The 51,583-nt window shown below is 43.9% G+C and overlaps 3 protein-coding genes across 4 annotated transcripts; 2 read left to right on the top strand and 1 right to left on the bottom strand.

The window, feature by feature from the left end:
• The first annotated feature begins 14,153 nt into the window (after positions 1-14,153).
• MEFV (MEFV innate immuity regulator, pyrin) lies at positions 14,154-27,075 on the top strand. Of its 2 annotated transcripts, XM_021698338.1 has the most exons (11): positions 14,154-14,474; positions 16,831-17,461; positions 18,884-18,894; positions 19,259-19,614; positions 20,259-20,354; positions 23,162-23,392; positions 23,774-23,796; positions 25,616-25,731; positions 25,902-25,934; positions 26,281-26,313; positions 26,480-27,075. In XM_021698338.1, the coding sequence occupies exons 1-11, from the start codon at positions 14,198-14,200 to the stop codon at positions 27,031-27,033; spliced, it is 2,361 nt and encodes a 786-aa protein (XP_021554013.1). In that variant the 5' UTR covers positions 14,154-14,197; the 3' UTR covers positions 27,034-27,075. The 2 variants fall into 2 exon arrangements, with proteins under 2 accessions (XP_021554013.1, XP_044771521.1); XM_044915586.1 differs by lacking the exons at positions 16,831-17,461; positions 18,884-18,894.
• Positions 27,076-31,089: 4,014 nt separating this feature from the next.
• Positions 31,090-40,465, top strand: ZNF200 (zinc finger protein 200). The gene is made up of 5 exons (XM_021698005.1): positions 31,090-31,264; positions 31,953-32,283; positions 32,881-32,972; positions 33,302-33,422; positions 39,714-40,465. The coding sequence occupies exons 2-5, from the start codon at positions 32,037-32,039 to the stop codon at positions 40,463-40,465; spliced, it is 1,212 nt and encodes a 403-aa protein (XP_021553680.1). The 5' UTR covers positions 31,090-31,264; positions 31,953-32,036.
• A 6,935-nt stretch (positions 40,466-47,400) lies between these two features.
• On the bottom strand, positions 47,401-48,320 carry LOC110587811 (olfactory receptor 1F1-like). Its single transcript, XM_021698004.1, is given in 2 exon segments — positions 47,401-47,594; positions 47,597-48,320. Coding segments are annotated over 2 exon segments (918 nt in total).
• Between the last annotated feature and the right edge of the window lie 3,263 nt (positions 48,321-51,583).

Raw genomic sequence — 51,583 nt, 5'->3', positions numbered from 1 at the left:
CACACACACACACACACACACACACACACACACACACACACACACACCCTCCAGTGGTTCCCCACTGTCCTGATAATGAAGCACGGACTCCTAAACAAGGCCCTGAACTGTAGCAATAAGCACTGCAGTTGACTCTTGCTACCACAAGTCAAAATCACTTTCTTCTGGGCTCCCATGGTACTTAACTGTTAAGACCTTATTTTTTAGCACTAAAAGTTTGCCTTAACTCGGAGGGTTAGTTACAATCATACTATGACCTGTGTCCTCTTCTGCCCTTCCAACATACATACATCAACGTCACATACACTGACAGGAGTATAGGGTAGAGAACATCAATTATTCATCTCTTCATCCCTTAAAGTTCTGTATAGACAATAAACATTAATAAATGTAGCAGTGAATCAAGAAAGGTATGAAATATTCTTGAAAACTAAGAACCTAGGCCATTGCATGGATAGTGCTAGTTATACTTCAGAGCATTTTGAAAAGATAAGAGCAAAAAACAGTGTCTGCCTCATAAGCACTACAAAGATTAAGTAAAATATATTTAAGTGCAATTTCCATACGAATTAAACTTTCAATAAATACCAGTGTATTTAATTTTGTTAAAAGATCTATTTATTTATTTGAGAGAGCAAGCGCATGAGTGGGAGGGGCAGAGGGAGAGAGAGAATTTCAAGCAGACTCCATGCTGCACCCGACATGGGGCTCCATCTCATGACCATGAGATCACAACCTGAGCGGAAATAAGAGTCAGATGCTTAACAGACTGTGCCACCCAGGTGCCCCAGTGCATTTAATTTCTAGTCTCTGTTTAATGATAAAAGCATTTAAGGCTATGAGTTTTCCTCTAAGTGCAGCTTTGATTATTTCCCATAATTTTAATATACAGTATTCTCATTGGTCATTTCAAAATAGCTTGTCATTATAGTTTTTATTTTATTTCCTCTTTTAGCCGAATTGGTCAACTGGTCAAAAAAATTTTCCTCTTAAATTTTTTTTTTTCCTGCATTGATTAGAAAATGAGGATCATTCTACTGTGCTTGAAAAGTTCATTTACGTTTTCCTGTAGACTCATATTTGATAAGGCTTGTTAAGTATCCCCAAGGCCCCAGAAAACAAGGGTTCTATTTATAGGACACAAATGTAGTCTCTGACCTCTCAAGTATTTTTCTATCTTTGGAAGCACCCTGGGTGCTTGTGTAAAGGAGAAGTGAGGGAGAGGAGTTTGGGTTGCTTCCCATTCTGCCTCCTTGAGGTTTTTTTACTTCCTCTTCCCTTGTTAAGAGGCTTTAAAAACAAACAAACAAAACTATTTTATGGACTTGGGGTGCCTGGGTGGCTCAGTTGGTTAAGCATCTGCCTTCGGCTCAGGTCATGATCCCAGGGTCCTGGGATCAAGCCCCAGATCGGGCTCCTGGCTCAGCGAGGAGCCTGCTTCTCCCTCTCCCTCTGCCTCTTTCCCTACTCATGCTCTCTCTCTGTCTCTGTATCTCTGTGTCTCAAATGAATAAATAAAATCTTAAAAAAAAAAAACAACTATTTTATGGACTTTACACAGCAATTCTTAATAGCTCCCTAGCTATTAAAGCTAGCAGTGAGAATAGAAGGCCAAAGGGCCTTGGAGAGGCTTCATCCCTTTCTCCAGCTGAGACAGTCTTCCCAAAGATGCCATAGCTGTTTGTCTTCTTGAAAGCAGAAAAAAACCACAGGGACCACATTAAGATTTTTTCAATTGTGACCTTCCAGAATTTGCAGGGATTCTTTCACAATGTGTTGTCTAGACTAAAATCAAGGAAATCAGGGAACAGACTGGTGACTGAGCCTCCAAGGGACTCATGACATGGTGGGGGTGGGGGAGGGGTGAGGGTGAGAGAGTACACATAGCCCTCCTGCACATGCAGTCATCTTCACATTCCTGAAGAAACAAAGGGCAATCCAGGAAACTGATCTTTAATTCTGAAATGCGTACTAGTCTTAAAATCTTCTCTCCATTTCTAGCCTAGTGATCTGGGCAGAATAATCTCAGAAACACCCAAAGCTCAGACTTAAGCTTACAGGCCCAGCTCCCTGCTTCCTCCCCTTAAGTCCCCTGTAAGGATGTGGAACAAGGTGGAAAGGAGAGCTCATCTCTTGGCCTCTCCTCAGCACTTATATTCAGTTCAGTCAGCCCCCAAGTCTGTGTGAGTCTGGGGGTTTGAACAACTGGCATTGGGGATTTTTTCTATCCCCATAATGAGACAAGTCACCCTCCATCCTGTCTTCTCCAGTTGATCAGACAGGATTTCTCAGAAGTCTAGCAAAGCCTATCCCCACATTTTTTAAGCCTCCTAGAAAATTAAGATACTATAAAAACTGTGGTATAGTTTAATGTTTGCATCTAGCATTCCTAACACCAAACACAAGAACACAACTAGGTGTTTTCCTGGAGAGAACTTCAAAAATAAAAAACTTGAGACCTTTCATAAAGGTGAGACCATACCAAATGGCCCTAAGAGAAGCCTATCCATGCCTACTTTGCATTCTATAGTAACTCTTTAGTCACCTCTCTAAAACTTGGGCCCCTTCCTAAGGGTAAGGGAGAGTGTAGGGGAGCAAAAAAGAACAAGTGGCCCCTCACCTTGATCTGGGGTGGGGGCACACTTCCAGTGCCTTTTCTCTTGAGACAGTATAGTTCACCCTGGGCAGGATGGAGTCCCTCCTCCTAAAATGTTTTTCTCAGGGTTGTCCAAATGCTAGAGAGCCCCCAACATAAAAGGTCTTGCACTTTCCACTTTGTTGACTAGAAGAATTTGCTCTGGAATCTCACCTAAGTAGTCTAACTACCCTAAGAGTACCACACGTAGGCTGTCCATTCATGGGCAGTCCAGAGGTGCCTAGTTTCTTACAAAATAGAAATAACAAAAATCAAGTAAATAGACATCATAACATGTTAATTGTGAGGGATGGTTACATAGGTAATTATGTTCTGTGTATTAAAAAATATATCCATCTCCAAGGAAAGAAGCATAATGGCATAATTACCAAGGTTATTCCAGGCAATCTCTGACTACTGGTTTGAAGCAAGGCTTGCACTCTGGCCACAAGAAGAAATCTCCTCCAAAAACGAAAAGGAAAAAAATTGTAGGTTCTCCTGTGGGTAGGGTGGTGGGGAACACAAGAGATGGGGATCTGGGTCCTTGGCCCTGTCAGGTCTTCCTGTCCACCCTACCTGCTCTGAGATGCTGGGAGTACCCCTCAGACCTTTGCATTTTTTCCCTTAAGACCTTGCTGACAGACAGATGAGCCATTCACGTGAGACCTCTATTTCCCAAAGGCTCCCTTCTGTCTCCTTCTCCCAGAAACTCAGGGTTTGCCAAGTTCCCTGTGGTTCTATCAGGCAGCTCCAAGAGGATAGAGCTTCCCCTGGGAAGTAAACAGGCAGCTTTAGGATTTATGTTACTTCAGAAAGTGCCATGTTCTCTGTCCTTATAACCATTTGCTCAACCACAAGGTCCTTGAGCAAAGGACTTACAGAATAGGAGTCAGACCCAGCACAGGCAGAAGCTGCCCACAGAGATGCTTCATCCTTGGAGCTGGCTGCGGTAAGCAGGTGAAAGATGCAATCTCCTTAACTGGAGAGCTTGAGGGGGCCTCCGTGGAGCATGGCAGTCAACCCTGGGTGGAGGGGTTGGCTTTAGCCATTAGTCAAAACTTCTTGCAATTCCATGACCAGATTCACACATCCAACCCACTGCTTTGCCAACAATGACTGTTGGCTGACAAGTACTAAGCAGCCACTTCTGGAAGCCACTGGTGCTGGAGAAGTTACTAAAAATCTAAACCAGAGGTTCTGATCCTTATTAAACACTGGAATCATCTGTGGAGCTTTAAAAAAGTCTGACACCTAAAATAGTCTTGGTCTATTAGGGCAACTATAACAAAATATTACAGCCCAGGTAGGTTATAAACAACAGAAATTTCTCTCTTTTTTATAGGTTTTATTTTAAGTAATCTCTATGCTCAATGTGGGGCTCAAATTCACAACCCCAAGATCAAGAGTCACAATGCTCCATTGACTGAGCCAGCCAGGCACCCCAGAAATTTATTTCTCACAGCTCTGGAGACTATGAGAAATCAGGGTGTCAGTATGATCAGGTGGGTGCCCTCTTCTGGGTTTCAGACTGCCAACGTTTGTGTCCTCATGTGGTGGAAGGGACTTGGGAGCTCTGTGCGGGTCTCATATACAAGAGGATTAATCCCACTAATGAGGGCTCCACCCTCATGACCCAAGAAACTCCCAAATGTCCCACCCATCTAATACTATCACATTGGGCATTAGGATTTCAACCTATGAATTCTGAGGAGACACAAACATGCAGACCATAGCACCTGGGTGGTACCCCTGGAGACTCTGATGTATTTTGTTTGGGCAGCAAGAGTTTTTAAAGCTCCCCAGATAATCCTTTTTTTAAAAGATTTTTTAATTTATTCATTTGAGAGAAAGAGAGAAAGCACGCAGAAGCAGAGGGAGAGGGAGAAGCAGACCCCCTGCTGAGCAGGGAGCCTGATGCAGGGCTCGATCTAAGGACCCTGAGATCATGATCTGAGCTGAAGGCAGTCGCTTAACCAACTGAGCCACCCAGGTGCCGCCTCCCCAGATGATTTTAAACATTTTTTTAAAGGTTTTATTTATTTGTCAGAGAGAGAGAGACAGCACAAGTAGGGGGAGTGGCAGACAGAGGGAGAGGGAGAAGCAGGCTCCCCACTGAGCAGGGAGCCCGATGTGGGACTCGATCCCAGGATGCTGGGATCATGACCTGAGCCAAAGGCAGAACTGAGTCACCCAGGTGTCCCTCCCCAGATGATTCTAATGTGCAACCAAAGATGAGAACCACTGAGCTAAACATTAATTTGCAGAATGGCATAAGAAACTTGGATGGAAGCAACAGTCCTAGTAGAGGATTTCAAAGAGACTGTACATTTGCAATGACTGGTGAGAGAACTGAAAGAGGTGGGTGTGCTCTGCTGGAATGAAGGTCACTATAAATCATAGGTCAGGGTGAATTTCCTGTGAAAAGTCTTTATTTTTAACAAATAAGTGTGGTAGGTTAAAAACAGCTACAAATTCCTTATTCCTTATTGAGAGGACTAACCTTAGTGACATGCTTAGGCAACAGAATGAAATGGAAGTGACTTTCTGAGACTACCTAAGAAGTCTTAAACCTACCACCAGAGGCTTCAGGGAAAGCTACCTCTGGGAACACCAGCTGCCATTTAAGAAGGCTGATTAGCTTGAGACTGCCATGCTGTGAGGAAGCCCAAGCTGTGCACCTGGACAGAAATGGATGTGCAGCAAACTCTAGCTGTTCCAGCCATCCCAGCCCAGGCACTCCACATACAAGTGAAGAAGTCATTTAGATATTCCAGTCCCAGCAGAACAAGGGGGAGAAGAAACAAGCAGTAACCCAGAGAGCCAGTACCGAGGCTCTAGACACATAGCCCCAGTCAATTATAGCCATTCCAGCAATCTGCAGACATAGGAGCCACCCCAGTTGGAGCTCCAGTCATGCAGCAGACATGAGTTGTCCCTCCTGTGTCCTGCTCAAAATCCTGATCACAAAATCATGAGAATAAAAAGGGTTTTTATACCACTAACTTTTGACGTGTTTGTTATGCAACAATAGTAATACATGAATAGTCACTGTACAAGATTCAAAGAATATAGATGTATACAAAGAAAGTGAGGAAACTTTTCATCACCCCCTTATTTACTTCTACTCATTTTATTTATTTATTTATTTATTTGTTTGTTTGTTTGTTTATTTGTTTGACAGAGAGAGACACAGTGAGAGAGGGAATACAAGCAGGGGGAATGAGAGAGGGAGAAGCAGGCTTCCTGCGGAGCAGGGAGCCCGATGCGGGGCTCAATCCCAGGACCCTGGGATCATGACCTGAGCTGGAGGCAGACGCTTAACGACTGAGCCACCCAGGCGCCCCTCACTTCTACTCATTTTTATAGGTAACAGTTGGCTGTACATTCTACCAATCTCCTTCTGATGTGTTCACATATATGTATTTATTATGTGTAGTACATGTTTTCCCAGTTTTCCCTTTAGTAACAGTGTGCCTGGATCAAGATGAACAGGGCTTTCTTACTCTTATCAGATGTACAGTATGCCACAGTATGGGTGTACCACAGTTGTACTTACTATCTCCTCTACTGAGGGACATTTAAGTTGTTTCCAATTCTTGGTTTAATAAACAATTCTGCAATGGACATCTTGCAATGCAACTTTGTGTACACTCAATAATTGTTTTAGGATACTCCCAGAAATAGAATAATTGAATTGAGGAGTATGTGCATTTTTGAGGTTTTTGGGGTGGTAAAATACACATAACCTAAAATTTACCATTTTAACAACTGTTAAGTATACAATTCAGTGGCATTAAATGCATTCACATTGTTGTACAACCATCACTACCACCCATCCCCAGAACTTCTTCATCATCCCAGACTGAAATTCTAACCATTAAATAACTCTCCATTACCCTCCATTCCCAGCCCCTGTTAAACACTATTCTCCTTTCTGTCTCTGAATTTGACTATTCCAGGTACCTCATAGAGGTACAATCATACAACAGTTACCCTTTTGTGTCTGTCATGTGTTGTGCCATGTATCAGAGTTTCCTTCCTTTTCAAGGCTGAATAAGTAGATAGGTCCATCACTCAGCCAGTGTCACACAAATGGTTAACTGTAGGCAGTATTCTCACTGAGGCAGTCTGACTCCAGAGCCTCTGCTATGAAGGCATATAAGGCACTCATATGATATATCACACACAAAGTGCCCAATATATGTTAGCTTCAATCATAAGTGTCACCCATGTGTTTCTCTATGGGCACAGTGTGCTTTTTAAAAACCATTTTCCTAATCCTCTGCACTACAATGAAAAAAATATTCCAGTTCATGAGGTTTTAAGTTTTTTTTATAAAAAATAATGAGCAGGGACACCTCGCTGTCTCAGTCGGTAGAGCATGTGACTCTCAATCTCAGGCTCTCAATTTGAGCCTCATGTTGGTCATGGAGCCTACATACATACATACACAAATAAATAAACACATAAATAAATAAATAATGAGCAAAACATGAAAGTCTTCCTCTAACACTAGCTTGCTATATTTTCTGTTTTGCCTTATTATTTTACACTTAGAATATATTCACGGATGATTTTTCATGTGTCATAAAATGTTTAAATGCTTATTGAAAAACACAAAAACATATAGAAGACACAGTGAAAAGCACAACCTCTATCCCTAATTCTACTCTCTGGAGGTTGCCATGGTATTTCTTGTTCCCCTTTAGATATTTAAGTTTTAAAATATTTTTCCTGTTATTTACAAACGTGGGATTATATTTTCATGTTGTACTGTAAACATGCTCTTTTTCACCTTACATATTGACCATCTCCACACATTAGCATACAAAAACCCACTGCAGGGGCGCCTTGGTGGCTCAGTCATTGAGCATCTGCCTTGGCTCAAGTCATGATCCCAGGGTCCTGGGATAGAGCCCCCCCATCAGGCTCCCTGCTCCTCGGGAAGCCTGCTTCTTCCTCTCCCACTCCCCCTGCTTGTGTTCCCTCTCTCGCTGTGTCTCTCTCCGTCAAATAAATAAATAAAACCTTAAAAAAAAAGAAAAAGAAAAACCCACTGCACATTTTCAACGGATGCGGTGCAGTCCATAGAATAGATTCACCAAAATGTACTCAGCCAGTTGCCTGGTGATACTCATTTAAGTCGTTTACAGTTTCTAACTAATTGGCAAGTGTGGCAGGCAAGGGAACGTTCCACAAGGGTTACAAGGATTTGAGTAAGAAGGTGCCCCTCACATTACCATGGAGGTGAATACAGTCTGGTTATGTTCACCTGAGACTAGAAAGTAGTTTTGATGGGAAGGACTTAAACAAATAGAATGTTGGGACTAGAAATACAGATAGACGGGTGTTCCTCCCCCGCTCCGCCCTCGGTGGATCAAAGGAAATCTTCCTTGAAGGTGAAATATATAAAACAAAAAGTACGGGCGGCTTTGACTGACGGGAGGGTCCATACCTAGAGCTCCGTGCCAGGTTCCTCCTGGCAGACTTCAGGAAGTCACGAATCCCCTGAAATGACACACGAAACTGCAGGTCCATGTGCTTTTTTTCTCAACAAAACCATTATCTCCACTGCCCATAGCATTCCCCTAGATTTTTCAAAATGAATCACGATAGAAGTTTAAGAATCGGTACCCTAGGGTTCCTGGTGTTTGAAAACCGACAAGATGACAGTGCTGGCGTCGGGCTGAATGAATTCCTTTCACTGCTCTCGCCGCGAGTGGAGACCAACCCCCTCTCTGTAAGTCAGGAGACAAGCGCCCTGGGGCAGGAGTGCCGCCTGACCTGCCAGTCTTCGCCCCGGCACAGCAACGGGTGCACAGCAGGCACTTGGTAAATACTTGCCGGTAACACGACTGAACGAGGTCTAGGGGCTCTTAAGGGTGGAGGAATGTAGGGAGCCACGCTGCACCGCAGCCCCCGGGCACCCTCGCCCTGCAATCCCGGGCCGCGGGCGGCCGCGTCGACTGCCCTTCTTGGGGTCGTGCCCAGGCTACCAGTGGCGACGGCCGCTCCTCCTCCGCGCCGGGCGCTGGCCGCTCTGTGGAGACACAACCATAGGCTGCTGGGGCTGCCGATCCCGACCACGGCGCCGCGCCCCAGCGCCCCCTGGGAGACACAGGCCCCCGCTGAGCCCGCCCACTCGCCCTCCGATTGGCTCCGCTTACTCCCGGGGCCCCCTGGAAGATGTAGTTTAGGGCGTGGCCCTCGGACTCACTAGCGCGGCTCACGGCGGCCGGCCGCAGGGCGTGTCGCGCCTCCTCGGGCTTTACCCCCTTGGGGCAGGGCCCGCGGGGCCCCGGACACAGTGTGCCGGGTTGTCTCTACTCCAGTGCCTGCCAGCCTGCCTATCGGGGCTCTTCGCTGACACTTCCGTTTTATCCTCGGGCTACTCTTACCGCGGACAAACCCCCTCCCGCCCAGGCCGCTTCCCCTCAGAGCGACTGCCCCAAGGAAGTTGCTGCCGGGCGTGAGACCCGCGGAGTGGGGTCTTCCTGCCCCCACGCGCGGAAGCGAGCGCGGCGGCGGGGAACCGCGCGCTGTGGGCGGGGGTCTCGGAGGTGACGGCTGTTGCGGGGGCGGGGATCCTGTGTCCAGCCCTCGGACGCCGCCCACGACTAGCCCGGCGCTGCGCTAGGCGCTGGAGCATCAAAGGACCTAGCTGACACTGACCCACGGTGCCAGGCTCTTTAGCATACATTATCTCATTGAAATTCCCAAACCACCCATTTGACAGAAAACTCAGAGACGTCGGGTAACTGGCCCAGGCCACAAGTCCTAGATCTTGGAGTCCCGTTTTTTCCCCCCACTACTCTGTGCATATTCGAAACTTACTGAGTAGGCATTGACCGAAGCACCAGGAGCAGCTGTGCCGCGGGTAAAAGGACAGGGAGATCCGAGTGGGACAGGATTATGTAAACCAAACCTCAAAGGGTGCAAGGGAAGGGAGAGCAGGCAACTGGGTTATTCCCCTTCACTAACATGTAAGCCTTTGGCGGTCAGGGACTGTATGCCCACAGCCAGCCTCCTAGAAGAGTCCCTAGAAATATTAGTAAAACAAAATTTTTTCAGTGTTTTAAATTATAAAATGTTTAAATATGTAAAAAAAAAAATTAAAGAGTAAAATGAACACCCACTTATCCTCCGTCTAGATTTAACAATGAGAATAAATAATGTGTATAGCACTTTAGAGCTCATAAAGCTTCTTGCTTGGCGTTACCATATTACAAATGAAACTCTCACTGGTTGGACCAATCCGGGAACTATTCCGACCCCACTACTGTACAACCTCCACAAGTCAAGTCCACCTAGGAAGCTGCCTTTCTCTCCCTGTTTCCATCCTGCTCAGGAGGTTGGAGGTTGCACCAGAACTTGGTGTGCTCTCAGAAAGCCCAGTTACAAGTATGTTTCCCAGTGGGAGTTTCATTGCCTGGAAATTCACTTTGAAATTGAGATATTAGCCTCTCAAAGTCTCAGATTTCTCCCTTAAAATTCAATATACTGGAAGGTGAGGAAGAGTTTGGGTCACAATGGGATCCATTACTTCCAACTCCGGATTAACACAGGAACTCTTCCATGATCTTGCCTATGGCTCTCTCAATAACGGGTATGTACTATATTTAACTACCACAAACTTCATCATGATGGTTGTGGGGACAGGACTGATATCTCCCTGGAGGCTAAGCTAATTATAAAATACTTTTTTAAAACTATCTTTTCTTTTATAAAAGTAATACATATTGATTTTAAAAAGCTCAAAGTGATGCAAAAATGAATGGTTAGAAAGTGAAACCCTGATGGAGTAAGTTAGAAAGATGAAACCCAGGCATGGATTTAAGGTTGGGATGTCTGGGCTGTGCATTACTTAAGATAAGAGCAGAGGTTGAAGTAGCTCTGCTTGCAGCAGCTGCGATGGATTTAGATTTGTCATGTTGTTCCCAAATAAGGGCACACATACAGTAACAGAGGCACAAGAAAGATTTCATCGACACTCCACTACCACTGTTCAAACATTCAAAAGTCACCCTGAGAGTTATATTCGTCTTTTCACATCTCTTCATTTTATTTATTTATTTTTAAAAGATTTTATTTATTTATTTGAGAGAGCATGAGAGGGGGAAGGGTCAGAGGGAGAAGCAGACTCCCTGCTGAGCAGTGAGCCTGATGTGGGACTCGATCCCGGGACTCGATCCCAGGACTCCAGGATCATGACCTGAGCTGAATGCAGTCGCTTAACCAACTGAGCCACCCAGGTGCCCCCACATTTCTTCATTTTAAAAAAATTACTGGAACCTCTTTCAGCTTCTTTGACATAGAAATGCCACTACCTCACAAGTAAGTCCATGCCTTGGAGCAACTAGGTGGCTCAGTCGGTTGAGAGACTGACTCTTGGTTTCACCTCAGGTCATGCCTCAGGGTCATGATCTCAGGGTTGTGAGACTGAGTCCAATGTGGGGCTCCAAGCTCAGTGGGGAGTCTGCTTGAGATTCTCTCTCCTCTTCCTCTGCCCCTCCTTCCCCACCACCCCTGCTTGCTTACTCTCTCTTAAAAAAAAAAAGGCAAGTCCATGCCTCAGAATTGCTCCCTGTTGCAAAAGGTATCACTGCAATTGCAAAATATCCTGCTATAGACTGGAAAGCCCCAGTTCCTGCCCGATTCTGCTGTGGGTGTGTTAGTTTGAGCTTAAAGGAGTTTGCTGGCCAGTCAAGACAGGGTTAGGGACCCCAGGAACAAGAAGGACTGTGTGTGTTATTGCACAATTTCAGTTGTCTCAGGAGTGGGAGGCTCCCTGTGAGGTGGCTGTGTTACTGCCTTCTGAAATCTTGCAGAGGTCGTGATCCCAGAGACGCTCGGTCAACACCCTTCCGGCCCAACCTGAGAATATCACACATCCAACATTTGCACCACAAATATGCATGCATTTGAGTCCATCCATTTTTTAGGGAGTATGTTGGGTTTGGGGTTATTTTCTCAGCAGGATCCAGAAAACTGGATGCTGTCAGCTATTAAACCAAAAGCACGGAGTAATCTGTAAAATAGGAAGTATGTGGACCAAGTGGATAGTAAGATAACATTCAACCAAGCAGAACTCATCAAAGCCTTGGTCCCAGCTGGTCACACACAGGCTGGTCACACACAGTGTTGTTTGTTCTGCCAGGCATCAGAATGTTGTAAATGACCTGTGCGAGTGGTCAGAATAGCCCATTTTGAGTCTCACTGGACAGCTGAAAAAAGTGACATCTGGGGTTAGTGAGGAACAGTAAAATAATAAATTATCATCATGCACGGAGACCATTCTGCAAAGTGGTTAAAAGAGGGAGTTTGAATCCTGGCTCAGTCACTGAGCAAGTCACTAAACCACTAATCCTGGCGGTGAGGATGATGAATCCCGTCCTGAAGGCATGCTGCAGAGATTTTAGGAGGTAACGGATATAAAGCAAGCTGTGCCTGGCACAGAGTAACCACAATTGTGTTAACAACAAAACATCTGGGGGAGCCTGGGTGGCTCAGTTGTTGAGTGTCTGCTTTCAGCTCAGGTCATGATCCCAGGGTCCTGGGATCAAGCCCCGCATCGCATCGGGCTCCCTGCTCAGCGGGGGACCTGCTTCTCCCTCTCCCACTCCCCCTGCTTGTGTTCCTGCTCTCGTTATCTCTCTGTGTGAAATAAATAAATAAAATCTCAAAAAAAACCAACATCTGTAAGCCAAAAACTTCATGAGAAATGCAGAAAGCTTAAACCAGGACATGCAAATGATGCCAGCTAAGTGATAGAAATATAACCATTTTGCAAGTACCATTGTAGCAACTGATTTAGGAAAAGATCATCAATGAATGCTAAAATCATGGGGTGAAAGATTGTAGGAGAACAAGACGTTTCCACATTCTCAGGTTACTTACTAATTACAAGAAAAAACATCCTTTTACAATGGAGACATCTTGAGCACCTGAATATACCTTCAGTCTAATAATGAGGAAATGATGCACAGATCTAAATTAAGACACATTCTGCTTGGAACAGACTTTTCAAAAACATTGACAGAATTTAAAAAGGCGGGGAAGTGTGAAAGTGTTCTAGTAGAAGCAGAGTATAGAGATGTAACAACTAAATGCAGTGCAGGATCTCTGATTGGACCCTGGGTTGGAAAAAAAAAGCTGTCAAGGACATTATCAGTCCTTTGGAGAAATTTGATTATGGACTCATTATAGTATTATAATGATGTTAATTTTCCTGAGTATGATAATTGTATTCTGATTATTTAAAATAATATCCTTATATCCTTGTTCATTGTACTTAGGGTATGTAGGGTATTTGGAGTGATATCTGATAATGTTTTCAATTCATTACCAAATGGTTCAGAGGGGAAAAAAGGAAAAATGAAGTGCATGCATGTGTGTACGTAAGAAAGAGAATCACTAAATACTGTAAAATGTAAACAGTTGGTGAATCTCGGTAACTTTCCTGTAGGTTTGAAATTTTTCAAAACATAAAGTTGGGGCTAAAAATCAGAGTATGCAGAAAGACAGAAGCAGTTAACTGGAAGAAGTCCGCTCACCCACATACAACTTCCATTAGCTCTGGAATGACTTCTGGAGCCCCACACTGGGACATGAGCTCCAAAGGACACCTATGTCTTTTTTCACCCTTGTTTCTCCACATCCTGGCAGGGTGTCCAAAATATGTGTTCAGGGGCACCTGGCTGGCTCAGTCAGTAGAGCATGTCACCCTTGTTCTCAGGGTTCTGAGTTCAAGCCTCACATTGGATGTAGAGCTTACTTAAAAAAAATACAAACACAAACACAAACAAAGACAAAAAAAAACTTGTTCAGTAAAGGTGCATGGACAAGCATCCTCCCTCATGGGTATGCTCTCGGGAAGCCAGGCAGAGTAGAGAACACACAAATCAGGATGACAGTTCCAGGCATAGCGTTTTGAGCCTTCGTGATGCTGAAAGTACCAGACAACTGGAACTACATCAACAGGGGTGACACCAGGGCTTGTGTCCTGGCAGTGTCCTTCTGGCTTCACCTCCTTCTTGGGCAGGGAAGGGCAAAACTTGCAGGGCTACATTTTTGCCCCCAGCCCGACCCTCCCTACCATTTGCTTTGGAGGGCCAATAAAATCCCGAGAGTCTGGAGGAGAACAACTGGCCAAAGAGACTGACCCTCATCATGGTCCTCTGCGGCGTGGGACCAGGGAGAAGAAGCATCTGAGTGCCTGCCCAGGATCAATACTCTGGAATCCAGCCCCAGCCCCTCCTTCACATACTTACCGCTGCTCTGCTGGGCAGTATGCGAAGGTGAGGGCTGGGGCACTGGAGGACCATGTGGCTGACCTTGAGCCCTCCCAGCTGTAAAAGCCTCCGAATCTGTGAGAAAGAGAACGCAAGTGTCATCACTGGGAACAAACAAATGATGACACTCATAGCTCAGTTCCCGCCAGAGCGCAGAGCATTTCCTGTGCCTTTTCCGTTATTTCACAAACAGCTTCTTTTTACCCACCATCTGGGTTCCAGGGCAGAGGCTGTTTCAGACAGCTAGCTGTGGCCTCTCCTGGTCAACACCATGATCAAGGCCCCCAGTGACCATCTGCTGGACTCCCTGGAGGAGCTGGTGCCCGGTGACTTTGAGAAGTTCAAGTTTAAGCTGCAGAACACCAGCCTGGAGAAGGATCACTCCCGGATCCCCCGGAGCCAGCTCCAGAATGCCAAGCCAGTGAAGCTGGCCACTCTGATGATCACCCACTATGGGGAAGAGTATGCTGTGAGGCTGACCCTGCAAGTCCTGAGGGCCATCAACCAGAACTTCCTGGCAGAGGAGCTTGACAGGGCCATCAGACCAGGTAAACAGGCCCCATGCTCCATTCCTCTCCCAGTGTGACTGCTGGCTATTCATGGAATGGGGTAGAAGGTGCAAGAGGGAACTTGTGTTTAGACCACTGTGTTGTGACTTGGGGGGTTAGGAGTCCCAGGTCTACCATGACCCCAGTGACTCTGGCCGAGCAAGTCCTTTCTGCTGCTTAGGTCTTTGGAGCTGGGATAGTACAGCTAAGGCTCCCAATGGCTTTAAAAAACGGCGAGGGAAGCTGAGATTCTCACTGTGGGGCAGAATCAGGAGAGCAAGAGCTAAGACGCCTGATCTTAGAGGGGCCCTAACTTCATTGTGATTAACCCCTATGTACAGACCAGTATCTTCAGGAGAGAAAAAAAGGGCTTGCTAACTGACCATATCAGCTGGGTGGACCAGTAATCTTCACATTGAAATCCACCTATTTTCAGTTTTGAGTTCTTCTTTGACACATTTCACAAAGGTATTCTAAAATTCTCAATTCTTTTCCTTCCTTTCTTTCATCTTTTCTCTTTCCTTGTTTTTCTTCCTTCTTCTCCTCCTTGTTCTTCTATTCCTGTTTTGCTGTAACTTCCTGATTTTATCCCACTGTGATCAACGAATGTGGCCTCCATGTATTTTTCTGAAGTAGAATGTTTAAATAACATAAAAGTTCTCCACTCTTTGAAAGACTGATAGGACTAAACCATGATCTGAGTCCAGTGTAATTTGATGAGTAGAATTTTTAAGTTACCTTTTCATGTTTTAAAACCTGGTTATTGGGATGCCTGGGTGGCTCAGTTGGTTAAGTGTCTGCCTTCGACTCAGGTCATGATCCCAGGGTCCTGGGATCGAGTCCCACATCGGGCTCCTTACTCAGCAGGGAGCCTGCTTCTCCCTCTGCCTGCTGCTTCCCCTGCTATGCTTTCTCTCTCTCTGACAAATAAATAAATTTTTTTTAAAAAAACAGAAACAATAAAACCTGGTTATTAGCATCTTTAGGGCTTTCCCATTAGTTCTTGAGCCAGTTTGGGGAACTTAACATTTTCCTAGGAAGCAAAGTGTTTGCAACAGCAAAGTGTTTTAAACAACTCTGAAGCAATTTTAATAAGAGCCTCTTCTACCACAAATTAAAGTGCTGATTACAGGATATCTTCATTTCTTTATTAGAGTAGCGGTTTTTAAGTTACATCCAGGAAAGATATTTCAGGGATTCTTTAGAATGTTAACAAACACTTAATCCAAATTTTATTAATTTTTCTAATTTACAAAGCCAACAAATTCATATTAAAATGTGTCATTAGGGGGCGCCTGGGTGGCTCAGTCGTTAAGCATCTGCCTTCGGCTCAGGTCACGATCCCAGGGTCCTGGGATCGAGCCCCGCATCGGGCTCCCTGCTCAGTGGGGAGTCTGCTTCTTCCTCTCCCACTCCCCCTGCTTGTGTTCCTGCTCTCGCTGTCTCTCTCTCTGTCAAATAAATAAATAAATCTTTAAAAAAAAATGTGTCATTAGGGGCGCCTGGGTGGCTCAGTCGTTGGGCATCTGCCTTTGGCTCAGGTCATGATCCCAGAGTCCTGGGATCGAGCCCCACATCGGGCTCCTTGCTCAGCCGGGAGCCTGCTTCTCCCCCTTCCACTCCCCCTGCTCGTGTTCCCTCTCTAGCTGTCTCTCTTTCTGTCAAATAAATAAATAAAATCTTTAAAAAAATGAAATAAAATAAAATGTGTCATTAACCAAATTTTGAAATGCTAGAGGCCACCAGGGTGATAGTTTGTGCTGTACTTGAACTCCTTTTTATGTAGACCCTGGAATTAAGCCTTTCCTGTCATTTCTGTTTAATGAAACTGTATCCTGAAACTTCCAACCAAGCAAGCTGTTTAAAAAAAAAAAATCACCATTTACACTTACCTGTGTGTTAGGATTTTCTTCACGTCGTGAAACCAAAGAATAAAACAGAAGTAAATTAGTTTCTGAAGTTTTAATTGTCCTTCAAAATGTTTTCAAATTTTTGTGCCAAATACCTTAATTCTTCTTTATTGATGGATTTTATAAGTGAGTTTTATACACCTATAATCACACACACATTTATACCAGTAAACTAGGGGGTTTATTTATTTTATGAATTAAGAATTTTGGGTAAGACTTTATATTGGAAACAAGTTCTCCTGCCAAAGAAGTTTGAAAAGCACTACTTGAGAAAGATATAACAAATAATTAGCATTTTCTTATTTAAGGGTAATTGACTGTTGTTGCCTAGAACATTCTGAACTTCTGTAATTTCTGAGGGGATTTTTCCTTCTCTCCCTTCTCTCCCGACCCCTGGCCCTGAACACTGCACAATTTCATGCCTTTGCATCCTGGTGTCTTTGCAGAGTATCTGATACAAGAAAGTGGCCCAAACAGTTCAGCAACGTCTTGTTCCTCTGGGGAGAATAAGCCCAAGGGCCTGAGGATACCAGATGGCCTGGAAGGTGATAGGCAGCGGCAAAGTGGTGATGGGGCCCTCAGCCTGCCACCCAGCCAGCATGAGGCTGGAAGGGGGCCCCAGAAGAAGCCTCAGGGCAAACGGAGAGATCAGAAGGGCTCTGAGGGCCTGGATGTGCTGGGCAAGCCATGGGCCAGAAGCATGACTCTGTCCCCCAGGAGAAGCCTACTCCCTGGTAAGCCACAGGGGGAGAAGTGGAGTCCTAGTGTCAGGCTACGCAGGAATGCCAGCTCTTTAGGAACGCTCCAAGGACTTGACTGTGGGTCGCCTACTGGGTCCCTAGGAAGAGTAAAATCCAGGATCTCTGAAGAACACTTACCTTCAGGGCAGAAGCGACCCAGAAGTCTTGAATTTACCTTTTTTTTGGGAGAGAGGGAACCTCCCAATCCAGAAACTCTTCTGCCTCAAGAGAAAATAAGAAGTGATCATCCAGACTCAGCAGCCACCGCCAGTGAAGTGGCCACTCTGGATGTAGGCGCTACTGTGGCTCCAGAGAAAGGCTCCAAGAATCCAGAACAGTCCATGATCCTGAAGGGGGGAGTATTCAGGAATACACTTTCCAATGTATCACTGTCTGGAGACCAGATGACCTGGGAGCATCCAGAATCTACAGGACCTTCAAAGAAAAATGGAATTGAGGGTCAAGAACCTTCTGAGACCTTGAGGGAGGTGGTAGGCAGTGAGCTCCATCAGCCTTCAGGTCCAGAAGTCCCTCCTTCTTCAGGTAAGAAAGGACCCCAAAACTCAGAAAACCTGGTATCCTTAGGAATGGTGACCTGTGCAGGCGTTTCCTCACAACACCAGATCCCTGGGTGCCCCCTGGGATCTGAGGTAGGCTGTGAGTCCTGAAAAAAAATGCACATATGCACATCTTCATAAAATGTTGCATCAAAGTTCAAGTTCTTAGACACTGAAATCCTATAGAATTCCAAGGAATTCATGGACCCCAGCTTGAGCATCTGGGAAAGACTGGGTAAAAATACCTGCTTCTCACAATGACCCCATGGCAGTATGTCATGGGACTGAGATTCTGCCATTCACCTCTCTGGGCAGGGAGGAGAGCTGTTGGCTAAAATCCTAAATCTCTTTTACTAAGGAGGCAGAAATTGGGATTATGTTGGGTTGTGAATGACAGAAACACCAAAATAACGCTAACTGAAACAAGACAGAAGTTTCTTTCTCCTTCACATAAATAACACAGATGGTCCAGAACAGATGTGGTACTCTATGGGCCAGGGACCCAGGCTCCTGCTGTTTTTCTGCTCCACAAAATTTGCTCTCAAGCTCATGGTCTCAGAGGGTGGCATCCTCATTCCAAGCAGCAGGATGGAAGGACAAAGGAGAAGAGTATCGCTTAGGGAAAGTTTCCAGAAGTTTCTAGAAGCTGTTCATGATGCCTTCATTTATATCCCTTTGGCCAGAATGTAGTCAAATAGCCACACCCAATTGCAAGAAATGGGTTTTTTGGGGGGGGTGGGGGAGGGAAGCAGCCATCAATTGATGGGCAGCAATCAATTCTATCATAAGGGAAGGAGGGGAGAATGGTTACTGGGGGGGCCTCCCACAGTCTCACTTACAGATGTGATATGAATTCCTGGGACCTTGTGAGAGGTGGTGGGAGGGGACTAATGAATTGAGTGGGTCTCTGTTTCTTCTTGTACCTTCTGTCATTTCTGCTTTATGAAGTTGTGCTATGGTCTTGGGGCACAGCTAGTCATACTGTTTGTCATCATGGTGGATTATACCCTTCATCCTTATAAAGTCAAGTCCCTTTCCTTACTTCCATTTAATTTTTCATGAACCTGGATGTGAGGAGAGGTCCCTTTAGTTCTTTCATTCAACACACACTTCTCAAATCCTTACCATGTGCCAGGGACTCTGCTAGGGATCAGGCTATGAAAGAATCACTGTCCCCAGGGGGCTCCCACTCGAGTCATGAGCAGCCTGGTTGGTTTTAAGTGGCAAAGCAAACATTGGTCAGAATGTCTCACTGCCTTTATATCACCTGCTAGATCTGTACATGTGTGGGAGGAAGGCATAGAATTTATAACAAAAGCCTTTTCTTTAGGATAAATATCCAGGAATTCCAAGTCTCGGGACTGTCATGAGATCTAGCCCTTTGCCCTCACTTTTGCTGGGTGGTTTGCTGCCTTGCTGGAACAAAGTCAGGGGAGGACAAGTTAGAAGTGGCCACAGTCTAACCAGGAACTTTTGTGTCCCAGGCATGGGCTCTCTATCTCTCTCTTCTTTGTAGCACCTCTTCATAACATTTTGGGTTTGTCACTCAGGAAATTTTTCCACTGCCATGGCCCCAGGGAAGCCACAGGATGAGGCTGTGTATCCCCTTTGTCGTGCCCAGGAAGGAGATGATTCCTGCAGATACTCCGTTGCTTCTAGGTATCCTAAGACCTCAGGCAAATGCTCACCCAGCAGCTTCCTAAGCCTGGCCTCACTCACAGTAAATAACTCTGAAGACTACAAGCAGCAAGAAGGACTGCAGATAGCCAGCTTGAGTCCCAAGTCCTTGCCACAGTGTGAGCGACACATGAAGCAGGTCCAGCTGCTCTTCTGTGAGGACCACAAGGAGCCTATCTGCCTCATCTGCAGGCTGAGTCAGGAACATCAAGGCCACTGGGTGCGCCCCATCGAAGAGGCTGCCCTGGAATACAAGGTAGGGCTTCTTGGGGGTGGGTGGGGAGGGGCTTTTAAAAGTAGTCAGGGCTGGGGGCGCCTGGGTGGCTCAGTCGTTAAGCGTCTGCCTTCAGCTCAGGTCATGATCCCAGGGTCCTGGGATCGAGCCCTGTATCGGGCTCCCTGCTCGGCGGGAAGCCTGCTTCTCCCTCTCCTACTCCCCCTGCTTGTGTTCCCTCTCTCGCTGTGTCTCTCTCTGTCAAATAAATAAATAAAAATCTTTAAAAAAAAAAAAAAGTAGTCAGGGCCACTTTATTTCCCAACCCTGGGATGTTGGTGCATTAGTCAGCATCCCTGGTCTGTAAAGTGGCAAAAACACAATATAAACCAGACCAGCAAAGAGGGAATTTACTGGTTCATGTAGCTGAGGTCCAAGGGCACTAGCTTCAGGTATTGCTGAATCCAGGTGCCCACATGTCATTAAGAATCTCTCTCTCACCACCTCTTGGATCTGCTTGCCTTGGTGTGATGGATTCATTCTTCCTTTCCTGGGCACCATCCCTGTGCTCTTGGCTGCAGCACCCTCAGCTTTACTCCCTAAAGCAGATTTTTTCCCTCTAGAGTTGGCACCAACTAAAGATGGCAGAGGCCAAGTTTAGGCTTCAACAAGTGCCCCTTTTCCAGGAGCAAATTCAAAAGCAGCTGGAGCATCTGAAGGAGTTGAGAAAATCTGGGGAGGAGCAGAGATCTCAGGGGGATAAGAAGACTGCAAAATTCCTGGTAAGGTCAGGGGTGTTCTATGGCCAATCCTTGCCTGAGTTCACCCCTGCAAAAGGAGGGAGGGGACCAAAAGTGAGCAGGGGGTCCCCAAATTATGTTCTGGTTCATAGAGAAGCAGAACTGATCACCTATTTAGAATCACCTGCTCTTGAGGAGGCAGGGAGGTAACAGGAGTCCAAGGAAGAGCTTGTCCCTGGAGAGGGAGACCCACCCTCAGGAGGGAGGGAAATCTCTGAGGAGCCTGTGCTTTCTCATATTCACTACAAAATGGTTTAGAGAAATTAACACCAGTGGCTGTCGCTGGGGGATGGGATTGAGGAAATGGGAGGAGAGACTTTCCATTTTAAATACTCCTTTGTATGGTTTTTTAAAATTGTTGTCCATTATTTTTTAATATGGAATTTTAAAATTCAAATGGCTAGACATTTTCTTTAAAACTGTCATTTTGTGATGCCACAGATTTCAATAAATACACTTGTTGCCCTTCCTCTATTGAACCTGGACACATAAGTTGCTTCCATTTTCCCTGCAAGCAAATTCAGCTACCCCAAAGAGCCTTAATTTGTCTGACCCATTTCTGTTGGCTGGATCCCATCTCCCACACCACAATGGGAAACAGGCAAAGATAACAAAGGGCAGGAATGGGAGCAGGCATGGCATTGGTCCAGGTGTCTAACTTTTGGGAAACTCATGAAGTGTAGTAAAAGAAAACCCCTTTCTAGGGCGCCAAGATGGCTCAGTCAGTTAAGAGTCTGACTTGATTTCAGCTCAGGTCATGATCTCAGGGTCGTGAGATCTGAGCCCCACGTCGGGCTCCACATTGGGTGTGGGTCTGCTTAAGATTCTTTCTCTCCCTCTCCCTTTGCCCTTCCCATCATCACCTCCCCCTCCCCTGCACTCACCAGCTTTCTCTCTCTCTTTCTAAAAAAGAAAACACCTTTCCTATAATGCCAGGTGGCTCGGAACTTGTGGGTGAAGCAGAGGTCAGGGATGCCCCCACCATGACAGTGAGGCAGAAGCCTGGGCCACAGTGAAACTTAGGGAGACAAGAAGGTCTGGTCTTCCCTTAAGACACTCAGTGACATGAGTCCCCGTGGAAAGGTGGTTGTTTTCAAGACTTCTGCTCATCCTCCTTTCAATAGTCAAAATATATATATAATTTTTTAATCATATGGAAGGGGGAGGGGAAACTCTTTTTTACAGCACAATGTCAGCTAAAACGAGTATGGAAGAATGGTTATGGGGTGCCTGGCTGGCTCAGTCAGAGAGTATACAACTCTTGATTTCAGGGTTGTGAGTTTAAGCCCCAAGATGGTTGCAGAGATTACTTAAATAAATAAATAAATAATCTCAAGAAGGAAATTTCCCACTATACAAACACCAGTATAACAATCAACACCAACAGAGATCATCAACAAATGCTAAAACTTTTCACAGAAGATCATAAGAGAACAGGATATTGACATCCTCTAAGTACCACTCCTCCAATTACTTAGTAATTATAAAGGAAATAATATATATTGACACTGGAGAGATGTGGCAGACCCCTCCTCAACCAAGTGACTGATCTCCGTACCACAATAATGGTGATGGACAAACTGGACACTCTTTGCCTCCCCATGGGCTGTGCTAGGGAGCCCAGCGCATTAAGAATATGGTATTCTTGTCTAAGATGCTTAACCTGAATTTAATCATGAGCAAAATTATCAGACAATTTTAGAACATAGGCCATTGAACATGACAACTGACCTGTCCTCTTTAAGGAAAAAAAAGCCAATGTTAGCACCCTCAACAACAAAAGGTGAGGAAATATTTCTGGTTCAAAATCACTAAAGAGCTCAAAATGATGAGACTTCCTAAGTCCAGTCTTAGAAGATTCGAAGGCGCTTCTCCCTCCATGGAGGAAGGAGAAGGTTCCCTACAGCCACTTCATGTTTCCACAGAAACTCTGGATAGAACATGGGCCAGATGGCTGACCTATGTGCAATGGTAGTAGAAGTCAAGTTCACTTACAGTCACATAAATGGACTGACTGCCTTCATTCAGAGCCACATTGAGGACCTTCTGCATGCCAGCGCTTTGGTGGGAAGTAGAGAGAAGTCTCCTTCCTGGACACTTTGGTAGTCATAACCTTGTCCATTTACAACCCCAGACATATGTCATCCTCACACTGGCTTTCAAGGAAGGAAAAAGATGACACCAGATATCTTAGTGTCCTGTGGCTGCCATTACAGAGTACCACAGACCAAATGGCTTAAACCGCAAAAAAGAAATTCTTTCACAGTTCTGTAGGCCAGAATTCCATAGTCATGGTGTCAGCAGGACTGGTTCCTTCTGAGGGCCGTGAAGGAGATCTTCCAGGCCTCTCCCCTCAGCTGGTAGATGTCATCTTTTCCCTGTGTTTTCTTCACATGGTGTTCTCCCTGTGTCTGTGTCTCAACTTCCCCACTCCAGTGGCCCACTCCAGTATGATCTCATCTTAACTAACTACATCTGCAATGATGCTATTGCCAAATAAGATCATATTCTTTAGGTACTAGAGGTTAGGACTTTAACATAAATTTTGGAGGAGATACAAATCAACCCAGAATACTGGGTTTTAGGGCATTTTACAAGAGCTAATCCCTGCCACCTTCAGTCTGTTCTGGAAGGTTCTGGCCCATTTTGTTTCCTTCTCTGAAATCTAGTCCTCCAAGAAGCTGAGGGATCCAGCCTCTTAGCCACCTCCAGGAGGTGGGCTTCTTGAGATTCCCTGGGCACACACATCCAGCACACTGGATAGACCCTACACCTTTCTGTTCCCCCAGAAACAAACTGAAACCCAGAAGCAGAGACATCGGCACCAGTTGGAGCAGCTGTACCATCTTCTGGAGCAGCAAGAGAAGCTCTTTGTGGCCTCAATAGAGGATCTGAACCAGACCATTGGCCAGGTCAGGGAGAAATATAGCACCCAAGTATCCAGAGACATTGCCCTTCTTGACGAGCTGATTGGGGAGCTGGAGGCCAAGCAGTACCAGCCGGAATGGGAGCTCATGCAGGTGAGTGTGGCTGGGTCTGGCTTCCCCTGCCCGCTGTGCCCAGTAGGATGACATGGGCTCCCCAGCACTGCCATTAACTCTGCCCAAGTCAGTACAAGACAAAGGTCTTGTGCCCAGACCCTTTTGATGAGCTGTCAGGAGCCCAGGGTGGCCCAGCTTTCAAGGGATCCCCTGGCATCTCCCAGAAGAGAAAAGCAGGGTTTGGGTGCAGTTCTGTTGCAAGCCCCACCAGGCTGCCACTTTGGGTGATGAAAATTAGAATGGGGAGAGATGCCCCAGTTTTGCTGACACCCCAGGGCTGTGAGCCCAGGAGGATAGACCAGGAGTCAGTGCAGCCCCTAGGAGACTGGTAATGGAGAGCTTCCCTCTTTTCTCTCCTAGGACATCGGAGTCACCCTGTACAGGTACCGAGAGGTCCCCTCGTGTTCCCTTGGGTATCCTGCAGGAAGCAGTGGGGGAGGCATCCCTAGGAGGGAGATGCTCCCAACCCTGGGTCTGTGACACCTCCTGGTTTCCTCCTATCTCCTGCAGCTTCCTAAGGCCTTTCTGGATTTGTGTAGGGAAAATGGGAGTGTGATCAGGAGAGACAGCATGGGCTGAAGACTGGAAAGAACGAACACAGCTTATCGTGCTAATGATGGTTCCTAAGAAACCTCCCTAAAGATTGCAATTTGTCTCATAAAAACTGTTCCTGCAGAAGTGCCTCCCTCCCTGAGGCCACAAGTGCTTATGGTCTCAGGGAGGGAAGCACTTTCTAGGAGTGGAGATGCTAAGCCCAGACAGGGGAAGGAAGGGGAGGGAAGGGAGGAGGCTGGACATTACAATCACCCCACGAGCTTTACAAAATCCTGACATCCAGGCCCTGGCACACAAATTAAATCCAAATCTTCAAGAGCGTGACCCTAGCATAAACTTTTTTTCCCTCTTTTTTTGGTGGTAAAATACATATAAAATGAAATTTACCACTCTAACCATTTTTAAATGTGCAGTTCCGTGGCATTAAGTACATTCATATTATTGTGTAACCAACACCACTATTATCTGCAGCACTTTTTTATCCTCCCAAATGGAAACTCCATACTACTAAAACATAACTCCCTATTGCCCCCTCACCCAGGAAGCAAGGAATGGCAACCACCATTCTATGTTCTGTCTTTATGAATTTGACTACTCTAACTGCTTCATATAAGTGGAATCATACAGTATTTGTGCTTTTGTGTCTGGCTTATGTCACTTAGCATGTCTTCAAGGTTCATCCACACTATAGAATGTGTCAGAATTTCATCCCTTTGTAAGGCTGAGTAATATTCCACTGTATGTATATACCACAATTTGTTTTTCCTTTCATCCATCAATGGACCCTTGGGTTGTTTCCACCTTTTGGCTATTGTGAATAATGCTGCTATGAATATTGCTGTACATATATCTGTTTGAGTCTCTGCTTTCACTTATTTTTTTTAAAGATTTTATTTATTTGACAGAGACAGAGAGCGAGAGCAGGAACACAAGCAGCGGGAGTGGGAGAGGGAGAGCAGGCTTCCCGCCGAGAAGGGAGCCTGATGTGGGACTCAATCCCAGGACCCTGGGATCATGACCTGAGCCGAAGGCAGATGTTTAACGACTGAGCCACTCAGGCGCCCTTCTGCTTTCAATTATTTTGGGCATATACCTAGAAGTGGAATTGATGTGTCATATGGTAATTCTATGTTTAGTTTTTTGAGGAACCACTATACTATTTCCCACAGTGTCTGTACCATTTTACGTTCCTACCACCAATGCACAAGGGTCCCAATTTTTCCACATCCTTGCCAATACCTGTCATTTTGATTTTTTCAAAATAATAACCATCCTAATGAGTCATATTTCACTGTGGTTTTTTTCTTATTACCATTTTTATTTCAACAGAAAAGGACTAAAGAGGTATAATTAATTTGACATAGATAATTCTAGGCTGAGCATTTCAATATTAGCACCATTTTAAGGCCACTATTAAAACTCACTGTGGTTTTGCTATCAGTGGTTTTTATAACTCCCTAGGTGATGCCAATCTGTGGCCAAAGTTGAGAACCAGTGTTTAAAACTCGGAGTCCAGAGAGGACTTTCTTTGCCAAGCCCAAGTGGGCTGGGTGTCCCCTGTGGAGCCTGCACCTCATTTCCACCTCATGGGAACTTGGGCTACCCCCATGCACCAGCCCTCTCTGGCCAGCAGTCTTTTGTCTCTAGGGTCAAGATGGCGACTGTTCCTAAGCCATGGAACACTCCTCCAGAGGTGGAAAAAAAGATCCACTTGATCTACCAGAAATCAGAGTTTGTGGAGAAGAGCATTAAGTCCTTCTCAGGTAGGTGGGCTTGGGGGAAAAGGGGAGTCACTTCCTCCCTGATGTCCATGTAGCCCAAACCCCTCTGGCATCCCTTCTCCAACTCCCATGCCTTTCTGATGCTGCCTTCAGCCTCTTCCTGATCTGTCCCTAGATGGGGAGCCTAACTCAAGCTCCCCTTCTTCTTTTAGAAACCCTGCGTTCAGAAATGGACACCTTTAATTGTGAGTATGGTGATGGCAGAATGCTTGCCAGGGGTTACTGTGATATTCCCTATGCTGTTGATTTCTGGGCATTATTTAGAAGAGAGAAAAACACCTATAACAAAGGCAGAAGAAAGCCTTCATAGGCTCTGTGCTGGACTTGTTGGCTGGGTCAACTCATCAGACCAAAGACTCACCAAGGCAGTCTCCAGGGTCTAGGAGGAATGGGGTTAATCCAAGCAAAGGAAGCAAGGTCCTGAGCTCGGGTAGGGGTCCTTGTCTTTCCTTGTTGTGGGGACCAGGGTACATTTAGCCTCTCTGAATTGGAATACTCAGGTTTTTCCCCACATCTTCTTTTTCTCTGTAGTTCCAGAACTGATTTGCGCTCAGGCACATGCTGGTAAGTGCCCAGACTAAGGCAAGTGGAATTCACCTGCTGGGTCCCTGTGCTGACCTCTAGTGCATTCCAGAAGAATGTCCCTATCCATGTTTCCTGGAGGTGGGGAGAACCCTGTGGGTACACTGCCCATGGACCCCCCAGCTAGGTATTCTAATTCTCTCTGCAGTTAATGTGATTCTGGATGCAGAAACTGCCCACCCCAACCTCATCTTCTCTAATAACCTGAAGAGCGTGAGACTTGGAAACAAGTGTAATCGTCTACCTGATAATCCAGAAAGATTTGATAGTTGCATCATCGCCCTAGGCCTTCCAAGCTTCCTCTCTGGCCGCCATTACTGGGAAGTGGAGGTGGGAAACAAGACAGGGTGGATCCTGGGCATCTGCAAGGCATCCGCGAGCAGGAAGGGGAGCATGACTCTGTCACCCGACAACGGCTATTGGGTGGTGATGATGATGAAGCGGAATGAGTACCAGGTGTCCACCATTCCCCCAACACGCTTGCAGATAAGGGAACCCCCCAGACGTGTGGGCATCTTCCTGGACTACAAGGCTGGAGAAATTTCCTTTTACAATGTAACATACAAATCCCTCATCTACACATTCACCAGTTTCTCTTCTTCTGGGCCCCTTCAGCCTATGTTCAGCCCCGGAACACATGATGGAGGGAAGAACACGGATCCTCTAACCATCTGTCCAGTGGGTGACCAGAGGCCTCACTGAATGCCCAACACTTTGCATCTCTCTTCTGGCTCCCAGCCTTGTATCTTGAATCTGTATACTCAACTGTCATTATTGAACACCTACTGGGTTCCAGCTGCTGTGGGTAATATAACAAAGAGCCTATGGAATGGTAGCAGAAATAAGCTGGGTACCTAAATATTGGTAAACCAAGGGTGAAGAGAGCACATGTACTGATGACACCTCAGAGGAAGAAGTACATGGCTGATGCTTAATAAATCCTTGTATGAATTAGCACCCTAAGATGCCCCTAAGGCAGAGATCTCACCCTCATTTTCCCTCAGAACTCTACGGCAAGGATGTGTCGCTTCATTCCATCCTCCTCTTTCTTAAGGACTTGCAAAGCTGAGAAATAAAACAATCAGACTGGATTGTTATATTTTTGTACCTGGATCAATGAACTACGGATCTTAAGAGTATTGGCTAGGCATCATAAATAAATCAATTAGAAAAGTTGGTCATAATTGCACTCAGTTTGCACTCAATTTGTTGTCACTTAGTCAATCATTGTAAGATCCCATTTCCCTACTGAACACCATGAAAAAGATGGAGCTGCTATAGTGGGAAAACATTTGACAAATATTCCAAGTATCAGATTTTTAAAAATTCTGTCCTGATCTGTATCTGATAATCTGTTCTAGTTCACAGATATCCCCTCTATCATCCCCCATTTAAAGAGATGTAAAGAGAAAGGATGTAAGGGGAAAAAAGGAATCAGATGAAGATTAGGCTCCAAACCCCTCCTACCCCAACTCATCTTTCCATCTTCACACTAGAGTCTAGACTGGACTCAGCTTCTCCATGATTGTGGCCCTGGTTTCTTCATGGAGCGTTGTTCTATGAACATAATCCATACTCTGACAGAGTTCATGTGCTTTATTTGCTTAGCTGTTCCCAATTCTCCCTTGCTATAACCTTTCCAAGAGCAGCTTCCTGTATTTTTTCCACCACCTCCCCATACACAAATTCTTTTCTCCTGTTATTCCTAAAATGGCTCCAGAATGTGAACTATTTCATAACACTTGCTACAGTTGGCCATACAATCCTTCAGAAAGATTAAATAATGTTTTATGCCCAAAGCAATGTTTGTCATTTAAAATATTTTGCTCATTTGAGGCGCCTGGGTGGCTCAGTCAGTTAAGCATCTGCCTTCGGCTCAGGTCATGATCCTGGGGTCCTGGGATCAAGCCCCGCATTGAGCTCCCTGCTCAGCAGGGAGTCTGCTTCACCCTCTGACCCTCCCCCCTCTTGTGCTCTGCTCTCTCAAATAAATAAATAAAATCTTAAAATAAAATAAAATTTTGGGGGGTGCCTGGGTGGCTCAGTCGTTAAGCATCTGCCTTCGGCTCAAGTCGTGATCCCAGGGTCCTGGGATCGAGCCCCACATCAGGCTCCCTGCTCCGCGGGAAGCCTGCTTCTCCCTCTCCCCCTGCTTGTGTTCCTTCTCTCGCTGTGTCTCTCTCTGTCAAATAAATAAATAAAATCTTTAAAAAAATAATAATAAAATAAAAAAGAAAAATTTTTTGTTCATTCAATAGAGATATAATGGGGTTTTACCTATGTTTTAAAATTAGTGAGGCTGTGAATTTTCCATGTGGACTTCTATCTTTTGCTTCATTCCACAGAAACAGCACAGCTTCTTTGACTACTTGCTATGTGGAATCTAAATATTAAACTTAGTTGTCTGTAGTACTTCTTCAAAAGTATTTTATTATTTTTAAAGTTCTATTTATTTGTGAGAGAGAGAGTACAAGCAGGGGAACAGCAGGCAGAGGGAGAAGCAGGAGCCCTGCTGAGCACAGACCCCAATGCAGGACTTGATCCCAGGACCCTGAGATAATGACCTGAGCCAAAGGCAGATGCTTAACCCACCAAGCCACTCAGGCATCCCTCAGAAATATTTTAGATACTAAACATTTGTATTTGTACAATGAAAATTTCCCTGTCTGGTGTTTCTTTTTTTAATTGAGATATAATTCACAAACCATAAAATTCACCCTTTTAAAGTGTATAGTTAAATGGGTTTTAGTATATTCACAATGTATACAAACATCACCACTAAATCCAGAACATTTTCAAAACAAGCCCTGCATCCATTGGCAGTCACTTGCCACTCTCCCCTTCCCCCAGCCTCTGACAACTACTACCCTACTTTTTGTCTCTATGGATTTGCCTATTCTGAACATTTCATGCAAGTAGAATCACACACTATGTGGTCTTCTGTGACAGACTTCTTTCACTTGGCATAATGTTTTTGAGGTCCATCCACGTTGCAGCATGTATTAGTACTCATTCCTTTTTTTATTGCTGAATAATAATCCATTATATGGATATACTACATCTTGTTTAGCCACTCATCAGGGTTTTTTTTTTTAAAGATTTTTGAGAGAGAGAGAGAGCATGGGGGGGGCGGGGGGTGGGAGGGGGGCAGAGGGAGAAGCAGACTCCCCAAGGACTGGGGAGCCTAATGTGGGGACTTGATCCCAAGACCCTGAGATCATGACCTGAGCTGAAGGCAGATGCTTAACCGACTGAGTCACTCAGGTGCCCCAACATTAAATTAATATTCTTTTGTCTTCTTATTGGTTATCAAATTCCATTTTTTTGTATATAAGGACACATTCTGTCTTTCCAGAAGAATAGACAATTTTTTGCTAGCACCATCTATTTTACACTAAGTTGAAATGCTACCCTTTCATATAGGTCCATGTACAGTCAGATCAACTTTGGTACTTACTATTCTTTTCTACTGTTCTATTTATTTACTTCCAGTTCAAACCATACTGCTTTGATTGAAGGAGTTGTTTTTTTTTTTTTTTTAAGATTTTATTTATTTATTTGACAGAAAGAGACATAGCGAGAGAGGGAACACAAGCGGGGTAAGTGGGAGAGGGAGAAGCAGGCTTCCCGCGGAGCAGGGAGCACCATGCGGGGCTCGATCCCAGGACCCTGGGATCATGACCTGAGCCGAAGGCAGACGCTTAACGACTGAGCCACCCAGGCGCCCCTGAAGGAGTTTGTTATTGTTTGCTTTGTTTTTGGTTTTTGATGTCTGGAAAAGCAAGTATCCTTAATTTTAGAAAAACTTTTGGTACCACACAGTTTTAACACTAGGCTGTAACATATTTTAAACCATGGCTAAATGAGTCACCTATAGTTAGCGTTAAGAAAAAAAAAAAAAATCCATTTATACTTTTACTTTGGTCACCCAGGTGGAGGCTGGCGTTACATAGAGCAATAAAGCAATCCCTGCCCCGGGGTTGTCACAACGCTGATCAGTGCCTCACTGGGGAATGAACCGAGTATGGGAACAACGCAGGGAGAAAGGGCGGTTGGGCCTCCCTGAGAGGCTGAGGACGGAAACGAAGGCGACTGGAGAAGGATCACTAGGATTTCTCAGAAAACAAGACGGCCCGTTCAGACCGCAAGGTAGAAACCGGCAAGCGGGGAAGGGAAGGGTCGCCCGGTTCTGACCTATGGGCTGCCCTTACCGGAAGGGACAGCTGTGACAGGACCCAGAACCAGGCATAGACCTTGACCCGCCACCATTCACCGCTTCAGCGGTCCTTCAACACACCCTGGATGCTGCGGCGGAAACAGCCGCAGCCTCTCGCAGATCTTCCGGTCCGAGAGGCAGCCTACTTCCGGTCGAGCCCGGGGAAAGCGGGGTGGGGTGAGGGTGGGACTGTCCCGCCCCAGCCGCCGCGCCTGGCGGCCTCCCATTAGCTGGAGCCGAACTACATTTCCCAGCAGGCCATGGAGCTACACCGCCAGTACCTGGAGACGAGCCAGCTCGTCATGGAGGATTGGAGCTAAACTTCTGCTTTCCGTCTCCCAGATATAGCCACAGAAACAGCGGTTGCCTCCAGCCCGTTCTCCCTCTGGCGCTGAGAGCTCTGCCTGTCGTCCTCGAGCATCGCTTTCTCAAGCGCAGCCTGACGGCTCCGAGCTGGGAGACCAGGCTTCCGAACCGGAAACGAGGCACCGGTTGTGACGTATCGGCTGCGGAGGCGCCCGGCCTCCCAGAAGGCACCGTGTCCCGGCCGTCCTCCCCAACTGACGGTTCCTCACGCCAATAGTCACCGGCGGCCTGTGAGGACACTCGGAAGGGCGAGGGGAGGGCTCGGCCTCTCGCGCCTAGTTTCCCGGTCTCTGCGCCGGGGTCTCTGGGCCGTCCCCTGCGAGCGCCCAGGGGCGGCAGAGCCCCTGAGAGGTGAGAGGCTCCGCGAGGGCGGGAACCAGGCTGAGGTGGCCTCTAGGGAGCAGAGCTTGGTCCGTTGCTGGGGGAGCCTGCCCGGCTAGGGAGCCGGGAACGTACCCCGGGCAATGCCGCCGCCTGGGCTTTGTGTTAAAGGTACTCCTTGGCCGGTGGGAGAGGCTCCGGAATGGGCCTGGCCAGCTGGGCCCCACTGTTTGGTCCCTCGCCGCTCTCAACAGGGCTTTCATGGCGGAAAGGAGTCAGCAGGCCGCGTATGGACTAATCGTGCTGCCTTGCGTTTGCTCCTTGAGCCATCAACTGCCCCCGGAGGGGCATCCGAGGGACCCGCGGTCCAAGGTGCGCAGTACGGCTTCATTTAATGGCTAGGCCAACTTCTAAGCAGATGCCCTTGGTACTGGACACCAGGTTTCCTATCTTCTAGCCCATTGCTCTTCCCAGTGGAGCTTGCACTTCATGTTTCTCAGGAGAATGACTCCTGGGGTTTGGATATCTCCGGCTTTCGTTCTCAGAGCTTCCTCTCAGGCCTTGCTATGAGTGTCTAGTTCAGCGACCTTCCGTTTCAGTTAGGAGTTCCTCACACCAACTTGTCTTTCCTTCCGCTTTACATTTCATGTGGCCTCACTATCCTGGCCGTATATTGGACCTGGTTTTGTGGGTAAACCATGGTTTCTCTCATCTGCAGCTCGGCTCTCTGACAGATTTCCTTCAGTAAGAGGTGACTCCTGAAGCTCTGCAAAACGAGTGTGGTGTGTGATTGCAAGGAGTGATGGCTGCAAAAGTGGTTCCAATGCCCCTAAAGCCAAAGCGGTCCTTTATACTGAGAGTTCCTCCGGACTCCAAGCTGGGCCAAGACCTACTTCGAGATGCTACTAGTGGGCCCAAGACCATCCACCAGCTGGTTCTGGAGCACTTCCTCACCTTCCTGCCCAAGCCAAGCCTGGTCCAGCCCAATCAGAAAGTCAAGGAGACCTTGGTTATTATGAAGGATGTGAGCTCAAACTTTCAGAACAGACGTAAGAAGCACATGCTGTTTCACTAGAAGAGAAGGGAATGGTACTAGGGGCTGAAATAGGTTTTTATGTTAGTAATGAATTCAAGTTAGGATAGTGGGTATTGAAAAAAGTTGATTCTAGTGTCAACCTGTTGGGGAGAGGGAGTATTTTTTCTCAAGCTGGAGTTTGGATTGCTGGGTGTGTGTAAACCCATAGAATAAACAGTGTCAGTTTTACCCAAACGTTGGGAGGGTGTATATCATTTTAGGATAAAGAAATGTGGATGAATTGTTGAATTGACTGCAGTTTATGTGGAATTTTGGAAATTTTGTGCTTGTTGTGGGCATTTTCAGACATTATCCTCCTCCAGCCTTCCCTTTAGTAGTAATGGGAATTTTAAAAGTTCTTAAGAGAATCATTCTTTTCATAATGAGGAGACCCTGTATAGGTTCAAGACCCTGTGGTTTATGGCTTGAACTCTTCCTGGGCTCACAGAAGCAGAAAAAGCCATAAGTTGCCTTCGGAAGGAGTGAGGACTGGGAGGCCTTAAGGTGTGGTTAGGGTTCCCATATTAGAGTCACCGATTTTTCCATTAACTACAGCTTCCTCTTTACCCAGTGCAACCTCATCCCATGGTGAAGCTTCTGCCCAGAGAAGGAATCCAGCAGAAACAGGACACAGTGTCGCTGTATTTGAAAACTGAGCCTGAGGTGGGTTTGGTTTTCCCATTCACTGTTTTGAGTACATCACCTTCTCTGCTCTTTCAGCCCTCCCTGCTCAGCCAACCCATGTTGACTCTTGGGAGTCAGTAAGGGGAGTGGGCTTGTTTTTCACTGCCTCCTTGGATATTTCTCTTCTGCTTGTCCTTTGGCTCCTCTCTGAGCCTGGCTCTCTGGTCTGTGCTGCATCTGCGTGGAACTTATAGTCCCCTTTCACCTTCCCTTCCCTGATCGTTGGGTTTCAGTCTTCTTTGCCAGCAGAGCTGTCAAAGAACCAAAGAACCTGTTATTAAGAGGAAGGGGGCCTATTGCTCTTTCAGGAACTGGTGGTCTTTGAGGATTTGAATATATTTCATTCCCAAGAAGAATGTGTGAGCCTGGATGCTACTCAACAGCCCACCTCAGAGAAGGAAGACAATGTTGGGGAGATGATGTTACTGGGTAAGAAATTTTGTGTGTTCATATTGAATGCTGTGGAAAAAGCACATTCTTATGTCAGACTTTTTATTTTTTTTATTTTTTAAAGATTTTATTTTATTTATTTGAGAGAGTGAGAGAGAGAGCACAAGAGGGGGTAGGGTCAGAGGGAGGAGCAGACTCCCTGCTGAGCAGGGAGCCTGATGCGGGACTCGATCCCAGGACTCTGGGATCATGACCTGAGCCGAAGGCAGTTGCCTAACCAACTGAGCCACCCAGGTGCCCCTTCTGTCGGACTTTTTAAAGACCTGATTAACACTAGCTAAGTATATGGTCACACACGTTTAATTTTTGTTCTATCCCATGTGGCAGAGCCTACACCAGCTGTGGCGGCCATTTTTCCTATATCTTTAGGGCAGCAAGGGCTGAGGAGACTTGTCTTGATAAGCAAGACCTGCAGCTGATATACTGACGTCAGATATTCAAACAGGTAGAAAATGCAGGCAGATTGTTTCTGAGTCCATTTTCTGGATTTAGTGCTAGTCCCCCAACGGGTGTATTTTAAATTAGTGTTTTCACTGGACCCAGGACTCTTTTAAGTCTTTTTTTTCCCTTGATGTCTAGTAGCTGTGAAGTCTACTAGTGTGAATGAAAATATATCCCATGTTGATGGGAATAATATCTAGCACTTATCAAGCACCCATGTGCTATTATGTACGAGGCACCAGTCTGAGTGCTTTGCATGCATTTATTATCACATACATTTCTCACAAAAGTACTGTAGAATATAGGAAGTATTACTATTTTACAGATGACAGAACTGAAGCAGAAAAATGTTAAGAAATTGCTGAAGTTCGGGCAACCCTCTCAGGTCCCCTCCCTCTTCAGGAGCCTCGTACTATTGCTCAATAAATTTTGCTTTCTTTCCCACCAAAAAAAAAAAACAAACCACACACAAAAACAGAAAAATTGCTAAATGTTACACAGCAGTAGGTAGCAGAGCAGGGATTTGGACTCAGAGAGTCTAACATCAGAGCTTTCAGTCTTAGCCCAGAATTATACTGCCTTCTTGCTGCATTTCTCATAACTTTTTCAGTGAATTGCCTATATGGTTGGTGAATGGGGCCTTCTTCATTTGTGCTTATTTCCCAGTAATGGTTAAAAAGTATTCTTATATGAAACTACATATGAACTAATCTGGCAGCAGCTTCTCTGTAAGCTAAGAGATGATTCAGCCTTTTTCTACAAATGCACTGCTAACCTAGAGTCAGGAACCCTCAAAAATCATTTTGCTGAGTGCCTAATACTTTTTACTTTGCCTTCAGGGCTGTTTGCTTCTGAGGCTGAAGTGGAACAGAAAGTGGGTTTTGTGAGTTGCTGGGGTAACAAAAATCAAATCCATGAGTGTTGAACTCTGTAGTTGTCTTACATTGTGTGGTCAGTGTAGTGTGGTACATAGAGAGCCTGCTTAATTTCCCACAAGTTATTCTATGTAATATTTGCTTAAGATTTTATATATTATATATATGTATATATATGTGTGTGTACACACATTTATTTATTTATTATTTTTTATTTATTGTAAATTCTACGCCCAACATGGGGCTCCAGCTTACGACCTGACAACAGGCATGCTCTACCAACTGAGCTAGCCAGGCAACCCTAATATTTTCTTATTTTAGAGATAAGCATAAACAGATCAGATTTATTACACTGAGTTTTTCTCAGTCTTGGGTAAAATTAGCATATATTTTAGGTGACTGGTTGGTGGGTATGTTGCCAATTCCAGGAACACTTTGGTCATGGACCTTGAAGCTCTCAGGCCCAATCCTCACCCATACCCGAAAGCTGATGATTTAAACCAACATTTAATAAATGCTACTTGCTGTGTCCTTAGGTAGAGTTGGATTCTGGAGTTGATTATCAGTGGGTTAAAATGATACATAGTGCCCCATTCCTGCCCTCTAAAGCTTCCAATTTGTTTTTAAAAGATAAGTCATTCACATAAAAAGATAAGCATTATGAAACCATTGTAGCTATAAAGGCTATGACAAGGTCAAGATAGGATTTGGACCCAGGAGCAGAGTTTGGAAGAAGATAGATTTGATTTCAGATGAGATTGAATGCATGATAGGAAATAAAGTGAGATTATTTTCTGGGCACTTGAATATTAGGAATTGGAGGTCACATGTAAAGATGTAGAGATTTGGGAGCCATCAGTATATAGCTGACATTTGAAATAGTAACATTAAGTAGTTTGGAAAGGGAAAAGTGTAAGGGAATGAACTTGTGGGGACAGAAATCACAGGAGAATCCTTGGCAGAGGAGGATAAACTGTGTGTCTCAGTTCAAGTGAATCACATAAAACAACTGAAAATGTAGAATAGAACACTTAAATTTTCAAAGAGATAAGTTTCTGTGGTTATACCTGCCCTCTACTGTGCTAAGAGAATATAAGCCTTTTCAAGATTGATGCAGATTGACTACATACTATACAACAAAGACAGACTCATTAGATTCTAAAAAGCAGAAATAACACAATAGGATCTATCACAGTGCAGTACAACGAGAAAGTAATAATGAAATTGGAAAAAAAAGTTCCCTTCACCAAGAAATGTTTAAACTATTAAGTAACCTTGGGTCACGGGAAATACAAATTAAAATTACACAATTTTTCTAGGGGTGCCTGGGTGGCTCAGTCAGTTAAGAGTCTGCCTTTAGCTCAGGTCGTGATCCCAGGGTCCTGGGATTGAGCTCCGTGTTGGGTTCCCTGTTCAGCAGGGAGCCTGCCTCTCCCTCTCCCCCTGCTTGTGCTTGCTTGCTGTCTCTCCCTCCCTCCCTCTCTCTCTCTCAAATAAATAAATAAAATCTTTAAAGAAAAATAAATTTTAAAAAATTACATAATTTTCCTAGCATATACCCTGTTTCAGAACCTATAGTATAACACAGAAGTAGATTTGAATGAATGGGAAGAAATACCATGTTGACTAGTAAAATTTAACATTAAAACGTCAGTTCTCCCCAAGTCGATTTATGAAGTGAATGTAATCCCTTAAAAAATACCAGTAGGATTTTTCTCCCTGGAACTAGACAATCTGATCTCTAATTCAATTGGAAAAATAAATATGAGTAACCAGGAAAATTGAGAAGAAGAGCAGTGGAGAGGAAGGGGCTCATAAAGGTGTTGGGACAACTCAGCCATTTGGCAAATCATACCCTACTTTGCACACCAAGAAAAAGCCCCAGCAGATTCACTTAGGAATACAAATGACCCATAAACACATGAAAAGATGTCCAGCCCTACTCATAATTAGAAATGCATATTAGACTTATACCAAGTTACCATCTTATTTCATCTATCAGATTTCTAGAAATCAGAAACTTAATACATTGGTAGTGAAGTTGTTGGGATACAGGTATAATACTGGTGGACATGCAGACTGGTACACTCCCTATATATGGGAATCTAATATTAAAGATGAATTTACCTTTGATCCAGCAGTCCCACTTCTGAGAATCTATCCTACAGATAACAGCATACATTCAAAATAATATGCAAATGAGGTTATTCATTGTAGTATTGTTTGTGAAAACACAAGGTTGAAAACAATCCAAGTGTCTCTGCAGGGGACTAGTTGGATATGATGTGTCCACACAGCATACCATGGTAATCGCCATGCACTGGAATATAATGATCAAAATCAAGTAAGTTATATAAGAAGAGGGGAGAAAGGAAAATCTATCATCTAGAGAAACCATGGAAGAAAAAAAAGAAACTAATAAAAACTGGTACCTATCTGGGCGATGAGTAGAATGGATGGAGACAGGAACTGGAGTAAGACTTCTTAGCATATACCTTTTCATATTTAGATTTTTGAACCATATGAACCATATATTAGCTACTAAAATTTTTTTAATCTTAAAAATTAGTACACTGGGGCATCTGGGTGGCTCATTCAGTTGAGCATCCAATTCTTGATTTCAGCTCAGGTCATGATCTCAGGGTTGTAAGATCAAGCCCCACATTGGACTCCACACTAGGCATGGAGCCTGCTTGGGATTCTCCCTCTCCCTCTGTCCCTTCCCCTCCCAACCCCCCCAACCCCGCTCATGCTCTCTCACACACGTGCGTTCTCTCAGATAAATGAATAAAATCTTGAAAGAAAAAAAAAAGAACAAAATAGGGAAACCTGCTATCACTATTAAAATCATTAACTGGATAAAGCAAAAAGATAAGAAGTTAAGCATAAATATTGGGGTGCCTGAGTGGTGCATTCAGGTTAAGCATCTGCCCTTGGCTCAGGTCATGGTCCCAGCGTCCGGGAATGGAGCCCCACGTTGGGCTCCCTGCTCAGCAGGGAGCCTACTTCGCCCTGTCATGCCCACTTGCACTCTCTCTCGTTATCTCTGTCGATATCTCTGTCTCTCTCAAATAAATAAAATCTTTAAAAAGAATAAATACTGGGAAGGGAGGGAACCAAAATATGGTTTGTACTTAGAAAATCTAAAAGGATCAACAAAAACATCTTTAATAGTTTTAAAGTAGGTAGACAGGGAATGTTTAACAATAGCATTCTTAAATTAACACAAAATGATGGAAGCTGTCATTCAGAATGGCTATAAAATAGTAAACCACAGGGGCGCCTGGGTGGCTCAGTCATTAGGTGTCTGCCTTCGGCTCAGGTCGTGATCCCAGGGTCCTGGGATCCAGCCCTGTATTGGGCTCCCTGCTCAGCGGGAAGCCTGCTTCTCTCTCTCCTGATTCCCCTGCTTGTGTTCCCTCTATCGCTGTCTCTCTCTGTCAAATAAATAAAATCTTAAAAAAAAAAAAAAAAAGGAGTTAAGTATAAATATAAGTTATAAAGGAATGGCTAGAAAATAGAAAATTTATCAGATTTTGATATTTTTATGGTTAATTTGTGGAGTTACAGAGGAAGACTTCAGTTAAATATTTACATCAGTAGTGATTGACACAGATTGATTTGCAAGATGTAAAATTTATTTAAATTTATAAAAGTCTCAGCCCAATAAATTACTAGTTTGTAATAACAAAGTACAAAAAAAACTACAATGAAAAACCATTTTATACCCATTAAATGTTTTTAAGTTCAATCTAATGCTGGCAAGATTAGGTAAAATTGATACCCACAGGTTGATGGTAGTGTTAAAATTGGTAAGCTTCTTTTGAAAGAAGTGTGGTAATCTCTATCAAGAGCTGTGATAATTATTGCCGTTTGCTTTCACCCAGCATTTTATTACCTAAGGGAGTGAATGAAAAAGAAAACGCCTTTTGGTGTGAAACTGCAAAGTCCAGCAAATATGCATATTCCAGGCTGTGATCAGCCACATACTGAAGTGGTCGATTTAACCCTTTATTTTCAGCAAGTTGCCCAGAGTTTTGGAGGTCCCTTGTCACCCCACCTTTTCACGGCATACTTTTTTTTTTTTTTTTTTTTTTTACACTTTGTTACCTAGTCTTTATAATCTCTTTATTTCACACAGACTTCTTTTGGAGGTATAAATACAGAAAAGTCTACAAATCATAAGTGTTCCCCTCCAATTTTCACAAAATGTACACATTTGTCTAACCACCAGTCAAATTGACTATTCCTTGCACCCCAGAAGGCCGTCTTGTGCCCACTGCCCAGTTACTACTCCCCTTCCTCCCCTAAAAATACCACATTGTTTTCTACCATAATTTATAGTTTTGTTATTTGTGGTAATCACTGTAATGCCCAAATAATCACCCACTGAGTGAATATGATATGCCTTCATTATTTTTGGTCATTTGAATTGTTGCCAGTTTTTCACTATATAGGACTATATAGTATAGGACACCATATGGTATTATCTAATCCTGTAATATTGTAATATTTAATGTAGTGAAAACCTAGAAATAACTCATCTTACTGTTCACTTACTAGCCTCCTAAAGAGTATGAGTGGTACCCTTTTTAGTATTTATGTCCTTCATCCCTTGGTCCTTAGCTCACTGCTCTACACAGATATAATAAGATCAATATGCACTTTTTGAGTAATTAGTGCCTATTCAGAAAGCAAACATATGACATCGGTAGTCCCACTCATTTTGTTAAAAAAAAAAAAAGAAAAAGACTGTGCTCACATTGCATAGAAAGATTTATCAGTCATATATTCCACTCACAGTAAGAGTGGAAAAGGAGTGTTGATAATGATTATCTGCTAGTCCTCAGATTTGTGACACTCAAGATTATTGTTTGATGAGAAATCTAACTTGTTTTTTTCCTGCCTGGTGTCATATCCCTCAAAAGTTGCTAAATTCTCTTTGTTTCCACAGTTAATGACATTAATCCTGAGAGTGAAGATCTTCAGAAGGAAACTGTAGAGAATGAAGATCATAGAGAGGAGACTTCAGATTGTGATGAAGTAGATTATTCTGTGGTCTCTGAGGAATCACCAGATTGCCATAAAGAAAGACTAAATACATCTATTCCCAAGCAAAGGAAAATGAGAAATCTTCTAGTTACCATTGAAAATGATACTCCACTAGAGGAACTCTCAAAATACGTGGATATCAATGTGATTGCACTTAGCCGAAATCGGAGAACAAGAAGATGGTACACTTGTCCGCTGTGTGGGAAACAGTTTAATGAAAGTTCTTACCTTATTTCCCACCAGAGGACTCACACTGGAGAAAAACCCTATGACTGTAGTCACTGTGGGAAAAGCTTCAATCATAAAACAAACCTTAATAAACATGAGCGAATCCATACAGGAGAGAAACCTTATTCATGTTCTCAGTGTGGGAAAAACTTTCGTCAAAACTCTCATCGGAGTCGCCATGAAGGAATCCATATAAGGGAGAAGATATTTAAGTGTCCAGAATGTGGGAAAACCTTCCCAGAGAACAAAGAATTTGTGCTTCATCTGCAGAGTCATGAGGCTGAAAGGCCATATAGTTGCAAAAAATGTGGGAGAAGATTTAGTCGGCTGTCCAACTGTACCCGGCATGAAAAAACCCACTCAGCGTGTAAGACCCGAAAGCAGAAATGGGATCAAGAAAGGTCTGATGATCCTGCCTCAACCTGAAATGTTTCATAAGGAATTCTGAATTCCCAGGCTGTCTGAAAATATACAGATATGTGAAAACCTCATTATAGCCAAAATTGGATAAAATACCCATCTTGGCTAAAACCTCAAATTTTTAGAAGATTCACAGGGAAGAAAACATCCTCAAGGGCTATACCTCAGTTAGCATCCAGGATTAAGGAGCTTTATACAACAGTGTAGAAGCCACAGACCCCTTTCCCAAAATGGCTTTGAATATGAGTCTGGAGGCCACTCACCTGCAAGGTGAACAGAGTGACTCAATGTATACGGAAAGCATATCCATTTTTTCCCCCACATAGGAATTCACACTTGAGACAAAAAATATAATGTGAAGGTCCTTATCTGGAACTGTGTTCCCCTGAAAGAACCAAACTACTGATTTGTTAAGCCAATAGCTTCTGTTAGCAATTCACATAACCTTCTAAGAATACCCTGTTTTAAAGCTTGAGTGTTGAAAGGGATTGTTTACTCTGGAATATAGGAAAATACAGCAATTGAATGTCAAAGACTTACTCTGTCATTTTTATGTGATCTAAACAATTGATCTCAGTAACATTTGCATTTTGTAGTGAAAGTGACTTTTACAGGAATACTTTTCACAACATACTTTTAAAGTATCTACTGTTCTTACTGTATTTTGTCCAGCTATTGCTTAGACAGCTCTCTCATGCCTTTCCATTGCCAAAAGAAGTTTGGCACTCAGGCCCAGCCACCCAGCCCCATTACTGGAAAAGCTCTTCAGAATCTTGTCCCTCTGATGAGCCAAGAAGAAAACCTGCCTATAAAAGAAATCCAAGAGCCTGAAGAGGAAGATGAAGACATTGGCTTAGACCCATGACTGGTCAATAACCTTACCATGTGCTTAATTCCCCTCCAAGCAGTCATCAGACCCTTGGCAATGGGTGGTCACTACCTCACAAGCAAAGTGTTTTATTTTTAGCAGTTGTCTCCAGTGGCTAGCTCACATTGCCCCTCATGGAGACAAGATTCCAGAGTCTTCATTGTAGTGGATATTTGTTCTTTCGCCTGATACCCAGACTTTCCTGACTTGTCTGCCCAGAGGCAAGGCCAGTGGTGCCTTCACGGGACCGATCCTGTGGTGTGTTATTTTAAAGATTTTTTATCAGTTTTTGCTTTTTTTTTTAGGTTTCCTAAGGCTTTATTTACATTGGTATTTTGATTGAAATAGGTTAATCCTATAAACTGTTTGAGAAAACATGTTAGCTTTATAAATTTTGTTTCCCATCCAGAAACATGCCTTTCCATTTTTTAAAGTATTATATTCCTGAGTAAATTTTTCTAATTTTCTTCATGTAAATTCTATACAATTTTGTTATTGTAAATAGTTTTTTCATTGTATTTTTCTAGTTGATTATTATTCTTATAGGAGTTATTTTTAATTATATATTTGTGAAACTAGCCACCTCATTGAATGTTGTTAATCTTCAGTAATTTCTCAGTTTCTCAATTTGTGGTTCAAAATTATACCACCCACAAATAATAGTTTTGTTCTTTTTTATTTTTTAAACATGTAGTTCTAAGCTTTGTTTTGGTTCGAAGCATACTAAAAAAGGACCTTTGATGATACAGTTCAGTCCTGAGTCCTAATTCAAACACTTAAAGGCCACATAAAAACTGTCCTTTATCAACTTTGTATTTTGAGCCTACAGTACCCTTTAAAAACCAGGGACAAAACTGGCTGCCAGCAATGTTATTCTCTTACTTCTTGAGAAGACTGGCTGGGGTCTGCCTGGTTATCACACCTAGAAAACAAAGGCTAATTGGCTGCCAAGCAGTGACTGGAGAGGGTGGGGTCCGTGGGGCAAGATTGTTCTGTCCCCTATGAAAGGGTCTGACCACACAGTCCTCAAGGCCTTTCGGTGTGTGATACTCCCACGATGCAAACCCCCTCCCCACACCAGGAGGTGCCCTCGGTGCCCTCAGTGCCCTGGGCTGTGGTGCAGATGAGGACCCGTGCAGTCAAAGTCGTTGGCAACTACTGTCCCCAGAGGCTGGCCTGGGCGCCTGACTTCCCTGCACCTACCCCCTGGACCCCAGAGGGTCTGGAACAGAATGTTCCTCACTCCTACCCTTGAGCTCAGAGCAGGATGCCCAGGGTCAGCATCCCCAAACAGGAGTACACTGGGAAGGTGTTAGATGAGAAAGTGCTCAATAAGGAGCTGACAACCAGTTAATGAAAAACAGCACACAACAATGAATGGTCTTCCAATAGAGCAGCAAGGGTCAGAACATCTGAAGGACCAGATATCCGATTCCAGTAGCAACTACAAATTGAAGGCATGCATCCCCTAAAGATGCAGCACAAGGCCCTGGGCTGTAAAAGGAAGCCACATACCCATGGAATTTCTTAAGGTGGGAGGTGGGGGAGAGGGGACATAGAAATTCATTAAAATAAAGAATACATATGCAGCTCCACATTGACAAGTGCTAGGAAGCAAAGGATTCTAGAAGAGTGTTACAGGTGGATTTTCCAGAGAGGACTCGGGAAGTGGCCTTTACACTGAGACCAGATGGATGAGATAGTGGAGGAAGGGGGCAGGCAAGGGGATATTTCAATAAGAATACATGAACAGACAATTTTCAGGTAAGCTTGAATGGCTACGAGAAGTATGAAAGAATCTTCAGGCTTACTAGTAATCTAAGAATTATAAATTTGAAGAACAAAATGTCATCTTAGGTGTATTAAATGAGCAGCATGTGTGTGTATATGTTTGGCTTGGCAAAAGGGGAATGAATATTAGCACTCATCTATTGTGACAATGTTAAAAAAAATTACGTGTCCCATCAATTTATCTTCTCAATATAAGGAAAAATAGAACAGAATACTGAAAATTAAACACAACCTAAATGAATAAATATGTATAATACATAACTAATAAAAAGCAATGCTTTTATCTTAGTTGGCTGGGTGGGTCTCATCCTCTCCATTCTCTCTTTTTTAGAAAGATTTTATTTATTTGAGAGAGCAGGGGGGAGAGGGAGAAGCAGACTCCCCACTGAGCAGAGAGCCTGATGCAGGACTTGATCCCAGGACCCCGGGATCACGAACCGAGCCGAAGGCAGATACTTAAGCAACTGAACCACTCAGGCGCCCCTCTTTCCATTCTCACTTGAGCCCACTCCAGTTTCAATTCCAACACTTCACTGAACATTTACAGAATATTTCACCCAACACCAGCAGAACACACATTCTTCTCAAGTGCATGTGAAACATCACCAAGATGGACCACATCTGGGCCATGAAGCACACTTCAGCAAATTTTTAAAAATAGAAATCATACAGAGTATGCTCTTAGATCGCAGTGAAACTAAACCAGAAATTAATAACCGATAACTGGAAAATACCAAAATATTTGTGGAAATTTAACAACACACTTCTAAATAACAGGTCAAAGAATAAATCTCAAGAAATTAAAAAAGGGGCGCCTGGGTGGCTCAGTTGTTAAGCATCTGCCTTCGGCTCGGGTCATGGTCCCAGGGTCCTGGGATCGAGCCCCGCATCGGGCTCCCTGCTCAGCGGGAAGCCTGCTTCTCCCTCTCCCACTCCCCCTGCTTGTGTTCCCTCTCTCGCTGTGTCTCTCTCTGTCAAATAAATAAATAAATCTTTAAAAAAAAAAAAAGAAATTAAAAAATATTTTGACCTAAATGAAAATGGAAATACAACTTACCAAAACTTGTAGGATGCAGTGAAAGCAATGCTTAGAGGGAAATTTTTAGCACTGGATGCATATATTAGAAAAGAAAGATCTAAAATCAATAATCTAAGTTTCTACCTTGAGATCTACAAAAGAAGAGGAAATTAAATCCAAAGTGAACAGAAGAAAATCCATTAAAAAAAAACACAATAGGGCGCCTGGGTGGCTCAGTTGGTTAAGCGACTGCCTTCGGCTCAGGTCATGATCCTGGAGTCCCAGGATCGAGTCCCACATCGGGCTCCCTGCTCAGCAGGGAGCCTGCTTCTCCCTCTGACCCTCCCCCCTCTCATGTGCTCTCTCTCTCTCATTCTCTCTGTCTCAAATAAATAAATAAAATCTTTATAAAAAAAAACAATAGAAATCGACGAAATTAAGAACAGGAAGTCAATAGAGAAAACCAACAAAATCAAAAGCTGATTCTTAGAAAAGTTCAATACAATTGATAAACCTTTAGCCAAGCTAACTAACAAAAGAGAAACGGCAGTAATACTACTGCCAGGAATGAAAAAGGGGTCATCACTATGAATCCTTTGGACCTAAAAAGGACACTAAAGGAATATTATTGTGAAAATAAGGGAAACTTTATTTTTTTCTTAAGTAGGCTCCACATCCAGCATGGAGCCCAACATGGGGCTTGAACTCAAGACCCTGAGATCAAGACCTGAGCTGAGATCAAGAGTCCAACACTCAAATGACTACACCACTCATGCACCCCAGGAAACGTCACTTTAAATGGAGTGGGGAGACCAGAAGGAGGAGCTCTCACACCCTACCACTCCTCATCATTTACAGACCCAACAGGAACAGAAGCTTTTTGAGTAGATACTACTTGACTACCTCAGCAGGAGAAAGAAAGGTTTTCTCCTTGCCCAGCAATAACCCAGACAATGACAGTCACAACTCAGTCAATGAGGAGGCACTACACTTTGGAACTCCCAGTTAACTCCAATGGACTTTTCGCTTATAACAGCCCCTCCCAACTCCCCGCCTTTCTCTATAAAAGAGCAGTCCTCTACTTCGTTTTCAGGGATTGCCTATGGTTTTGCCACTGCTAGCATGTCCCAAATTACAATTCTCTCCTATTCCCAAATAAACCCATTTTTGCTAGTAAAATAACTGACAGTTTTACTTTTAAGGTTAACATTATGAATAACTCTATGCCCACAAATTTTATACTGATAAAAGGATAAAACAGGAATAAATACAATTATAAACATATATGCATCTAACAAGACAGCACCAAAATACATGAAACAAAAGCTGGTTTCTTTCAAAATTTCAAGGAACAGGTACTTTCTATCTTACAAAGAATTCTTGGATATATGGACTAAAAATTGAAATGTTACCATTTATTCCATTAGGCAAGCATATCAATACACAAATATGACAAATATAAAAATCACATGTTAAACTCAGAAACATCCTCTGATTCTGAATTCTGTTTTATACAAGATGTCATTTTACCTATCTTTCTGAAATTAAGGGAAACTACACTATTTTCCTCTTTGTTCCTCAAAATCCAGAGCATCCTGTTAGTGATGTTTTAACCAGTTTCGTATGTTGGTCAGATTTTTATGTTCTGCAATCATTTTCAAAGTAAATTTAGTTATACTTTTAAATAGTATATTTCCCTCATTTTTTTTAAGATTTTATTTATTTATTTGTCAGAGAGAGAGAGAAAGAGCACAAGCAGGGGGAGCGGCAGGTAGAGGGAGAAGCAGGCTCCCCGCTGAGCAAGGAGCCCAATGCAGAACTCGATCCCAGGACGCTGGGTGAAGGAAGCCACTTAACCGACTGAGCCACTCAGGCATCCCTCCCTTATGTTTTATTTTAGAAACAGAATTAATAGGCAGCATATTTTCCTAGACCAACTTGATAGAAATATATAAGTACAGTAAAATAAAATTGTGGAGACGATATAGTAATTTAGAAAAGCTTTATTACAAAATTATAGCAGAAAATCAGGATATAAATTAGTAACTACATAAAATATCTCTGCACTGACATAAATTGAAGGCAGGGTGGAAAAAAAGATGCAGTTGATTGACATGGCTGAGATTCTGGAAGATATTTGTTTAACTTACCCATATTCCTGCTGTAATGCTGTGTGACACAGAAAGCTCAGGTAAGAAGATAAAAAATAATTCCTTGAATGCATGGCAAAATTAGGGCTTCTTGGAGCCCTAAATGAACCCTTCCCTTTCCTGCCAGTCTGGCTCTCCAGTAAGATGTCTTCCTATCTCTATGTCTCTGTTGTGAGAAAGAGAAATCAGCGCTGACATACAGGAGATTTCCTGGCATTCACAGCTAGCTGTCGGTGCTCTCCCAATGAACACAGACACTATCAGTACCACACAAGGTCATTCTGTGACTGTTATGGCGCAAAAAGAGACGACTCTGTAATCATAACTGAACACAAAAACGTGAACACTGTCCAAGCCACAAAAATAACCAAACTCCTCCCCCCTATCCTGGCTGATATGAGTCACTACTACTTCTTTGCCAATCACAGCTTTGGCCTTAGTCTAGTCTTCCCTCCTCTTAAATTTTTTTTTGAGAGAGAGAGAGTGTGGGGGGTGGGTTGCAAAGGGAGAGAGAATCTCAAGCAGACTCTCCATGGAGTGCAGAGGCCAATGCAGGGTTTGATCTCACAACCTTGAGATCATGACCTGAGCGGAAATCGAGTCGGATGCTTAACCAACTGAGCCACCCAGGCGCCCCTCCTAGATAAAATATTTTCAGATACTCAATCAGAATCATCCCCACTATGTGACACATGTAATCCAGAGCACAGACCCAATTCTTTAAGTCCTCACTAAATTCACCTCACACAAACTCAAGTCTTTTAGTATGTCCTGTGTAGCACCTTCTTACTAAGATGCTCACTAATCCCCATGGTATGTATTCTCCCTTGTGAGCCTAATAAACCAGAATTATTCAACAAGATATATATATTCCTAGTCAGTTTTGGCTGGAGGGCACTGGCAGTTCTAACAGGTGATTTGGTAAAACGATCTCTCTTTCCACCTTTAACCTGAAGTGGCTATATCAAGTTTGATGTCCCAAGACAGAAACTAGAATAATTTTCAATGACAAATGGCTAAGTTGTGCACAATAGAAAAAACAAATATGATCTTCTTAGAAATTAGTTCCTTCCAAGATTTTCTTAGCCCATTTCATTACGAAGTAGAAAAAATTTCATAGCAACCACTTTTCCAAGAGCCCTTTTATGTCTTTGTTTCTCAGGCTGTAGATGAAGGGGTTCAGCATGGGAGTCACCACTGTGAACATCACAGCAGCTGCTATATCTGTCTCAGCTAAGTGCGAGGATAAAGGGTTGAAGTACACAGCAATGATGGTGCCATAGAAGAGAGAAACCATGGCCAGGTGGGAGCCACGGTGGAGAAGGCTTTCCATTTTCCCTTTGTAGACAGGACTCTTAGGACAGCAGAGGTAATACGGACATATGAAGCCAAGATGCAAATAAATGGAGCCATCATTATCAACCCTGCTTCGAAAAGAATCATCATCTAATTGAGGTGTGTGTCAGAGCAGGAGAGTTTTAGGAGGGGTGTCACATCACAGAAGAAGTGGGGGATGGCATTGTCTGCACAGAACGAGAGTCGAGCCATCAGCAGGGTATGCAATAGAACATTCAGGTTGGCAATGACCCATGACCCAGCAACCAGCAGGGCACAGAGCTGGTGGGTCATCTTTGTTGAGTAGTGTAAGGGGGAGCATATGGCAACAAAGCGGTCATAGGCCATCACAGCCAGGAGGAAATTGTCCATGTCCACGAACATGAATACAAAATACATCTGTGTGAGACACCCAGAAAAGGAGATGGTCTGAGTCCCGAGTATGTAGTTGGCCAGCATCTTGGGGATAGTGGTAGAGGAGAAGCAGATGTCCACAAAGGACAGGTTGCTGAGGAAGAAGTACATGGGGATGTGAAGGCGGGAGTCCACGCCAATGACCAGGAGGATGAGCAGGTTTCCCAGGACCGTGGCCAGGTACATGCTCAGGAAGAGTACAAAGAGGAGCTGCTGCTGCTGGGGTTGCCTGGAGAGCCCAAGGAGGAGGAACTCAGAAACACTGGACTGGTTTGTCCCTCTCATGAGCTAGATGCAGATGCAGGGAACAGAAGCAGAGCTCAGAAACCTAGAAGCTATGGCTCTGGATACAACAATCCAAGCTCCACCCACACGGTCATGTTAATGAAACCTGTATTAGAATTGCTCAGTCAGGATCCACCCCTAGTCTCTACACCTTCAACTTCCAACTCCCAGTCCTAGATGACGGTGGTCCCACTGGACTAATCTTTAAAATTTTGTCAAATATAAAAACAAACACAGACACAAACAAAGCCCTTCTCTGCCATGTATGTCTCTATGTATGTATGTCTCTTTTAACATTCCCAGGCTTTCTCCCACTTCTTAGTAGCTTACAGAGACAAGTAAAACAGTTGATTATTATCAGTGTATCTCAAGCTCCAGGTGATGGATTCAGGACTCTATTATTCCCTGCATCTGGAAGATTTAACAAAGGAGGTTCTTCAAAGAACCTCCCTCATTAGTAACTATACATATAAATAACTTCACTCATTAGTAAAAAATATATATGTGTGTGTGTATATGTATGTATATGTATATATATATATATATATATATATATATATATATATATATATCCTGTTATAATCTTACCTAGAAGAAGTTGGTACTGTGGATAGCAAGGTTTCTTCACCTCTGAGGAACCAACCAATGTTCTTTTTTATTATAAGGTTTGGAAAGTATTGGAAATATTGGTAGATACTGAGTGAGTGAGAAGCAGAATTCATTGTCTAAGCCCTCTGCACAGAGAAGGATGTTTAGGGGAATTAGAAACAGGTATTTACAGTGGCTTCCATGGCCACTGGGACCAGATTCCCTGAAAGCCTCATCAGAGACAAGTGGAAAATAATTGTCCCATCTATTTCCTGGTCCCTGTGGACCCAACAATGATGACAAAGTATAAGGATCTAACCCCTGGGTCAGAACTTGGGAGATAACTATTCAGGGTGTTCCTGTTATGGAGAAAGAAGTTGGCTTTTTTTCTCAACCAAAATTATGAGGTAGGAAATTACCTAAGCTTTAGAAGGGTTACAGAATTTGGGAAGCCAGAAAAGCATGATAAACGCCCACCAGAATCCACCCCTCTGGTTGCACACATTAACACATATCCCTCTTACCAATTTATGCTTCAGTAGGAGAGACACTATCTGGCCTAACATAACACAACTATATTTCTCACAATATGGGAACAACTCAAGCCCATCAGTTACTGTATCCAGGTCTATAACCAGGATTTCGGCTACTCCAATCATGTTCCCATCATGACATTCTATTACTTCTAAATCAAACTTGAAAGCTAACCAATAACTACATATCCTATGTGTATGTAAAACAGAGGGACAAAGGCAGAGAAAGGAAGAAAGCTAGCTGGCAACAATAGAGAGATAGACACATAACAAAGGAAGGAGGAAAATATGACTGGACATTGTAGTCTTCATTTCCACAGGTAGCCATGAACCCTTAGTTGATATTAATAATTTTCCTTATCTGCAATCTAATTCATGTTCCCTTTGTCTTTAGCCAGCATCTCAGCTGTTCAAGTTTTTAAAAATCGATATAGTAACCCGAACTTTCATGTTGGAGAGATTTGACCTCCTTACAATCCTGCCCAAATAAGATGATCTAGTCTTTCATTAGCTGCCATCAGAAGACATGGCCATTCCAGAATCCACTCCAGGAGATCTTTCCATCCATAATCCTCTCTGCTACCAGTGTGTAACAGCAAAACTATTTTTTAGTCATAGTCAAAGTCATAACAATATTAGACTCTCTTTTTTTGGTCAGTTCATCCAGCAGCAAATTGAGCCCAAACTGACCAGCAAGAAGTCTCTTCAGAGCCCAGTGTTCCTGGGATAAGAAGTAAAATTTTGCAAGTAGATCATTAGGTATTACAAAAAGTAGTGCCCACTTTTACCTCTTGTTTCCTTGCCCCATAAATTCCTGGTTGGTAGAAAGTTCAGCAGATATTGTCCACTAGTATGAAACTTACATTGTATCCTGTAAAACAGCACCCTAACCTCACAAGGTAACCTCAACTGGTGCCCAAACTGAGTCTTTAAAAGACCATTTCTCTATTCCATAAGGTCAATTGCTCCAGGTGTTGGTGTACAAGTAAATTCCAGTGAATCACATGGACACCAGCCTTATCCCTTGTATTAATTATCTATTGTTGAGTAACAACTTATCCCCAAACTTAGCAACTTAAAACAGTAAACATTTATCTCACACAAATCCTGTGGGTCAGAGACTGGTAATGGTTTAAATGAATGGTTCTAGATCAGGACTTGTCATGAGACTGCAGTTAAGTTGTCAGCAGGGACCCAGTCATCTGAATGCTTGACTGTGGCTGGAGGAAGGGCTTCCAAGATGGTGTCCTCACATTACCTGTGGCAAGAAAGCCTCAGTTCCTCACATCAACTTCTCCATAGAGCTAACTTGATACGTCCTTGCAACAGAGTAACTGGTTTCCCAGAGCAACTGATTCAAGAGAGCAAGATGGAAACCACACTATCTTTTGTGATGGAGCTCCTACAGTCACACACCATCATTTCCGCAAGATTCTGCTGTTTACACAGTGCAACGGACAGAATGGTTATGTCCCCACAACATTCAGATGTTGAAATCCTAACCTCCAAGGTGATGGTATTAGGAGGCAGTGCCTTTATGAGGTGATCTGGTCATGAGGGCAGAACCCTCACTAACAGTATTAGTGCCCTTATAACAGAAGGCCTGAGAAAGTTCCCTTGTCCCTTCCACTAAGCGAGGTTACACTGAAAGATTGCCATCTATGAACCAGGAAATAGGCTCTCACCAGACACCAAATGCGCCAGCATTTGATCCTAGATTTCCCAGCCTCCAGAACTGTGAAAAAATACATTTCTGTTGTTTATAACTAGCCAGTCTATGGTATTTTGTTATAGCAGCCTGAATGGATTAAGACACAGTCGGCCCTCTACCTGCTCGGCAGGGAGTCTGCTTCTCCCTCTGACCCTCCTCCCTCTCATGCTCTCTGTCTCTCATTCTCTCTGTCTCAAATAAATAAATAAAATCTTAAAAAAAAAAAAAAAAGACACAGTCAGCCCAAATCAATGTGGGAAGGGATTACACAATATCAGGATCACTGGGGACCATTTTGGCAACTGGTTATCACATTCTTTTTTATTAAGGATTTATTTATTTATTTGAGAGAGAGAGAGAGCAGGGGGAGGTGTAGGAGAGAGAGAGAATCCAAGCACTCTCCACTGAGCACAGAGCCCAATCCAGGGCTC

The sequence above is a fragment of the Neomonachus schauinslandi genome, chromosome 5 (assembly GCF_002201575.2).
Source record: "Neomonachus schauinslandi chromosome 5, ASM220157v2, whole genome shotgun sequence".
Classification (NCBI taxonomy): Eukaryota; Metazoa; Chordata; class Mammalia; order Carnivora; family Phocidae; genus Neomonachus; species Neomonachus schauinslandi.
The sequence above is the reverse complement of the archived record's forward strand: the minus strand, read 5'-3'. Positions and strand labels throughout refer to the sequence as shown.

Bases quoted from the DNA above. Each gene is read 5' to 3' on its own strand.
- ZNF200 (XM_021698005.1), top strand. From the start codon at position 32,037: ATGGCTGCAAAAGTGGTTCCAATGCCCCTAAAGCCAAAGCGGTCCTTT. The intron at 32,284-32,880 runs GTAAGAAGCACA...CTCTTTACCCAG, and splicing joins CTCAAACTTTCAGAACAGAC to TGCAACCTCATCCCATGGTG. The intron at 32,973-33,301 runs GTGGGTTTGGTT...TTGCTCTTTCAG, and splicing joins ATTTGAAAACTGAGCCTGAG to GAACTGGTGGTCTTTGAGGA.
- MEFV (XM_021698338.1), top strand. From the start codon at position 14,198: ATGATCAAGGCCCCCAGTGACCATCTGCTGGACTCCCTGGAGGAGCTG. The intron at 14,475-16,830 runs GTAAACAGGCCC...GTGTCTTTGCAG, and splicing joins TGACAGGGCCATCAGACCAG to AGTATCTGATACAAGAAAGT. The intron at 23,797-25,615 runs GTACCGAGAGGT...TTTTGTCTCTAG, and splicing joins ATCGGAGTCACCCTGTACAG to GGTCAAGATGGCGACTGTTC.